Source organism: Protomyctophum bolini, assembly GCF_963924005.1.
Source record: "Protomyctophum bolini genome assembly, chromosome: 21".
NCBI lineage: Eukaryota > Metazoa > Chordata > Actinopteri > Myctophiformes > Myctophidae > Protomyctophum > Protomyctophum bolini.
In genome coordinates this window covers 28,722,542-28,794,630 of record NC_137882.1, presented here as the reverse complement: position 1 = coordinate 28,794,630, position 72,089 = coordinate 28,722,542, and the positions used below count along the sequence as shown (strand labels likewise).

General features: G+C 43.5%; 1 protein-coding gene across 1 annotated transcript; it reads left to right on the top strand.

Moving 5' to 3' along the window:
- Positions 1–22,529: 22,529 nt before the first annotated feature.
- Positions 22,530–56,515, top strand: lancl2 (LanC lantibiotic synthetase component C-like 2 (bacterial)). Its single transcript, XM_080793465.1, has 10 exons — positions 22,530–22,599; positions 23,385–23,693; positions 27,976–28,093; positions 28,637–28,844; positions 29,486–29,633; positions 37,847–37,993; positions 45,021–45,203; positions 51,389–51,565; positions 52,690–52,762; positions 55,802–56,515. Exons 1-10 carry the CDS (start codon positions 22,558–22,560, stop codon positions 55,876–55,878), a joined length of 1,482 nt encoding a protein of 493 aa, XP_080649591.1. The 5' UTR covers positions 22,530–22,557; the 3' UTR covers positions 55,879–56,515.
- The last annotated feature ends 15,574 nt before the right edge of the window (positions 56,516–72,089 follow it).

Here is a 72,089-nt window from a genome sequence, read left to right as displayed (position 1 = left end):
AGGTGTTACCACTGATACTAACTAGAAATGCACTCTGGCGAGGTGCCAACTTGCGCCTTTGCACACGAGTATAGGCCATGCATGGCCTACTTGTGCGCAAGCAGAGCGTGCAAGTACTGCCACTAACTGGTGTCTATTACACCTGAAATGCATACATCCCTTATTGGCCGGTGGACATGTATACATACCCAGCCGATCGCATTACTTGTATCCACCCAACATTGAAACATATCTTAATTAGGTCACCATCAACAGCCAATTAGGGACCACCGAGTACAGGCCTACATACTATAGTACTTGCGCACTCTGCTTGCTCTGTTCCATTCCGGTCAAACAGAGTCAGTGTTAATGATACTAATGAAGGCTCTGTTCCATTCCGGTCAAACAGAGTCAGTGTCAATGATACTAATGAAGGCTCTGTTCCATTCTGGTCAAACAGAGTCAGGGTGCTGCTAATGTGCGTGTAGTTGGCTCACTGCTACACCAGTGGGCCTCAAAGTGTCCTTGAGTGTGTTCCAAAATGGCCCCTTGCGGGTGTGTAACTCTGCGAGTGTACACATTTCCATTTGTACACTCTCAGAGTTATGGGGGGTCCTTGATATTAAAACGTTTCAGAACCACCAGCCTTAATTAGTATCATTGGTAAACACCTGTGAAGGGGCCTGGAAGTAGACAATTCTGTGTGCATATGGAGCCCATTTCGAGCCTGAGCGCAATCTGTATAACAAAGCCCAAAATGCCATATAGCTACTATCCGTCACACGGGTATCTCTCTCTCTCTCTCTCTCTCTATCTTATGCAAGTTTTGGGGCTTCCTGTGTTTTTCGGTCCCGCCGGGTCACTGGTTGAAGTAAAAAGAAAACAAGTGTCTGTCTATGCTAACACGATCCACACACTGTGACAAGGACCGCAACCGGACCTCAGCTAAAAAAAATAACAATAACAAAAATAAGTGATATGGACAATTATTGTCCAGCCCTAAGTGGCGAACAATATAGTTGTAGTGCCCGGTATGGACGGCCCTTAAAAAGACTTCAATGGCGGCCGAGGTGGTGGTTAGAAGGCCACACATGTGGTCCCCAAAAGGGCCAACGTACGGGGTCCATCGGCAAACCGACGATGGGTCTGTCAAAGTGTTTGCGTTCACTCGCAAGTCTCTGGATAAAGGGTGCCAGCGTAATAATGACTAAAAAAAATAATAAGTAAAAGACACGTAACTTGAGATCATACCAACAACCCTGTGGGTCACGAAAGGGGGCGGTCGGTCGGAGCTGTTTCTCTCAGACATGGCTGTGTGTGTAAAAGCTGGTGCTTTTCAAGGCTGTCGCGAACCTCGACAAGGTTACAATAAAGCTTTATCACATTGTTTTGGGGGAGGGGGGGGGTTGTAATTTCTTTCACCTTGAATGAGCCGCCTGCATGTGATGATTGTGTCCGCATCAGCGCGTCAAACTGCTTTATAGATAAATGATTGAAAAGCTTATCGATCGATCAAAAAAAAAAAAAAAAAAAGCATTAATATCGAAAAAGGTCACTAAATCAAAAAGAAAATACCTCCTTTGAAGACCAATGTGTTTTTACCTCACTGTAAATATTCTTCAATTTGTTTACTCGAGTCTGCAATTTATCTTGTTTTTTTTGTTTATTTTGTTTTTGTTTCTATGAAATGTTAAAAGAAGAAAAAAAAAATCTGAATAAAACTCTTTTTTTTGTTGTCAATGGTACTTTTTTTATTTTATTTTATTTTTTGTCAGATGACATTGTATGGTGTCTGTGTGCTTGTCGTGCTCAAGCAGTTATACGATATTCCTCGATCTTTCTACCGTGCTCTTAATGACCTTAGTGGGTTGTGTTTGCTCTCAGCTTGTTGCTGTACAGTCAAAGCGCTTTACCAATGTCCCATGTTACCACCCCCCCCCCCCCCCCCCCCCCCCCCTTCCTTCCCTTTCAACCCTGTTTATCCCAGCTCTCTGGTACACAATGCCTTGTTCCCGGCCAGGGGTCATCCATACATGTCCCATTTTGTTTCACAAACCCATTTTATAATGTTACTTATTTTGATCATATATACCGAATGTCAAAGCCACCAGGTGTTCTTCAGCATATCATGTATGATGCTATATGGCACAGTGTGGGTGCGTTCGGATATGCGCACTGGGAATGTGCTCAGTTTTATTTTTATTTTTTATTGTGCACTGGGTGGTGACGTCATAGAGTGCGCTGAATGTGGCACAACCCCCAACTTCTGAGCGCACTAGATTGTCGTAACGACAACACACCGAATAAATAAAAATGACAAGACTGAAACCCCCAGTGCGCTCAGTGCGAATTTCCGAACGAACCCTATCCTATACTAGGTTGTTCTCAAACCCCTTATTTCGTAAAGGAGGACCCCCCCCCCCATAACTGTAAATGTGGTTCCATTTGAACACTCTCCAAGTTACGGTCATTCAGGTCTCTTTGTGCGTTTCCGGTAATGTCCGCTCTTCTTTTTTTTTTGTATGTCCATGGCAAGTAAACCACAGTCCACCGCAAGCCAACATGGAGATGACCCCTGCTTTATTCCGCAATGTTGTTTTGTTTCAAAAAAGAAGAAAAACCAAGTGGTCAAAAATGTGGAGGAGGGACCTTGAAGCTGGACAAACTGTAGCCGCGGCCCCTCCTCCCATCACAACCCTCTCAGATTTCTTAAACGCTTATTATGATCTTGACTTTAAAAAAAAATATATATATAAATATATATATAGCCTGTACAGACGAATGAGAGATCAGCATAGGAACGTAGAGGATTGATGCGTATATGTTAACTTTTAACATAGTTGGAGTAGAAAATGATGTGAATAAAGAAAATGTTTCATTACCAAAAAAACAAAACAAAAAACAGTGTCCACTTGTTTCGCTTATTGGGTGTTTTTTTAATTATTATTATTATTATTATCATCATTATTATTGGTGGGCCAAGCACGCAGCATTCAAACTTACAAATTTAAGCTTGAATTACCCGAAAATTCAAAGTTCAAAGTGCATTTACCTTGTAGATCTGTCTATATGTATATTTGAAATGGCTCTTAAGTGGTTAATTAATGTAGTTTTCCCATTCCTAGAAATGTAGTGCAGTCGAAATTATATAATTTGACTTTTTTAATTTATCCAAAGATAGAAATACGGTAAAGTATACAAATACAGTATAGTATCTGTCGTCCACTGCTAATGAGGCTCTGTGTGTGCATTTTGGCCCCAGGTGTGTGTGTGTGTGGTGTGTGTGTGTGTGTGTGTTTGTTCACCCAGTGTCAATTGTCTAGTATAATCCCGGGCGCTCCCTCTGCCAACCTGGGGAGAGCAGCGGACTGACCTCATGGTTCCTTCTATGCATGAGGAGTCCTAGCCGCTTCTTTTCACCTGAAAGGGCGGAGTTTCCCTGGTTGGATGTAGCGCGTGGAAGGAACACGTTATTCCAACCAGTCCCTCTTTCCCCTCCATCAGGCGCCCCGGCTGGCCAGGAGGAGGCAGTTTAGAGACCAGGATTATTGCATGTTTTTTGTGAAGGTACCTACCCTATAGGGGACACGGGGAGAACATGCAAACTCCACACAGAAAGGCCCTGTCGCCAACCCCACCTGTGGTATGGGCACTGATGACACGGAGGAGAGAACACGTCGCCCACAGTGTCCCCAGCTGGAATCAAACCCGTAATAAGAGGTATGCTGTTCTTTGATGAACACATTTCAGTTTTCAAACATACCATTGCTGACACATGGATGTTAAATATGGTGAACCAAAGGCCAAAGCCATGCAGAAATCACACAAGCCTCACCAACATTTTAGTTACTGTAATACAAATACAATTTTGCCCAATATAACCAGTGTTGATTTTGACAGCAAATTTTGATTTGCAACCAAGTGTAAAATGATTTTAATTTAAATTTAGTTTTCGTCAATGAAAAAAGGTAATCGACGAACATGTTTCATCATAGTATTAGTCGACAAAATCAACACTGATAGACCATAGTGTGAACAGCCAGTGAATTAGCCTAAGTCCCTCCCCAACCCATCCTTGTCCAATAGGCACGTTCGCAGCGAAGGAAGCTTGACTTGCACCGTTGCTAAACTATTTGGATTGGCATTGGACAATCACTTTTTGGGGTGGGATTTAGTGAAGGGCTAATTCTATTGTTGTCCAAACTTGCCCGTCCAATGACAGACAGTCGTGAGGTGAACAACTCTTCCACTCATTAGTGCTGATCATGAACAGCTGTGGGACCATGCAGCAGCAAGCCTCTAGTCTAAACCTCTGCTAAGGATCAGTCAGACACTCACTTCTTCCTCAGACAGTGGCAGCAATGTTGAGCACTTTTAATCTTGGTGTTCTTCTCAGTCTTGGATTTGCCCCAGGTAAAAGCGTTTGGTTCGTGCATTTTAATGCTCTTTACTTGTTTTAATAATTCTGTCCTTGTTGAGCATTCCTGATTCCACCTGAATATACAGCTGGACCCATAATGGTCATTTGACCAACAATGTTGGACCATTGACCAACACTAGAAGGTCTAAGAGGTCATTTTGACCGTTTTTGTATTATTTTAAAGTTGATTATCTTTGCCCATGAAGCTTTCAGAAGGTTCCCCTTCCATGAGCATTATCATCCTTCACCATTCTATCATCTCAGAAAATCTTGACATCTGAAAAAAATTCTAAATGTGAATTTAAGCACATGCAAATTTAGCTGATTTTATTTCAGACCTTCTAGTGTTAATTAATGGGTCCAACTCCATTTGTAGCCTACACTCCATGGTGGTCATTGGTAGTTTTTGCAACTCTGTGCTACACACAAGCTGCAATTTCCTCTTGTAGGCATACCCCATATTTTAACCCCCTTTCTTGTGCAGTAGCTGCAATTTGCAACACTTGATTTGTTTTTATAATAATAGTAATAGTAGAGTTGCAATACCCTCACTTGACATCCCATTGATACAAATTGCATGTCCTATCTACATTGCAGCTATAGGGAAAGCTTGAATTATCCTCTTTCAAACATGCAAAGTGTTTGTTTCGTGAAAATCCACCGTAGACATGTGCAGGTGATTATTTTTCTAAGTGTTGTCGAATAAGTAATTGGAAGTGTTGTACCCTGCCATTTGTTTGTCACCAGCCGAGTTGTTGTGTCCAACGCTTAAAGGTTTTCAAATACTTTTTGAAACGTCTATGGAAAAATGAATGGGAAATGGACCGGTGCCCTCGGTTGGATGGCTTATTTAACTTAATGTCTTTTTTTAAGTCATTAGCTGTATTAAAAACTCCATGTCTTGTGCCAACAGGATTCTACACTATTCCACCCAATGTCACTGTGACTAACATGAGTGCTGAGCCCAACAAGACTATGATGAATGACGTCATTTACTGGAATGACCTGCAGGCTAGAATACCGTTAGTTCCACCAGTGAGTTACTCAGAGTTAATCCAAGCAGAGTTACACCGACCAGAGTTACTCCAAGCAGAGTTAGTCCGTGCAGAGTTACTCCGTGCAGAGTTACTCCAAGCACACCAAGCAAAGTTACGCCACGAGTTACGAGCAGAGGGACGCCGAGCAGCAGAGACACGCCGACCAGCAGACGTACGCGAAGCAGCAGACGCGGCACGCCGAGCAGCAGACGCACGCGAAGCAGCAGACGCACACCGACGGCAGAAGGCACTGCGCAGAGGTACTCCGCGCAGAGTTACACCGGCGGCAGAATACGCGGAGTGAAATGAAAGCATGATGAGTGGCCGGGCAACATTGAACTTGATCAGAATGTTCGGCAAAAATCATGTCTGTTGACTTCAATTAAAGGTTTTTAAGAGTATCATTGTGTCCTGCTTCGAATTTGAATATTCGAGGTTGAGTAAATCTCATCTTAAAACGTTCAGTTAACCACTTGGACCCTCAATAGTTAGTGAAATGGTTAGCACTATACTTTATGTTTTTTTTATAATCTATGAACTAAGCTTGTCGATGGGGCTGTTTTCTCCAAAATGCAAACCTTTATATGCCGAGTGGCAGAAAGGTGATGCAGGCCAGCTATTTGTGTTTGGCTCTCCTGCCGTTTCTGGGCCCTCTCCTGAAGTTCAGCTACTCGGGCTTCTGCTTCAGAAAGTGCAGCGTGGTTGAAGTGCTCAGTCTGTAGCTTCTTGCTTATTGGCTAGCACTTTCATTAGTGTGGAGAACTTGGTATTCACCCAGTTTGACGTCTGCTGCAGCATCATCTGTCTGGGAGGCTGTGTTGTAAATGAACTGAAAATGGGTTTACCTTGGCTTTGCAGATATGTCATTGAGTTCAACTATATGTAGCCGGCTGGAATTGAGCCTTTGGGGCCACCGTAGACTGGCTGCCCTGCCACTTCCTGGTTTTCAATCAGTGTGACTATTTAAAGGCCTTGTAGTCTACCAAAAAATAGTCTGCTTGGTGGTTACATGGCTGTGGGTCCTGAGACCTGAGTCGTACACTATGCTGGTTTAATGCTGTTGCCAGGGTGAGTAAGGTGTTTCATGCCTATTGGTTTAATGCTGTTTATACTATCTGATAATTGTAAATAACTCTGCTGTTATAATTCAGGTTGATCATGTACCAAACATTGCTGTGGCGAGAGGGAGTGTCAAGTACAGACAACTGAAGGTACGCAAACAGACATTGTTGTTTAAGCCTACTTTGTGTTTGTTGGTGTAACTTAATTAAAGTGTTTGTTTTTATTTCATCCTGTATATTGCCACTGCTGCTTTGTTTTGTTTTAGTTTCTTTTGGTTTAGTTTAAGTTTATTTTGAGCCATTTCGTTTGTTTTCTGTTATTGAGCTGCTTCCCTTTGTTAATTTGTTGTGCCCCCCCCCCCCCCCCCCCCGGTGGCGAGTGTTGCATATGGATGCCGAAGAGAACCAATTGACGATTTAGCGGACTGGCCCTATGGGTTGCTACCACTTCATGGGATCTCACGTTAGCCACGACTAAGGTTTGGCTGTGCACCTCTTTTCACGGTGTCGCTCCGTTTGTTTCCATGCATGCTGTGTGCTGTGCTTTGCTGTGCCTGTGCGTGTGCTTAGTATTATTAGTTTCTTAGTCTTTTATCGGTTGGTGTGTTTTCTAGCTGGTTAGCTCACCCTTATTAGCTGGTTAACTATTTTGCCTATTGGCCCCACTGGCTCCAAATGTGACCTCGTCTCCCCTTTTATCAATAGTGTTGCACCTGTTTATTGGCTTTATAGTATACCTGCTTTTAAAGGATTGTTCGCCATATATATATGATAATAAATGTTTTGTATTCATACTCTTAAACGTTTAATAAATGTCCGTTTTGTGGAACAAGTCTCAAGTCCTTATAACAAACTTGCATTTGTGGGGAACCCAGTTTACTGGTCTGTTTAATTCCTTGAACTATATCTCAAGGTGGCGTAGTCATACAAAAGTAAATCCTTTGGTACACTTGGTTACATATACTATGTCTCTTCTGTAAGTTTTCTCATCTCCATACTCTTCCTTGTGAGTATAGCAACTAAGTAAATGAAAAGGCATTAGACTTGAGATGGTTGCCATATAGCCTACAGCCAAAAGATGTTTTGTTTTAGCCAAAAATAGATCTGCGAGCTTGCAGATCGGCTATTTTCATTGCGTGAATTCCGTTTGTGTCCGAGCATATATTAGGCATGGCTGAGGCATTAAAACATTAACATGAATCCAACAGCTGTCAAACAAGTCAATGAAGCTATAGCTATGAATACTATGAAAAAGTTTAATCTGCAACACACTTTATATACAATATGTATGTAGTGGGCGGTCCCTGCTTCATCTCGCTCTCAGCTGAGGGGTCCTTAATGGCCTGGAAAAACCTCAAAGAGTATAACAGGGTTCATACAGTACACTCTAATGCGTATAATTGCATACCTAAACTCTCTCTCACAGCTGACACAGTCCAACGTTGCCACAGCTTGCCTATCAAGTCAAGTAGATACAAAGTACCCTACCCAAATCGAGTGGCTTCAATTGAATGGACTATTTAGTCACCGCTGCCCGCAGCAAACAACCACAGTCCCTGAAAAGCTGTAATGAATAGGCACTTCACAAAGCCATTTCAAACGCTGCTATTGAGACATTCCCGGCTCGCTGTTAGTTTGTAGTAGTTTATTGAAATGTTTTACTGAATATGAGTTTCATGCTTGCCACAGTTGTCACTGCATGCCGGCTGTCTCTCCTACACTGTCTCGCTCTCAGTGGTATACTCGGTGGTGGAAGAAGTACTCGCATTATTTGGGACACGGCCACGTACATGTGTGAAGAAATGTATTTCCTGTATCTCCTGTCCTTTCCTTGTAAGGAAATGAAACGTAACATACTGGGTGATAACAAGGGAATATATTGGTTAAAATATGGTTGAATATTTAACCCCAAAATGTAGTGTTTTACAATTAAAAATATGTTTTTGTGTAGTCTCACGTTGCCATAGCCTACTGTTATTGCCTCTTGCAATTTCCAAATGCTTCCGTCATACAGTCTGGAGCAACGGAAAAGCTATCATGAGTAAAATATTTAAAAGCGGAAGTGGAGCCTCCTCCCCACTTCCGTTTTGTCTTTACAGTCGCGCACATTCATCCTAATATAAATAGAAAACATCTAAGCATATATAGCTTGTTGCTTAGAACTGGAAATTAATAAATAAAATGTAAAGATATTTTTTTATATATTTCCGTGAATGGATGGCGACTTCCTTACTCTGATTTTGGGAGGCGTAGTTCCAGACTCTACAGCATTCGGAGATTCATTGTGGAATAGTTGTCTGGCTATACGCAAGACTATATTTTGTGTAGTTAACACAATCAGCGCCGTGATTCCTTCAAAATAGAAGCTCGGGGTGCCGGGAAGACATGGCCGCTTTTACTCAAAAAAAAAAATGTAATAATACAATTCAGAATATTATTCTTCTCTCGTTTGATATCATTGAAAATGCGCTAGGACCCCATCGGGTGGATTGCTTATGACGTGCCCACACGTCTGAACCAGTTAATGACGTCCTCCTTCTCCTCTCTTCCTAAACAGACTCCATAGTGGAACCCGTGGAAAGTTCTCCGATTCAGTCTACTATTCTAGCGGAGCCCTCAACAGAACCTGGAGCTGAAGAGGGTGAGAGTGTACACACCACACACACGAGATTTGACAGTGTGGTACGGTATTGGTACCCTATACCTCGGTATTTCACGCTATTCAATTTTCTTTTTAATAATAATCAAAGAATATATATACCAGTGCCCCCCAAATGCACCTTTTCAATCTACCGCAGCTGTGTGGTGAAAATAACTGTTTTGCCTCAGTCTGCGAGTCGTGCGAGTGGAGTTGCGCTGCATATGCGCAACTCCAAAAGTGGGTTGTGTAAATTCTCATTCTTTAATTTGTGGGAACACGTGATTTGGTGAAAAGTTTTTCTCCCCACATACAGTATACCATATATATATATATATATATATATATATATATATATATATATATATATTATTATTATTATTTTTTTAAGATTTGTTTTTGGCTTTTCTGCCTTTATTGATAGTATCAAGTGAAGACTGACAGGAAAGAGGGGAGAGAGAAGGGGAGAGACATCCAGCAAAAGTCATCATGAACGGGACTCGAACACGCGGCACGCTGTCAGGCCAAAGCCTATATGTGGCATGCGCCTGGACCGCTAGGCCAGTGGGCGCCCCACAGGATATAATAACCGTTAAAGAAACAGTCAATAGATGGGATAGGAGATAGATTGAATATTAGTCTGACAATAAATGCACTAAGTTAGTTATTTTACCCCACAGACAAAGACAGACAAAGATCATGTAAACCAGTTACTTTGCGTATCATTTTAGTTTTATTTCAGATATTTATGCATTTATTTTTATTATTATCATCATTCTGAAAAAGATACGTAAGAAACATGTTTTGTCAAAAGTTTCTATTAAGAAGAGGATATAAATGATAATTTCTTTCCTTTTTATGAAAAAAAACAAACAAAAAGAAAACCTGCTCAGTGACAGCGCATAGAATGAAACAGTAAGATGGTGAAATGGTCATGGAAAACAACAGGTGTACAGTCGACCACAATCAGTGGTATCCTGTCCATTAAGTGCTTCTACTCAGATAACTGACAAGGGGCAGCCACACCTTATCAAAATCTTTGTTTTTCAAGAAGTAGGCTACCTCATTCTCGTAAGAAACTATTGTGACGCAAATGAAAAAATGCAAGCTTTAAGAAAATATCCTTTCCCTTAGTGACAAATAGAATTCAAATGATAATGACACTGATACACAGTATTTGCTCGAGGCCTTTGGCTGCCAGCTATATACCTCTCCGGTTGAACTAACCACACTGAACATATCGGTACGTCTTCCTGACCTCCGTGCAGGACGCGCTGAACTCTCCGGGCCGGGTCATCAGACCGTTCAGGTTGGCTCTGAGATCGTTGAAGTACGCCGTCAGCTCGGAGAGCGGCGCGCTCAGCACGCGATCCACGTACTCGTCGCGGTAGGCGGCGACCTCGCCGTCGGAATAATGGGGGCAGACGATGTAAGACTTACGACTATGACCTGAGCCTGTGTGGCGCTTTTGTATCACCTCGCAGCTGAACGTCACTCTCTTCTGCATCTCCCCGTCCCAGAGCGCGCAATAGGCGGCGGCGTATTTCATCTTTCCCCGCAGCCAAAGCGTGGTGGTGGAGACCTTGTGCCGCTTGTACTCGTCCAGCAGCGCGGGCAGCCTCGCCAGGTAGAAGCCGGCGAGGTTGTGGGCGGCGGAGCGCGCGTCCCGCGAGCACTGCGCCCCGCACGCCGTGTGCTCGATGTTGGCGGCGTGCGCCCGCAGCAGCACGTGGAAGGCCGCGCCGTTCGCCCACTGCTTCAGGTAGCGGCTGGACATGCGCCCGCTCGTCGTCATGACGTGGCGCAGGTGCGTCAGCTCCTTGCTGAGGACGCCCGCCGTGGCCCGCGCCTCCTCCAGGTGCCGCGCGGCGGGTTGGCCCGCGTGCTCGGCCATCGTCTTCATGTAGTGGTCCACGGTGACGCGGACGGCGTCCGACTTCTCGTCGTGGAAGACGCGCCGCAGCATCTCGCCCGTGTCCTGCGCCGCCGTCGCCGCCGCCGGCATGGACAGCTCCAGGAAGAAAGAGAGGAGGAAGGCGCCGAGCCCCACGGCGTTGGGGACCGCGGTGAAGGGCCCCAGCGCGGCGCCCAAGGCGCTGACGTAGCCGGGGAGCTTGTTCAGAGCGTTGGCGTCGGCCAGCTTCTCCTGGAAGTACCGCTGCAGGACCACGTCCGAGTCGGGGTAGGAGTACTTCCGCAGCGACGGGTCTATGCCGACGTCGGGGAGCAGGCTGTTCCCCACGTCTCTCTGGATGACATTTTGAATCTCGCACGGCCAACGGACCGCGTCGAACATCTTGTGCTCGCGGGGGGGCTGTCGTGTGCTATAGTGTCTGTGTCAGTCGCTACAGCGATCCTTTTAAAACTGCCCCAGACCACTCCCCCCCCCCCCCCCCCCCCCCACACACACACACACACACACTGTTAAAAAGAGGAAGCTCTGTACAGTAGGTCATTTTAGGACAACATAATCACACGTGTTGTGCGTGTGCGGCAGTGAATGTGAGGGGGCGAGTTTGTGCTTTGTGCTTTGTCAGCGGCAACTGGAACTGGAAAGGCCGCCCTTTTCCGAGAAATGAGAACATTCAGTGTCAAGACTATAGACTTGGGGGATTTCTGAGAAATGTGAATGTTAAGAGGCATTTTGGGGTAAAAGTGGATAAAGAAACAAACATTAGACAGTCAACCTTCAGATAACGCTATTGAATTTGTATGTTCGAATCTTTTTTTTAAGTGGTCTCTCGCTGCAGTTCTACATTCACCTATTCCTTCTGTTCACTCTGGTGGAGGGAACCAACGGTTAGGGTTAGGTTAACCCTAAACCAGTTAAGGCATTCAGTCTGGCTCATGGACACTTTGACACTTTAATATCCAAGAAAGAGACGCCGGGGTTTCAACATTTCGGAATACATTTGTGTATTGTATTTATCATGGTCGTATACCGGCCCGATCTTTATCTTTTTAACCAACACACAGATGTAAAGGGTGTTGATTTATGAAAAGTTTAACAATATCTTCCACAGTATTTGTCTAATTTCAATAAAACTGAAACAAATGAAAGCCTTCAAACCTACCATTTGAAGGCTTTAATTCGAAGGCTTTAATTCAGCACAATTGATGTTGTCACCCTTGAGTTTACTCACGAATGAAGCCACTGTGAGAAAGAAGAAGTACGTTTGCTGCCTTGTGCTGAAAAGAGCTTTAACAATACAGCATGCATAACACTCCACCAAAGTGCTCCCATTAAGAGGATTGTATTGAATACAGTGCAGTGTTGATTTTTACAGCGTTTAGATTTTCTCTTCGATAGTTTTCATTTAGTTTTTGTCACATTTTAGTCACCTGGAAATGCTTTAGTGTTGAATTGAATGCAGTGACGTCTCAGACTTCTAAATGAGCTCTGATAGAATGGCTCACCCACAACTTGTCGTGCGACCGGCAATCAAGACTGTAAGCCTACTGTACGGTTAAATTTGTTCTTTTATTATTTTCCCCTCAAGAATTCTGAGGTCTGAGGAAGAGCCTGCGTGCGTGCGCCGTTCAAGCAGCTTTTGAGGCAGCGTATAGTCAATAACAAAGTTAGGAAATCAATGCTGCAAATCATTGGCTTTGTCCCTGCCTCACCTGCTCTGCAGTGTTGGTATGTGTACAGTACAGTATGTCTATCCCTCTGACTGCACATATATATGGGAACCACTGCAGTTTCTGAGGCAGGAGGAGAATTATATCCTCTCTCTCTCTCTCTCTCTCTCTCTCTCGCTATCTGACCTGGGGTGTGGGGAGACTCTGCAATGCACAGAGAGAAGTTGCTGCAGCAGGCTTAAGCCTGATTTCACTGCATGCACGGGAATATTTCAGCGCTATACACTCCTACAGTACAAGCTAGCGTTCCGTACGATGTACGTGGCACGAACGCACCGCGTTCAGAGGTCAGAGGTCACCGTGGCAAGACTTGTACTCGTTGATGAAAAAGCTCTTTGCAATATATTGAATATGGCGATATCGTAATATTATCGAGGGCCTAATGTCGCCACCGATATCGTACAGTGAGGTATACCATATCGTCCCACCCCTATTAGGCCGGCGTCTTTATACAGGATAATGCTCTCCTGTTATGAGATTTATACAGTATCAAATCATATCACATGTGGTTCTTCTTTGACACGATTTTTGCAACACATTTTGTCATGCTTCCTTCCATGCATGAGGAGTCCAAGCTGCTTCTTTACACCTGACGGGGAAGAGTTTCCCCGGTCCCCGGTACTGTATAGCGTGTGGAAGTAACACTTTTATTCCAACCAGTTATTTCCCCCTCCATCAGGCGCCCCCGGCTGGCCAGGGGGAGGTAGTTTTAGAGACCAGGATTACTGCATATCTTTTGTGATGGTACCACTACCTACCCTAGGGGGACACAGAGAGAAAATTTTCCCCCCACTGCTTCTTGGCACTTTGACACTGCTGTAGCCTCATAGATAATAGATAGCTATGCTTTCTGCTCCTGCACATTTTGACACCTCTACTGAAGCCATCGTATAATATCATACACTGCCATTCCACCTGTACTTTTCTTTTTTATCTTTTGTATTATCCCCACCATGCAGAATGGAACAGGCAGGCAAAGGTTATGTTTTCGGTTATGTGAGTATATCTGTCTGTCTGTCTGGCTGGCTGGCTGTCTGTCCGTAAGAGCTAATCTCCAGCACTGCTGGACCGATCTGCGTAAAACTTTGCATGCACACTCCCGAGAGGCCTATTAAGGAAGAACATCGGTATGTTATAGAGTATATGGAGTTTTTTTCCCTGCCTACATGTTACACATGTATAGACATAATACGACATGATTCAGAAAGTATTGCAACGACTAATCTGACATAGCCTACAGGCTCCCGTTGCAGAGAGAGAGAGAGAGAGAGAGAGAGACTAAATAAATGGGCAATGATAGAGAGGCCTATTCACTCAGAGAGAGATAATACATTATTAAGGAGAGGTCTTAAATGAATTAAAGGACCTGCACTCCAATTCTTTTCAACCTATCTCCATATAATTCGTCCTCACTAATGTTCATGATAAAATACCACCATTTATTTCTACTCAGTCTGTGTCTCTGTCCCAGTGACATCTGTCTCTATAGACAGATTTATTTTTAAACAATAAGATATTTATATTATATTATCGTGAGAACGATTGCTTCCCTTTTACCATTGCAACTTTTCAGGCATAGAAAGCCTGCAGTTTCTATTAACTTAATTGGATTCCCCATCGATGATGTCAGTGGTGGACGGTTTTCTGAACGGCAAACAGCCCTCCCATGAGACACAGACTCAGAGTATAGAAAAGGATGCAGGTGCCATTTTACCATGAACGTTAGTGAGGACCAATTATATGAAGATAGGTTGAAAAGTGGTGAAGTAAGTGGTCCTTAGGCCTACACAGACACCCTAAACGAATACACAGGCTACTATATTGTCTTTGGAATGTATAGTGGAGTGAATTAGTGAAAGTCACACAAAATAGGCAAATACCTTATAATAATATAAGTACAGTACAGGCCTACTAGGAAGTAAATGTACTTTTGTCACTGTCCTCCTATGTCTAACACAGACTGCTGTTACCTGCCATATGAACACGCTGTAATGCTTTATACTCTGGCATTGAACCATGCAGTCCTTGGTCAGACGACTATCCAGTTAGTTCAAGATGCTGCCGAGCGCCTCCCCACAGGCACAAAAAGGTGTGACCATATTTCCCCTGTCTTGGCTTCACTCAAAAAATGATAATCCTACTATAAATGTGCCACGTCTCTGTCTGTCTGCGTGTGCGTGCGGTTGTAATGCACATAACTCGAGAACCGTCAAATTTGACACACGTGAACCACCACAAAATTCTGCGGTCAGGCTCTGCCAGTGGGCCTAATCAGCCCCTAAAGTCCCCTCACCTGTGCAATTTCCAGCCTCTGCCTCAGCCAATTGATTGCTATGGCAGCCCCACACCTGCCAATTGATTACTTAACCAGTCCACTTTTCACAGTCAGTTTGCACGCTTCACACACAGGCAGGCAGACAGACAAATACAGATATCTCCATGTGGGTGCTAAATGGGTTTAGCTATATGGCTAAATATTTGCTATATGGCAAGTTGACACTCCAGGGGAGACCGTGCTCCACCTAGTTCATTAAGTCTCTGCTTAAGACCCATTTTTTCGACTTGGCTTCTAATCACAGTCTATAGTTTAATTCCAACCTTTTATTTGATCACCTCTTAACTCAGTGTCTTGTACAATAGCTTGCCATTGATGTATTGATTTCATTTGAGTTTATTGTCGATGCTATAGCCTACGTTTTCTTGACTTAGTTGTACAGCACTTGATTTGATTTGATTTGAAACTGAGGATTTTCTTCAGAAGGCTAAATAAATCAATGCATTTGCACTCGGTGACTTCACATCATTGTCCCTGCAGCTGTAGAAAACCACCAGTAGGGGGCACTGCTGTGCTGTCTACCATGTCGCCGCTGCTCTCTGTGTGCAGGACAGGTGCTGAGGCTGCTGGAGGAAATAAACATGAAGCGATGAGTAGTTTTTACTAGATCAGTATAGTTCTCAAAGTGGGGTCTGGGGACCCCCAGGGGTCCTTGAGGGAGTTCCAGGGGGTCCCCAGCTAAATGTTTTTGGCTATATAGAAGTGTATATTTGCCTCTAAATGTTATGATGAATTGAACATGGTGGACCCTATTGTAAACGAGCGTAATGCTTTATGTTAACAGTTAACAGTTTTATATGGGGTTGTCTGTCTCCATCACTCCTCAGTCCGTCCTCGTTTTACCCGAGCTTCTCCTATATATCTCTATGCAGGCTGCCGTGAGATTGATCACTTTCACCACGTCTTGAAATTGGAATTGATTGTTTTCATTGATCCCTATAGCTGTGAGGGAAGAGTGGAGCACTGGCACTCCGTGCTCTCTCCGTCTAGTAGCCTTACACTTTATACATCCCTGAAGCAGTGGTTCTCAAACATTTTCATGACAAGGACCCCTGATTTGACACTCATTAGCCCACGGATCCCAACGGGGACCAACCGTAAGAGTATAGAGAAGACTGTTACGGCTCTAGCAGTGATTCTCCATCCATCCATCCATCCATCCATCCATCCATCTTCAACCGCTTATCCAGAATTGGGTCACGGGGGTAACAATTACAACTTAGAGTCCCAGTCTTCCCTTACCAGAGCAACTTTAGCAATGTCCTCCTGGGTGATTCTGAGGCGTTCCCAGCCCCCAGGCCAGCGTGGGGATAAAGGGCTATATCTTGGGCCCCTTGGCCCTTACCCCTTCTCCCTAAACCATTTTTTTTAAACTATTTTGAAAAACCATGAAATAGTTCAACTATAGCCGATCTTGGAGATTGGCTATTTGAACTGTTTTAGCCCATTCTGGACGGGAACCTCTTTTGGTGTTTTAAGCATTATGTTATAGCTATTGAAAAATAGCAGATCTACAAACTCGTAGCGGGGCACTGCGCTTGTTGCTATTGAGTCCCTTGTTTGTCCGGGGGTTGCACATGGTTCGTTGAGCTCCCTCTGGTGTTGTGGGTGTGGACTTCGTTGAGTAGTATATCGGTAGTATATAGTTAACAAATAGGTTACAAATTCTTACATCAAATTCTGGAGCTGCTGGGTGTGTGTGTGTGCATAACAAGTATCTGTGTGTTTCCCAGCCGGCCAAATCAGAAATTCCAAGTGGACCGGAAACTGCAACTTAATTTAAATGCAAATGACTTGAGTTATTATCACTGGCTGAGCTGAAGTCATTATGTACAGTAGTACTGCTGGCTACACTAGTAGTACCTGCATGTGGAATGTGTCTTATTTGTCCCAAAAAAAACACAACTAAAAAAGGAACAAGCTAAATATCAACGCGTTCAGGGCGGCAACCCTTTTGGTGTTTTAAGCATTGTTATACTTTAGTGGTTAAAAAATAGCAGATCTACAAGCTCATAGCGCGGCACAGAGTGCTGCACTATGACATTGACATGACATGTCATTGACACTATGACATATGACGTTATAACATGAATGCAAACAGGGTTCCTCACAAGTAGGCAGTAAGTAAAACGCTGCATGGTGTATGACAAAATCATGGCAAAGATATGGCATTCATATGTGTGTGTGTGTGTGTGTGTGTGTGTGTGTGTGTAGGCTGATTAATTAATCTGCGGTGGAGTGCGGTAATGAGTCGGCTAATTTGATAGGATTGAATTGGCAGAGTGGCGGTGCATCTGTCTGCTCTGCTAAGCCGAGCGTTATGCTATACGCACAGCCAGCTGCTGAAAAGAGCCTGCAGCCCACGTGCACATTTTACTATGGTGATGAGTGATGACACACATAACATCATTCATTTAGCTGACACTCTCATCCGCAGGGGGAGACTTAAAGACGGAGTGCCATGATTTTTTTCCCACCCTAAAACATCAGGTATTATTATGTATGGAGAATTATTGACGCCCACCAGTTCATTAAGGGCGCGTTCGGAAATAGCACACTCTGTGCAATGCAAACTAATGGGCGAGTGCGCTCCCGGTGCGCATTTCCGAACGCACCCTTAATCCTTCTAAGTATATGCCTGGTTTGCCTGCATGGTGGGTAGTGATTGGTGACTGGTGATCCACCTGTACTGAAGCCGCACCCACAGCTGTTGTTGTCTGATAAAGGGGGAGGGGTTAGGGGAGGGGAAGATATTGTGATGTCATTATATCACTGTTATCTTTTCATTGGCACGTTTGACTGTCAAGGTTTCAGCCTCCAAGAAGAAACCCTAAATACAAAGGGAAGACATCATTGCACATAACAACCACACCAAGGGGTCTAATGAAGTACTGTCACCTCATAAACACATGAAAAACTGGAAAATATTCACTATCAGCCATTCCTAAGTTTGACGCAATGTTAATGCATGTGCTGTCACGTGACCTGTCATGCATGTCACAGACGGCAGACTTCCATAACGTGCGCCGAGGGCTTGATTTAAATGCACCAGACCACACGCCACCACCCACATAATGTTCTTGATTTGATCGCCTATAACAGCTGGAAGGTCCTGGGTTCGATTCCCGCTGGGGACGCTGTGGGCGTGTTCTCTCCTCCGTGTCATCAGTGCTCATACCCGAGGTAGGGTTGACGAAAGGGCCTTTCTGTGTGGAGTTTGCATGTTCTCCCCGTGTCCCCTATAGGGTATAGGTACCCTCACAAATAAAACATGCAGTAATCCTGTTCTCTAAACTAACTCCCCCTGGCCAGCCGGGGCGCCTGATGGAGGGGAAAGGCACAGGGCGGAATATTGTGTTCCTTCCTTCCACGCGCTACGTCCGGCCAGGGAAACTCCCCCCTTCGACAAACCTTGCCGAACAAATAAATAGAGAAAATAACCGTATGTGTTAGGTCTTATGTGTTAACTTGTGTGTTCTCATGGTACCTATTCGATAGAAATTCATGAATGTTGGAATCCAGATTTAGCCGATATGTCTGTGAACGAGTGACGAGAAGATAGGGGGCACTTGTGTATTTACAAGCACCGCCCAGGCCGGATTCACTCAGTCACCACTCTCCGCTCACCATGCTATGTGCATGACGGGGTGGTGCTTAAGCCCCGCACGGTCAGGGTTTGTATAGAAATCAAGCGCTCGCCTTCCCAAGTTCAGCTACAGAGATGCTGGATCACTTTAACGCACCTGGGATTGATATAAACTGATCTAAGGTGTAGATTATCGTGAGATTTACTATGTGGTCTAATCAGAAACCATGCATGGCCAATCAGAATAAAGTAAGCTGGTAGCAGAAGTGTAAGTGTTAAGCTGTGCTATAGCGCTTGCGTTCACTTTTAAGAGGATCGGTTTCATCCCTGCTGTAGCCCGCTGCACAATTATCACTGTAAGGATTGGCTATCGTTAGCATTAGCGCACACTGTTTACCTCTCGCCAGAAACCTTTACATGTCGGGAGCGATGCGAAACAAAATCACAAATGACATCCGAACTTTGGATGGATCACGATCACCAAGGACAGCGCTCGAGTTATGGAGCTTTGAAGATCCTGCTTTTAACCCGAGGTAAATAATAGCATAATGTCCCATAGCTGGGGGTACGGATATACACTTACTTAGCAAAAAAAGAGTTAAGCACAGTACTTGAGAAAATGCACCTAATTATTTTAGGTGCATTATTTTACACAAATGTAGCCGGCTGGAGGAACATGTAGAGCTGAGAGCACCAGAGAGTGCTCATTGATCCATCATGTCCATCTCACTCCTCCTCCTCCATGGAATCAATGCATCGCACTAATTGGGCTGCCCTTTGCCAGCTGCCACAGCAACAACATAACGATTTAAACTGTTCTCTCAGTGAGGTTAATATCCTTTAGTGAAGATAATGAATGGGGGAGGGTCCCCCCGACCCTCCCCCCCCCCCCCCCCCCCATTGAGGGTCCACCACAGAGCACTGTCTGCAGAGGGTGCATGGTACGAACAGCACAGCACAGCGCGTCGTGGGAGCCTCCTCCCCCCCACCAGGAAATACACGAGAGATGTTGGGTGGCTAAGGCTGAAAGTGTGTGTGGGGGGGGGGGGGGGGGAGGGGAGTTGCACCACTCAGTTCACACTGGTGTGATTTTATACTGAAGTACCACCTCAGAAAATATTTGGCTCTCCAAGTACCACCATAATAACTGATATTAAAATATGGGAGACCAAAGAGCTGATTCTGGACTGATAGGAAGCAAAAAGCACCAAAGTCAATATCTCTATAGGGCGCTAAATCCACGGATTTGTGTACTTTTTTATTTGTATGATAATCCCCATGGGATTTTATATCACCTCATAAGAACTGTGTTTGGAAAAATAAAATAATAATCCTGGACATTTCTGACTGACTGACGGTCATATAAACGATACAGAGACACCTCCCTGACAATATCACAGTTTGTTTATTTTTGGACCACAATTTTTATCCTCCTCCACAATATATCCTATCACTGCTACGCCGATGACACACAACTGTTTCTATCCTTCCCCCCCCTCTGCCACTCAGGTGGAAGAGCGCATCACTGCATGCCTGGCTGACATCTCACAGTGGATGTCCTCCAACCACCTCAAACTGAACCCAGACAAGACTGAGCTTCTCTTCTTCCCAGCTAAGTCCTGCCCTATGCGGGAGCTAACTAGTTCCGTAGACAACGCCCTGGTAACGTCTGTCCCAACAGCCAGGAATCTTGGTGTTGTCCTGGACAGTCAGCTCTCGTTCAAAACTCACATCACAGCTGTCACTCGATCCTGTAGGTTCACACTCTATAACATACGACGAATTAGACCGTTCCTCACCCAGGAATCACCCCAGCTCCTAATCCAGACAACAGTCTTGTCAAAACTCGACTATTGTAACTCCCTCCTTACTGGCCTACCAGCATGTGCACTTAAGCCTCTCCAGCTGATCCAAAATGCCGCAGCTCGCTTGGTCTTCAACCAGCCAAAATTCTCACATGTCTCCCCCCTGCTCCGCTCCCTCCACTGGCTCCCGGTCGCTGCCCGCACAGAATACAAAACTCTGATGCTGGCATTCAAAGCAACCAAGGTATGGCTCCCCCATATCTTGCAAGTATGATCGAACCCTACAAACCCTCCCGCTCACTCAGATCAGCCAACGCAGGGAAGCTGGAAGTACCCTCACTAAAAACGCCGGGACAACGCTCCACACGTCCCAAACTCTTCTCCCTTCTGGCTCCAAAACTGTGGGATGCACTTCCCATTGCAGTCAGAACTGCAACATCACTCCCAATCTTCCGCCGTAGTCTGAAAACCCACCTTTTCAGACTCCATCATGGCCCATAGCACTTATCCCACCCCCTTAGATAGCATTTCTGTAGACTTAGATAGCATTTGATACAGACTTAGCATGTTATGTAGACAGCATAAGTGCATTGTATGTAATCATAGCACGTCATAGTAGCCTACATATGTATAGCATAGTATAGATGTATAGTTTCATTATATAGATATTCCACTACTTTCTTAGCTTACGCATGTTTCATGACAAATGTTTTTATGTGATGTATTCCCATGCTTTTTTGTTCTTGCTTAATGTAAATCGCTCTGGATTAAGAGCGTCTGCTAAATGCCTAAATTGTAAATTGTAAATTGTAACATTAGTGACTTCCTCCTGGGGGATCCCGAGACGTTCCATGGCCAGTGAGTCGATGTATTTCCTCTATAACTGCGCCTTAATTGGTCTGCCCCGGTCTCAGGGCCCCCATGAGGATTTTCGGAGAATTGCACCCAACCGCACTGAAGACAGTCAAGACACTGTCCAACACCGCCCTCCCCTGGCTAAACCAGGACTGGCCCCCATGAGGATTATGAAAACTATTATGGTGCATTATAATTAATTCAGTTTGAATTTGGGATTTGGCTGTATTGCCTAATCCTCAACACACACACGCACGCATGCACACACGCGCACACACATGCATGCGCACGCACACACACGCACGCACACACACGTACTCATGCACGCACGCACAAACACACACACACACACACACACACACACACACACACTCACGCACACACCATCTGCTCCCTCCTGGAGTCATAGGCTACTAGCCCACAGTATAGACACGAATTCGGTCAAACATGCGCATATTAACAAAAAACACACCCTTGTGAAGTGTGATGGGCGTTCAAGCAGCATCAGATCTCATTCCGGCCAATCATAATTTGCGTCCTCTAACGTTTTCAATGTTTGTGTTTACACAATGTTTGTGTTTACACAAACACTCAAAGCTGGCCATTCATTGTCAATGGCATTCAACTTTTGTGTAAACAAATTGTGTGTGCACAAACCCTCAAAGCTGCAGGACGGGACATAGGAGGGGCTATAGCGGCGGCGCCCCTCAAAAACAGCTTTTCGGTCCACTCTCGTGCCTTGGTGCTGCTGGGGTGTGTGGGGGTCTGCATAGTGGTGGACCGTGGACCGGAGTCTGGAGAGGCTGTAGGGGGGCTGGGCTGGATGGGTTGCATGCGGGGGGAGTCGGGGACATCCTCTGAGCTCTGCCTCTGACACAGACAGACGGGAGGATGGGAGGGTTCCTGAATGATCGTCTCTGTGCCTGAGAGGGGGGAGAGAGAGAGAGAGAGAGAGAGAGAGAGAGAGAGAGAGAGAATCTAGAATACATACAGCAGTCAGAGTGAGGCAGAGTAATCATACGATGCTGCCGCTGTGCGTTTCGTGGATGACACGTAAAGCCGACGTGAATTAGACACGTCTGTCTGGACATAATGCCCACAGGACTGACTGGGTGAGTGCTGAGTGGGGATGCCACAGAGCATGCACACTGCAGCTGCATCGAGTCGACCATACAGCACCGCTGGATTGCACAAGGTCTATGAAGGCAGCATCCGTCAGTGGCTTTATTGCAGTATTATTGGTAAGTCTGCTAAACATTCCGTGATATGTAGGTATGTACTATAGGCTAACCGTTTATTAATTTTTGGAGGTATAGCTTGCAGTTGCACACAATGATCCGTGCACTCTAGATTGCAGGTTTAGCAGCAATTTAGCTACTGTGCAATATTCATTCACATTTTTGTTGCCTGTCTGTTTAATCATATATATTATTTATTTAATGTGCACAGCACAACCTGAACCCACCCAATAGAAAAGGCCATAATGTAAACCCTATTTCTAATATAATAATAATAATAATAATAATTAATACCAACTTATAGCCTACAATAACTTGTCTTAAATTGCTCCAGGTCTGTGAGGTGAGTATTATTATGTTCAAGGTGACATTCATTGGCTGAAGTTTCTCCACAGGTGTTTCCACATTTATACGATCTCCTGTCTTTCTACCTCCTTAATTATTACATTAACTAACTATATTCCCCTTTCTTTTATGTCATTCCACACGTGTTCCTAAATGTATTTAGTGTGTTGTTTTCTCAGTCATGCCCCTCACGTAAAGCACATTTGATTTGGGTATATAGTGTAGAGGCGCTAAATAAATTTGAGATATTATTACTTATAATTCAAATTAAGTTGATTGAATGAGTAGGCTACTTTATTATTTAGGTGAAAGGCTTCTTTCACCTCCTTTCACCCAGCCCAGATAGTTCAGTTCCACATGCGGAGTAGTAGTAGTAGTTCCAGAACATCATGATTCATCAATCATCACGGGCCACCAGTTTAAACAACACTTCTTTCCTTCAGTATGTTGTCCCGTCCCGTGAAGAAGAAGAAAGAGCAGCAGTTTACAGGGGGCGCTCGCTGCCTCCCTCCGCTCCCGCGCAGTTTGTCCCTACCGGGTCGCCGTCCGTCGCCATGGGAGACAACATGTCCAAGAGGCTGAAGCTGGTCTCTGCTGGCGCCGAGGCAGACATGGAGGAGCGCTCCTTTCAAAACCCTTATTCGGACTACGACCACCACCACCAGGGACACATCTCCCCCTCCTCCTCCTCCGCCGGCGAGGAGGGAGAAGAGGACTGCAGCAGCCATGAGCCTCTTGACGCCAACGGGAAGGTGAGGAGGAGAATTGTTTATAAAAACCACAACATTCACCATGCGTGTTTGTTTATGGTAGTGCTAACTAAGCTAGCATGCCGCTATGTTTACATACAGTCAAGTCTACTTTTGTTTTCATGTCAATGACTCCTCAGTTTGACATGCATTAGTCTACGGAGTACGGACCCCCATTTAATGGCATTTCTATCTCTGGGACCCCAATTTATATTGTAAAATCAAAGTTAAGTTAACTCTGAGAGTGTACAAACGGGTCCATTTGGTTCCATTTGTACACTCAGAGTTACAGACCCATTAGGGTCCATTTGGTTCCATTTGTACACTCAGAGTTACAGACCCATATAGCCTGGGTCCATTTGGTTACAAACTATATTTTAGCTGGGGACCCCTGGCTGGAACTCCCTCAAGTACCCCTGCGGGTCGCCGGACCCCACCTTGGGAACCACTGAACTAAGCTAGCATGCTGCTATATGTTTACATACAGACTACTGTCATCATTGTCTATCCCCAGTTAACCTCCTCGTGTCACCAGACAGACGAATACATCCCCTTGCAGTAGTTTTCAACCAGGACCTTTTGTTATTGGCAAATGGCATGAGAAAACACACACGTTTTACTGTTACAATGCCAGCCAAAGCAAGTGTCAATAATAAATAAAAAAACGTTGAAAATGGGGAAAGTAAAGTACGGTATATATAGTATAATATTATGCAGTTGGAGGAGGTGGTACAGCATTTTGTGAACACAAAGCTATGTCACATCCATATACAGTCAAGTCCACTGTCTATCCCCAATTAACCTCACGTCGCCAGACAAATCCCCAGTGGTTTTCAATTCAATTCAATTCAATTCAATTCAATTCAATTCAATTCAATTCAATTCAATTTAATTTAATTCAAATGAGCTTTATTGGCATGAGAAAACATACATTGCCAAAGCAAGTGTCAAAATATAAAGTTGAAAATGGAGATACAGTCTGTTGGAGGGCGTGCAGCATTTTGTAAACAGAGCTATGTCACATTGTGACATAGAATACCCCTGTATACAAGGTTTCTTTTAATAGCAGCAATCTTTGTACAGTCAGTACGGTCCCTTCTAGTTCTGTGAGAACCAGTTATAACCATGCAGAGTATGTGGAGAGGTGCACAACATCTCCCACCAAGTTATGTGCGTGTGAGGTTTTGCCTCTGCATCATTTTTATGTGCAATTTAAAAACCGGTGGTGGTACGCAGGGAGGTTGAGTGATTTCCAACGAGCGCTTCCAAACTCGAACACTTAGGCCCAGTACAGTAGGTGTATCCACAAAAGTGTTAAATTGTGTTGCCGTTTCCTTCACACAGAACCAGCATTTTGGGTGACAGGCGAATACGCTCACTTTTTGAAACCCGGTCCCTCCCAATTAATCTGAAGACGCAACCCTTGCATCTCCGTGTGTTCAACAAATATATACGCATCTTTCTGGGAGGGAACGCCATAGTTCCCCCCAATTGAATTAACACATTCAATTAGAAAGACTATTAGAAGGCTGTGTACTTTTCTTTTTTTGGGGGGACAACATCCTCTGCTTATTTTCAGTTTTGTGTGTTCACCCATTCTGACCTGAGATCAGATTCTAAAAATGTCTTCTACATCCTGACGGTTTTCTGAAAAAGCTATGTTTCTATGTCAGTCGTCAGTCGATTTTTCAAAAATAGCAGACCTACAAGCTCGTAGCGCTATGAGCTTGTAGATCTGCTATTTTTCAATAGCTAAAGCATAGCTTAATGTTAAGTAAACTATGTACTGTAAACAAACTAATAAGTTAGTTTGTTACCATAGTCTTTTAGCGTTGCATCATGGCATATAGTTCTCAAACTGAAAACTATAAGGCTGGGTTCCCATTGGACGTGGACACTCTGCAAACTGCTAGAACGTGCCAGCCAGTTTTACGATTGGCCGCCGCACATTTTTACCAATTGAGCCGATCATGCCACCCAACGACGACACGGGAGCCGAGACAAAGGGCATTTCAGAAAATTCACGTTTGCAGCAAATCAACACAAAGAGAGAACAGTGACAGCTGAAGTGCTTAACAGTGACAGCTGAAAGTGTTTTGCCACTTTATGAATATTCTATTGTTAAGGCTTGAGAACATTAGGTTTGTTTGTTTTTGTGTTGTGTTCCTCCCTCGGATTGGATTTCTTTCTTTCTCTCTTTGTTTGCCTGTTTGTGTATCCATGGTTCTGTTCTGTGTGCCAGGCTGCCAGCCTCTCTCCTCCCTCTGTGATCCTGCAGCACTGAGTGAGGCAGCTATAGCGCGTGCCTCTGGTCACAATCCAAAACAGAACAGACGCCAGTCTGCTCTCCTGTTCTTCTTCTTGAAGCTTATTTTTGAGTGGTGCAGTCACTCCTATAGACAGCTATGCGTGTCCCTGGGTCTGAGCACGGAAATAACATACCGGTATTTTGCTGTGTTTGTAGCAGCCATGTGGCTCTGTCGAGCTTCACACTGTGCACAGGTGCATGATGGGAAGCTGAGTTTTTAGCAGCCATTATGTGATTTCGGGTGTGGCAGTACAGTACACTAGTACAGTGACCAAACAGTGTGGGCGTAAGGGCCGATTCATACTCCTATTTTAGAGTCGAATAAAAGTCGGTTCGGCTCTGTATAGCCTACATTGTGACGTCATTTGAGGTTCGGGGGCGGGTACTGGATACTGGTTGTATGAGACGGTATTCTTAAGTGAATTATATGTAAAAGATGTAGCCTACGGATTCAGAGCGTGAACCATGGTGAGCTAACTCCACGTTCATGATGGTGCGTTCACGAGGCTCTGGAGCCCAGCCAGCGTCAGCGTGGCCTATTAAACCGCACAAAGGGCAAATGGAGCCTTGGGTCTTCTTGCTAACATAAATCAACTATTCAAGGCAATTTATTCCCTGAAATAAGGCCCCAGTGACGAAGCACTGGGATCATAACCTTTTGTGAAGGGATATTAGTCCTTTCGCTTTATGGCCAGCTTTTGGCTGGTTTCAAAGAGACCGTATAGCCTAGCCTAGGTCTTTTCATTGGCAGAAATGGGATGAGATGGTACAAAATAAATAGGAATACACATCTCACTATACTGTGTGTGTGTGTGTGTGTGTGTGTGTGTGTGTGTGTGTGTGTGTGTGTGTGTGTCACGTGGGGCAATCTTAATGTAAAAGGAAGAATCATTGGGAAGAGGGAAACAATTAAGTTGTATCTACAAGGAAGTGCTTTGGAAAAAAGCTGTCAAGATAGAAAATGACCTCCTCTCATCCACTCTGCAGGGAGTTCGAACTTCTTCCCTCTGGCAGACGGTACAAAGTACCAAAAGCTAACCGTAACATTTTTTTTTAAATTCCTTCATCACAAATGCCATTAAGGCACTAAATTATACCATGTGTCTCGCTAGATTTGTTGTTTTTCAATGTATTTGCCACTGTTGTCCTGCACTTTTTTGCCATGGAAAAAATATTGTGTAAGTGTTGTTGCTGTTGTTGTAACAGTTTTATTTTACTGTTTTTTACTAGACAAATTTCCACACGTGGACAATAAATTAAACTAACTAACTATATTATATATATATATATGAAACTATTATTGTATCAAGATATTTGGCATTAAAAACAAATCCATATTTTCAGCCCTAATTGTCGTTTTTTTTTTTTTGTCGTACTGGCATTATTTGTTTTATTTTTAGAGGTATATTCAAAAGGTCCTTCAACTTTTTTTTTGCGCTTCCCTATGTGTTTTCTATCCCCACAAATATGCAATTTTGAACAATCAGCCCTTCTCATAATAGGGGCTTTTATGGAAATTGCTCTCAGGAACAGATCATCTGATTGGGTTGTAAGCTGTATCTGTATCACCCCCTTGTATACTTCCTCCCCCTCTTCAGTCTTCAGTTCCAAATTTGCATTTCCACTTTGTTTACAATTATCTGCCATTGTGGAATGTCCAAGCTGGCATTGAATGGAAACTAAGGCGGCACTTGCTTTGGCAATGTAAACGTTTGTTTCCTCATGCCAATGATAAAGCTCCCTTGGATTGAATTGATAAGTCCCGGAATAGAGGAGCTGTGATTGGCCAGTAGTCACTAGAGTGGCAGCGATGCAGCTTGCCTTCCGTACTTACGACGGAGACACGTCACTTCACTGAGCTGCAGCGGACAATGAGGCATCTGTTTATTTGAGTGGGGGGTGGGGGAGAGAGAGAGGGGAGTTGCACCACTCTGGTGTGATTGTTTTAAAAACAAAATCTATGGGTTTCTCCTCCAGGTGAGCGCTGCCTTCCAGAAGAAGGTCCAAAACAAGATAAAAGACCTCCTGCAGCAGATGGAGGAAGGCCTGAAGACCGCCGACCCTCACGACTTCTCCACCTACACCGGCTGGACAGGTCTGTTCTGGTCTCTCCCCAGGTCTATTCTGGTCTGGACAGGTCTGTTCTGGTCTCTCCCCAGGTCTATTCTGGTCTGGACAGGTCTGTTCTGGTCTCTCCCCAGGTCTATTCTGGTCTGGACAGGTCTGTTCTGGTCTCTCCCCAGGTCTATTCTGGTCTGGACAGGTCTGTTCTGGTCTCTCCCCAGGTCTATTCTGGTCTCGTTATCCAACCGTGAGACACGGCTGGGCTCCAAAATGTCTCTCTCCTCCCACGCATGACATGACGTAACACTCCGTTACAGTGTTAACCCATTTTGACCTGAGATCAGATTCTAAAAAAATGTCTTCTACACCCTGACAGTTTTCCGAAAAAGCCATGTTTCTATGTCAGTCGTTCTTTCGATTTTTCAAAAATAGCAGACCTACAAGCTCGTAGTGCGCCACTCGGTGGCGCGCTATGAGCTTGTAGATCTGCTATTTTTCAATAGCTAAAGCATAACGTAAATAATGCTATAACACCAAAAGGGGGTTAATTTGATTGAATTCTGTCGATATACAGGCATCGCACTGCTCTACGTGCAGCTGCACCGCGTGTCCCAAGACGCCGCCCACCTGCAGAGGGCGCTGGACCACGTGCAGAGAGCCCTGCGGAACCTCAACGGCCGCAAGGTGACCTTCCTGTGCGGGGACGCGGGGCCCCTGGCCGTGGGGGCCGTGGTCCACCACCGGCTGGGGAACGCCGCCGACAGCCAGGACTGTCTCACCAAGTACGTGTTGTTATTATTATTTTTATATATTTTTTATCCCACGATTTTGTAACCCATTTTTCACCCCCGTGTCAACTATCTAATGTGATCCTGGGCTCTACACACCCTCCACCAACCTAGTCCCCATATATGGGGGACAAGGGGAGAGCAACGGACTTGAACTCATGCTTCCTTCATGCCTGAGTGTCCAAGTTGCTCCTTTTACACCTGACAGGGGGGGGGGGAGTTTCCCTGGTTGGACGTAGCGCGTGGAAGGAACACGTTATTCCAACCAGTTCCTTTCCCGTCCATCAGGCGCCCCCTGGCTGGCCAGGGGGCAGTTTAGTATGTGTTATTATTATTGAACAGCCAGGACTACATTACATGGGGGGTCCGTAGACTAATGCATGTCAAGCTGGGGGGGTCCTTGAAATTAAACGGGTTGAGAATCACTGCTGGCATATCTTTTCAAATGGGGATCCGCGGGGCTAATTTGTGTCCATTTGAGGGTCCTTGACATGAAAAGGTTTGAGAACCACTGCTTTAGACCGTTTATGTAGAGTCAGTATTTTTTATGTGTGTGTGTGTGTGCCTGCACGCACCTGGGTTCATATTGTTCATATTATTGTGCGTGTGTGTGTGTGTGTGTGTGTGCCTGTCAGACTTCTTCAACTCCAGAGGGCGGTTCTGAGTCCAGAGTCGGACATGCCAGACGAGCTGCTCTACGGCCGAGCGGGTTACCTCTACGCCCTGCTCTACGTCAACAAGGAGATGGGACCCGACACCGTGGACGATGCCACCGTGGCTAAGGTGTGTGTGTGTGTGTGTGTGTGTGTGTGTGTGTGAGTGTGATGTTGTCTGAATGGTGACACCATTCAGTTCAATTCAAAGGAGCTCTATTGGCACCACTAGAGAACACATGTCGTTTGGGTGGAGAAAAGTGTGATGTGTTGAAAGGAACGTGTCCGCAAGAATGAAAGGGAAGGTGTGTACACGACGGTGGTGAGACCAGCTAAGGATGTTGTGTGGTTTAGAGACAGTCACACTGAGGAAAAGACAGGAAGCCAGAAGCCTAACCCTAAGTGGGGAACATATATAGACCGATTCCGTAGCGGTTTCATGGTCGCAGCCTACGTATTTCCTGTAGGCGGACTCGACGTACCTGCGGGGTTTAAACCCTCACCAGGCGCACCTCTTCCACTACAGTGAACGGCAGAGTGACTGGTGTTCGTTTGCCTCAAACTTTACTCTTTTACCTGCTTTTTTACTAACACTAACATTATAAAGATGTCCAGAACATCGAGATGAACCTGTGTAGTTTATGGCTGCTCCAACAGTAGTGGCAACATAAAAAATAAATAAATACGGAATGTCAAAATATCCACCATGGTGGCTGAGACCAGAGCCATTGAGTAATGGTTGAGACAAAGCAGTGAACGGGCCTGAAAGATACATAATTTCAGTCTTACCCAATACCCAATCTTTCTGTTTTATGAACACAAGGCTGCTGTATTTTATACCTCATACTAAGCATTTAAAGTATGAGGTATAAAGTACAGCAGCCTTGTGTTAATAAAACAGAAAGATTTGGTATTGGGTAAGACTGGCGTTATGTATCTTTCACTGCTTCGTCTCAACCATTACTCAATGGCTCTGGTCTCAGCCACCGCGGTGAATATTAGACATTCCGTTTTTTTTAATTTTTTATGTTGCCACTACTGTTGGAGCAGGCATAAACTACACAGGTTCATCTCGATGTTCTGGGCATCTTTGTAATGTTAGTGTTAGTAAAAAAGCAGGTAAAGGAGTAAAGTTTGAGGCAAACTAACATCAGTCACTCTGCCGTTCACTGTAGTAGAAGAGATGCGCCTGGTGAGAGTTTAAACCCCGCAGCTACGTCAAGTCCGCCTACAGGAAATACGTAGGCTGCGACCATGAGACCCGCTACGTAATCGGTCTATAGGGATGACCCCGCGGGTGGGGTGTCACCTCGTTTCTCTTCCCCCTAGCTGCTCCAGCCTAGTGAGAAGGAAGCCGTGCGTCACCTCCTTTCTCTTCCCCCCTAGCCCATTGAGAAAGACATGCCGAGACCTCGTTGCGTGGCGTGCCCCGCCCCCAGGGCAATTATGAGCCAATGATAACAAAGCCAGTATATCTGAGTCAGAGAGGGCGGGGAGACGAGACCAAACGCCAGGGTGTACCCATGCTGAATGGATTGATCGTTAGGAAGTAGGAACCAAGTGGACCCATTTTGGTGCTGGCAATGTAGAGTAGACTGCTCAGGGGGAATAATGGCCTCATGCATATCAAACTACGGGGTCCTTGAAGTTAAAACGATTAACGCACACTCACGCGATATCGTACAGGCCTGAGATCTATGGCGAGGAAAGAGATTATGGTGATTATCACGTCTGTAGAACAATGGGATTATGGTTGTATACGGTATAGATATGAGGCAGCTTAACGTAACAGGACAAGATGATCGCTCCATTAGAAAACGCCTTCAGCCTATCGTCTGAAAACTACAATCTGGGATTTATTGTTAATTGTTAAAACTAGCCTGAGATATGGGGGGGTACTGCACCCTCGGTGTGTTTTCACATTTTTTATTCTATAATAAATTCACTATTAAAGGTATTGTAGACAAGTTTCCAGTGTTTGTACACAGCATTGATCGAGTGTTTCCAAACAAATTAAAATCTAGCTCCACCCCCCTCCCCCCGTCATTCTATTGGCTGAGCCAGGTCACTTCAGGCTATGGGGTTGTTGTTGCTGCTGGGAGGGACGCTATGGATATTGCGCTCGTATGGCTAAATATGACATTAAAAAATTATGAATTTCTATCGATATCATAGTTACAACAATGACATTGAGTTGACATGTTTTTTTAAGGGTAACTGTAGCGTAATCACAATATCACAAGACTGACACGACGAGTCCCGCAAATGAGGAAGTAGGAAGTAGTGGAGCAGACTCACTGGCTCTCAATTCAATTATCTTTCATTTGTAATCGTGCATATAAAACATATTGCCCCTCAAATGCCCCAGCCACTACAGCATCGTTCATGTGAACTACTTTGTCCACGGTTATTCATTGCAATGAAGAAAAATTGCTATGATGATCAGCGACGGCTTGTCACCGTTGGCGAGCACGGGTTGAATGCAAGCTTCAAGCCGGCCGGACCACCCAACCATGCGCTATACATAGCGATTCTCATAATTTCAACAGGCTTACATATTACATCATAAACATACTATTTCACATGAACAATGGTGAAACTAAGATATGGGGATAATATTATACTTGCAATGAAATCGCATTGCGTTTTCATTATAATACTGCTGGGTCGAACACACAGTCAGACCCTCGCGCTGTGATTGGCTAAGACTCCGCGTCACCCCCCACACAGACCCTCCTCCCAACACACTTCCTGACGTCCCGAGACAAAAACAACAGTGGATATAAACAGATACAAACACATAGAGGGAGACAAAGGGAGAGTGTATGTCTACAGGGCAGCAGCTCAGCATCAAAATATAGGGGAAGATAGAGGGAATAAGGCCACAAATATAGATAGATAAATATTTTGATTTTTGGCTGAAAACCTGCCTATATCACCTTTAATTTATAATTTGTTGAATTGGCAAAAAAGGGCTTTGTGAAGACCTCCATAATATTATGGTCAGTGCCTGTGTGAAAAGTGGGAGTGATTGGTGCAGGCGGTGAGGAGATACGGCGTTGTGTTTCTGACACACAGTCAGACAATTCAGACATTCAGACAGACATTGACTGAATTATAGTATGATGATGATGATGTCATTTGGCCCCGGACAGTTAGCTCAGCCGTGTTCGACTCCCGAGCCCGACGGCCTTCACCGTGTGTCACTCCCCATCTCTCTCTCTCCCCAGTTCCTGTCTGTCTAACTGTCACTATCAATGAAGGCATAAAAAAGGCCCAAACCCCCCCCCCCCCATCTATTAATAAATAAAAGCTCAGTGGTGAGTTTGCTTCAGTTCTTTGATTATCCGCAGACAGACACTTATAGAGGCGACTTCATCATGGAGCATCTATACCCACGCATGGAAACTGATTCTGACAAAGACCCACGCTATACTTACCCTTACTTCACTACTAGCTAAGCCAAAAATATCATGTTTTGTTTGTGTACTGTGTGTGTGTGCGTGCGTAGGGTGTGACTGTGTGTCATGATTCTAGAATGGATACCATGATTATTGCATACATTATCCTTTCATTTTCTGCACGCACGCACACACACACACACACACACACTCCTGCACACAAATTGCTGCAGAAACTGCAGGACCAGCTGTCCTTATTGGCGAGGTGCCACACACACACACACACACACACACACACACACACACACACACGCACACACAAGGTGGCGTGAAGGTGTCGGCAGCATGTTGACAAACAGCCGGCGCTGTGGTCAGACATATTGGATCTGTGGGGGATTATTATCATGGTGACAAATGGATGAATCGGGTTGTCCTCGATGCACATCCGTCTTCCCACAAATGCCATTCATCATCATCATGTCACCTGTGTATGTACGGCACCTTAACCCATTTAGGACTGAGACCAGATTCTATACAACATGTCTTCGAAATCCTGTCAGTTTTCTGGAAAAACTGTATATATCAGTGGTTCTCAAACTATTTCATGTCAAGGACACCAGACATTTTATGTAAAAAATATGTTGTCGTCCCGTCCCGTCCCCAGAAGCAAAGTTATGAGTTAAAAACGTTTGCTGTGAAGGATTATATATTCCAGGATTTGCACCCATTTTCGCGATTTTTCATGAATAGCAGATCTAGTGCTGCGCTATGTTTCAACAGCTAAAGTTTAGAATAATGGTTAAAGTGGTAAATATAGCTCTAAGGTGACACGGATGCGTTCCCGCCCTGGATGGGCTAAACACCAGACCACAAAGAGATTACAGCAGTAAATCCATGTTATGAGTCGATGACTGGTATGCTTTTATTAGCCACGCGAATCCCCCCGGTGTCCCTATTCCGAATCATAATATAGGCAAAACGGAAAAGAACAGGGCCATCGACAAGCTCTCAACGCGTTGTGGTGTGCTGAGAGCTTGAAGGAACTACTCATTTTAGATAACATTTGTGACTAACTTTGACTGAGGGACTGCCATTGGATTCATTTTGATTTTTTTTTTTTTTATGTCATATGAAAGCAGGGAATCATAGCTTCAAATTGACATATTGGTTGTTCAGTTTGATCCACCAGTTTTGGAGATATGGCTTAATGTCTTGCAGAAAACAGCGAGTTGAGAAAACAGACTTGAAAGTTTCACTTCTGTGGTCTCTAACATTACACCTATAGCTACATGTTTACTACATTTATTTCATATTTACATATTTACGTCGATTTCAGCTCTGCCACTTTCAGACATGCTCTAGTCTAGTATGTGAAGAGTCTGCCTGTGCTCAGAAAAAAAAAGATTTTCTCTGGTGAAAAGCTGTAATTTGCGCAATGGCAGTCTCTCAGTCAAATCTGGTCACATTGTATGTAGACGTATAGCATATAGATACAGTGTATACTACTATATCTATACTCATAGTTTCAATGTACAGATATTCTACTAGTACTGTTAAGACGGATGTTATGTCCTCAGCTTAACGTATGATCCTTGATGACTATTTCTTTGTATTTGATGTATTTCCATGTGGTGTTCTTGCTATACTGTAAATCGCTCTGGATTAAATGCCTAAATTGAGGCATTGAAAAACACGCATACACACGCACACACACACACGCACACACACACACACACACACACACACACACACACACACACACACACACACACACACTATGAAAAAAGAAAAAAAAAACGTAAAAAGAAAACAAGTACGTAATTTATTCTAATTGTTGTTATTGCAATTTTACTTACTTGTAAAATTGAATTTCACGTTGTAGGACCTTTAATGTAGATGGGCTAATACACCAGATATATTTAGTGTAGAGGGGGGAAGAGGAGGGGGGCCAAGCATAGAGGCCTTTGGGGCTCCCAGGACAACTAAACTACTATATTTATATAGGGTTTAAGTGGTTGAGTGTGACACACGTCGTCAGAGGTTGCAGGAGTCGTCTCCCCAGATGCACGTTCGCCGGGTTTATGATCCCATCCGGGATTGTTTTTATTTCTCTCTCTCAAACACACGTTCAGTTCATAAGGAGAAGAGACTGGAGCAGCACGGACATTTAGAGCCTTTTATTTAGTTGCTAAGTATACAAACGACTAACGTTTCAGTCATTCAGTTCAGTCTGACTCGATGTTTTCTCCCATCTTTTCACTTGTGTATTATGATTTTTCTTTGTGCTGACATGCAGGGTTTTTCGGTTTGTTTGCAGCAATGTTGAGCGTTTGCCCCTATCTGTCTGCGTCTCCTTGCATCATGCATGGCTGCAGGATTTTCTTTTTGCCTCTATTCTTTTTTTGCCCCCGGACCTGTCAGTTTCATGTTTTGTGTCTTGTGCGCGCCCTGTGAATGATTTCATGGGCAATTTCTGCGAATATGTGTGTGTGTGTGTGTGTGTGTGTGTGAGACACTGCAGCAGGGTGTAATTTATCTAGTATGCACACATATCTTTGTATAGCAGCATAAAAAAAACTCCAAATGGGCTTTTTGTAATTAACTTTACTTTTTCCGGAGTGCTATCCGATGTAGCCTTTAGATAGCTAGCCCCAAACCAGCTACTGCCTGTCTGTCTATCCCTGTATCTGTTGCAACCCCACTGTGTGTGTGTGTGTGTGTGTGTGTGTGTGTGTGTGCACGCACTGGTGATGCATTAGGGCTGTAAATAAATTAATTCCCTCTCTAAATTAGATCGGTATCCCTGTGGGGTGGACCGAGGACTGCGTGCGTGGCTGCGTGGCTGCGTGTGTGCGTGCGTGCGTATGGAGGATAAGACCAATGCGAGCGAACGAATGGATAAGCGAACGAATGAGGACCTTACAGTATAAATGTGCCCTGTCATAAAGGGAGGAGTTAGTTAAGGCATTTTGACCTGAGACCAGATTCTACTAATGTCTTCTAAATCATGACGGTTTTCTGATTATAATCGGCGGTCGACCCCCAACTGAAAAAGAAGTTGTTCCTGCAGGGACCCCCGAGAAGCAAAGATATGACGTAAAAAATGCACGCTCTGAAAGAAAGTACTGTATATTCAAAGATTTGCGCCACATTTTCAAGAAAACAAAACAAAACAGCAGATCTGCAAGCTCATATCACGGTACTCGGTGCCGCCCTATGAGCTTGTAGATCTGCTGTATTTCAATAACGATGCTTAAAACACCAAAAGGGGCTCCCGCCCTGAATGCATTAACTGCTGCAGGATCTCTATCGACTATATACTACCCCTGCTACTGTGTTATTTCTCAGTATTTCTCTCTCCCTCTCTTTTGTCTTTCTTTCTCCTTTCCCTATATATACTGCGACATGTTTCTGGTTGCTTGTCCATGTTCCATTATATCGCTGCCACTCCTGGCCCGGCCCGTGTGTCTCAAGTCTCTTTTCTCTGGCGTATATATACAGTATGCTGTACTGTACCTGCCTCTACCTCCCTCTCCTCTCTTTCTGCATCGCTGCACCTTCTCCTTATCCTCACATCTCGGTTTGCGCTCTCCTTTGCTCTGTGTGTGTGTGCGTGTGTGTGTGTGTGTGTGTGTGTGTGTGTGTGTGTGTGTGTGTGGCGAGAAGGCACATGGACAACAGAAATGCGTTGTATCACGCTGTGGTGTGTAGCCCGGCCTCCCTCTCCCCTTCCCTCCTCCCTCTCTCCTTCCTTTTCCCCTTCCCTCCTTCCTCACTCACTCCCTCTCTCCTTCCCTTCTTGCTCTCTCCCTCCCTCCTCCCTCTCTCCTTCCCTCCTTTATCACTCACTCCCTCTCTCCTTCCCTCCTTCCTCTCTCCTTCACGCCTCGCTCTCTCTCCTCGTCTTCCCTCCTCTCTCATGCCCCTCCTTCGCCCCACCTGTCCTCCCTGGCCGACCTCCCCCTCCCCCCCCTCTCTCTCTCTCGTCGTAGTAGATGCAGTCAGCCTTGCCGTTCAGCGTCATTAGCTCTGCAGCGCTAACATGCAGTCGTATCCTAAAGGAAATCCATAAGACCCTATCTCTAGGCTAGCTGTGTTCTGCTTCTCTAACCCTGCTCTGTAGCATCGTCTCTCAGCTTCTCACAACCAGTCACCATTACACGTTTAAGTTCACCGTTCATTGTCGTACCAATAATTGTGACAACGATTTCATTGAGTTATTCTTTCCTTTTATTGCATTGAACATTGCAACATTACAATTTGTATTTATTTCATGCACTGAGACACGTTCGTTTTATGTGTTGTTGCAATTGTAATCCCGCTCAGTACGAGAGATTTGGTGGCATGAATTGCTAAATGGTGCATTTATATAGCTTACAGAGATTGTGCATTATACGTTGACCCATTCACACACCGATGCTGGAGGAAACCATGCAAGGCACCGACCTCCTGCACATTGGGAGCAAGTAGTGTCTTGCTCAAGGACACTTCGACACTAACTCTGGGGCAGCCCGGGTTCAAACCGGGAACCTTGCGGTTGCCACCCTGAGCCCCATGTGGCTCAGGGTGAGGAGCCAATGGGGCGACGCTACCATCTGCGGTCTTAAGTCCGAATCCTACCTAGACGGAACGATATCTGTATTCTCAAATTCCTGAATTGTTTCAGCCTGTAGTCCCTTCCCTGCCACGGTCATTTCAGCCTTATTTTGCCGTGACCTCTTTTATAAGTTACCCGCAACTTTAATATTGTAACTGTGAGGTAGAGACGCTTTTAAGTTATGAGTGGAGAACCGCAATCTCGGAAAATAATCTGAGATAAAAAGGGTTTTTAAGATTTCAGTGGATGAGGGGGAACCTGAAAAAGTAATTCTCTGCATAAAATGAGTTGATGGGTTAATTGCGTTGGTTCCTTTGTGTTGTGTGTGTGTGTGTGTGTGTGCAGGTGGTCACTGCCATCCTGGATTCCGGTAAGAACCTGTCGGCAGAGCAGAAGAAGACTGAGCGCTGCCCGCTGCTCTACGAGTGGCACAAGAAGCAGTACGTTGGCGCGGCCCACGGCCTGGCTGGCATCTACTGCATGCTCATGCAGGTAAGACCGCAGGGATGCCACCCAAACACATGTATGTTAAAACAGTTCTACTGTGAAACACGCGTTACCCGCTATTTAATCTAATATTCTACGCTGCAGAGATTGTTTTATTACCTTTTAGAGCATACGCTGAAGTATTTGCAGCTTTCAACGACAAATATCCGGCGAAAAATAGTCCGTCGGCCATTACAATGCGGTACAGGATCCGCCTCGATGAGGCATTGTAGTCCAAACAAACCCCCCGTCGTCCACTTACATTGAGCTCAATTTCCCAGAAGCCCTAGCAGCCCAGATGATGACTTCATTTCCTAGTTTCGTCGTCATAACGCGACGGCCTCGTCATCAGGTCCCGGATAAATCCGCTGTTTCTTTTTAATTATTTTAAAACGGCGAATGAAACGCATTAAACAAATGGCGGGGATGTCGCATTACGCGTGGTGGAACCCTGGATTAAACAATTCAAATTCTCATTTTCATATTTCAAAGTTGACTTTTTTGAAGTTTTATATATATTCGAACAATTGACTTATTGTCACTCTAAAAGCAACTATGAGGGCTACGAAGGCTGTACAAGATCTCCGCAAAGGTTTTGCAATTTCGTCAACACTGGTTATACAACTGTAACCATCAAAGCATGGACAGACGGCATTCAACACTTAATGTTATGTGACCATGTGAGTATAATAATTATACTAAACCAAAAGAATATTTTACCAACATTCTGCTATAGATGTAGCACACACTCGTGCTACACCTCCCGGTCTACAGATGCATTAGGGGGCAGTGGTCCCCAAACGTTTTCATGTCAAGGACCCCCAAATTTGAAAAAAGGGAATGAGGCCACACAACTCGTATAGTCGGGGTATGGCAACCTGTTTGCCCGAAAACGTCGGTTCAATAAAATAAATCATTGCATCGTGACTACGAGTTGTGCGAGGCCTCTTTCCCTTTTTTCAAGTTTTATCTCTTGCGGTCAGCACCTCCCCACTACTGCTCCATACCTCTTTGTTTTGTTATGTTAACCCATTTCGACCTGAGGACGATTCTACAGATGTCTTCTAAATCTAAACAGTTTTGTGATTTCTGTGGTTGTCAAACATATTCACGTCAAGGACACCCAAAAATATTGGTAATTGGCTGCCGACCCCCATCTGAAAATATGTTGTTCCAGGGACACCCCAGAAGCAAGGATTTGAGTTAAAAACGTTCGCTCTGAAAGAATATATATTCAAAGATTTGCACAACATATTCACGATTTTTCACAAATAGCAGACCTACAAGCTATTTTTCAATAGCTAAAGCATATTTTGGAATTCTTAACTATATATAGCACTCATTCTTGAGATGAGGGACAAAAGTGGAAAAAACATGTCCCACACATAAGAGCCTTATATATGTTAAAAATAAATTAATTCATAAAAATAAAAGCACTTGCAAAGTTATATGTAATACAGTTGTGTATTCTTATGACATTAATTTCATTATATTTCTTTTCATATTCCATCTGAATGAGTTAATACCCGTAGCCCACCAGTGATTATTGGCAGCTGTCAGCTCTGCCAATCAGCCTCCAAGGAGAAAGATTATAGCGCTAATCTGAGCCCCTGAATAATACATGAAATTTAAAATATTCAATGAGTTTACTGTAAACGGAACGGCTGGCATGGTGCACGCTCAGCAATATATCACACAGCGTTCAATAGTTGGTTGCTTTATCACTTGCGCACGCACGCACGCACGCACACACACACACACACACACACACACACACACACACACACAACACACAAATGTTATTTTCCACCGTCTCGCAGGTTCCTGGTTGCCTCTGTATCAGCTACTCTTCCAGATCTTAAGACTTTTTTTGTTACTTTTAAGAGCCAATTAACACATGCTGTACTTGACGGCACCAGTGCAATAAGCTCATTCGTCGTATCTTTGTCCTCTGATGATATCCGCTCAAAAACGGGGAAGAGACGCCTGTTTCTAGGCGTTTTCTCGACGCTTCTTGACGCAAAAGTGTGCCTGCACCCTGACTGAGCGTTTTCTTTTGTTTGTTGCAAGTTCGTCCGCGTCGCAAAGGGAGCCAGACTGCACTGCGTGAAAAGAGGAGCAATTATGTGCACTGTATTCTCCCCTGTGAACCTCAAGTGTAGCGGGCATATACAGTTAATATACGGTAATATACAGGTGTGACGGTGCAATGCGGGAGTTTACCGGAGTTTGTTGGAAAGTTTTACGGGAGTTTCCTGTAATGTACACATCCGTATTCCATGCTTTTTGCGCAGTGTGAGCTCAGTAGCATCTTCACTTTAATGCAGCGTGGCGCGAGAGAGTAAATGAAGACCGAGAGTTGGCAGCGCGGCACAACGTGACACGGTGTGAGCTTGCATATCTGCTATTTTTGAATCGCCAACGCAAGTGATGTAACGGCACGGACGCTTGACTGATGTTAACCCATTTAGGACTGAGACCAGATTCTCCTAAATGTCTTTTTTAAAATCTTGATAGTTTTCTGAAAAACCCTATGTTTCTATATGAGTGGTTCTCAAACTATATTTCATGTCAAGGACCCCAGAAATGATATGTAATTGGCCCCGCCGACCCCCGTCTGGAAAAAAATGTTGTTCCATGGGACTGGAACTCACCTATGCTTTCTATGGCGTAGGGCAGCTCCCGGCAGGATCCGCCCGCCGGGAGAAACTACACGCAGCTGCATGACATAATTATGACTAATTAATTAGAGTGACAGAGAGAGAGAGAGAGAGAGAGAGGAGTGTACGTGTGTGGGTCAATTTAACAAAGGTGCAGACGATCAGAAATTGAGTGAGCGACGTTTGCGCTACTCTATGCCGAATTGAAGTGGACTCGGCCCCAGACCTTTTTTTTTTGTCCTGTAAATAAAAAGAACGTCTGGGTTTCCGAGGCTAGGGACCACCCAGAAGCAACGATACGAGTTAAAAACAAGCTCTGAAAGAATATATGTTTTCACGGGTTTAAAAAAAATAGCACCCCAAAAGGGGTTCCCGTCCAGAATGGGTTAATTTCATTGGACAAAATGTCTATTGTTCCTCCCGTCTCTCTGTCTTGCCTCCATTTCTTTCACTCCTCTCGGGCTCCGCTGATGACACAGGAATTGCTTCAAAAGGAAAAGACGAGTCTATCAAAGCTATCTATCAAAAAAATCTCATATACATAGACGATTTCCTGCTTCTCTGTAGCTATATCAAACATCTGCTGCGCTGTGAAATAGACCTTGAGAAGATGACGAAAATGCTGCAATTAGAACATCATGATCAAAGTCTTCAAACAGATTGTGTTGGAGCGTGGCCTGATCAAAGTGCCGGAGTGGGAGCGCGCAGTGCTTCGCGGCACACTGTTCTATAGCTATATCATCACATTAACCCATTTTGGGCGGGAACCCCTTTTGGTGTTTTAAAAAAGCATTGTTATACTTTAGCTCAGGGTTGTGAGACTTTGACGATGGAGAGGGCCACTGTTATTTCCACACTTACGCCAGAGGGGCCACATAATTGCATATTACTGTCGTAGCAAAAAATTGCCGATCTACAAGCTCAAAGCGCGTCGCATTTTGAGCTTGTAGATCAGCTATATTTTTTGCTATTTTTTTATTGGAATCCTGAAAAGTAAACCTTTTTATTAAATTTCAAATGCATTTAGTTATAGTTAACTTTATGAACTGTTAACATAACTACATTGGACACAAAAAGACAATAACATTTTAATACTAGTCATTAAGTACTAGTCATTCAATACTAGTCATGAAGTAATTAAAGTGGGTTTGGAATTGTAACAGCTGAAATCAATACTACATCAGTACTCCACCTTCAACTCAGTTGTCCACCCCTGCTTTAGCTATTGAAAAATCGTGAAAATGTGCCTCAAATCTTTGAATATATATTATTACAGAGTGAACATTTTAACTCAAATCTTTGCTTCCGGGGAGGTCCCTGGAACAACATATTTTCAGATGGGGGGGGGGACGGGGGACGGAGGCATAATATTACATATAATTGTTGGGGTCCTTGACATGGAATATTGAGCACCACTGATACAGAAACATAAGGTTTTTCAGAAAACTGTCAGGATTTTGAAGACATTTAGAAAATGTCGACGTCAGGCCTAAATGGGTTAATACATTAAGACCTGGAACGTATCGGTGTTGCCTTAGCGTTTAACCACTTTAACCATTATTTTATATTTTAGCTGTTCGCAGATCTACAAGCTCGTATAGCGCGCGACAAGCTTGTAGATCTGCTACTTTTGAAAGATGATATATATAGCACTCATGATTGAGAATGTCTGCGCAAATCTTTGAATATGTATTCTTTCAGAGCGAAGGTTTCTAACTCGTATCTTTGCTTCTGCGGGGTCCCTGGAACAAAATACGTTCAGACGCGGGTCGGCGGCCAAATACTTTAATAATATTTGGGGTCCTTGATGTGAAATATTTTGAGAACCACTGACATGGCTTTAGAAATATGGCTTTGAAAAAAAAAACGGAGGGTTTAGAAGACATTTATAGAGTCTGTTCTCGGTTCTCAGCGGGTTAAGCAGCCCGCCAACTGTGCGGTTAATACCCATGAAGCACTTTTTTGTTGTAAGTCGCATGACCAGCTGTTATATTACCGTTGAGCTGATTGCTCTTGATCTCTCTCTCTCTCTCGCTTTTCGTATTATGGGATATATGGTCTCTGTCGGGTGGAAACCTCATAATGTGACTCATCAGTACAGTGCTGTCAGTGTGGGACAAAAATAGCAGACCTACTGTACAAGCTCGTAGCGCCGCACTGTGAGCTTGTAGATCTGCTATTTTCCAATAGCTAAAGTACAGCATAATGCTTAACCCATTCTGACCTGAGATCAGATTCATACGAGGTTTCCACTGGACACACACTGGTCTGATGAACCCATTCTGACCTGAGATCAGATTCTAAAAATGTCAGTCGTTCTTCGATTTTTCAAAAATAGCAGACCTACAAGCTCGTAGCGCGCCACTCGGTGGCGCGCTATGAGCTTGTAGATCTGCTATTTTTCAATAGCTAAAGCATAACATGATGCTAACACCAAAATGGGTGCCAGGTCAGAATGGGTTAATGTGGCCCTCAGGTTAACCCATTTAGACCTAATTTCGATTCTACAAATGTCTTCTAAATCATGACAGTTTTCAGAAAATCCCATGTTTCAATGTCAGTGGTGCTCAAACTATTTCACGTCAAGGACCCCCCCGCAGCCCCACTATTACTTTTTTAGGGGGACCTAAACTAAATATTTGCACTGGGGGCCCATTGCCAGGTCCTTTCACCACTGGGCGCGATGTACTACATCATGCATACTAACAGTATGATCGAAAAATAGCAGATCTACAAGCTCACACATTTATTCCACATCATGGACACAGCACATGGTGAGCTTGTAGATCGGCTATCTTTTGGCGTGGCCAGACTGTTCCTCTCGCACATTTCCAAATGCTTCCGTCATACAGTCTGGAGCAACGGAAGCTCTGATCATGAGTAAAATATGAATGCTTCCGTCATACAGTCTGGAGCAACGGAAGCTCTTATCATGAGTAAAATATAAATGCTTCCGTCATACAGTCTGGAGCAACGGAAGCTCTGATCATGAGTAAAATATAAATGCTTCCGTCATACAGTCTGGAGCAACGGAAGCTCTGATCATGAGTAAAATATGAATGCTTCCGTCATACAGTCTGGAGCAACGGAAGCTCTGATCATGAGTAAAATATGAATGCTTCCGTCATACAGTCTGGAGCAACGGAAGCTCTGATCATGAGTAAAATATGAATGCTTCCGTCATACAGTCTGGAGCAACGGAAGCTCTGATCATGAGTAAAATATGAATGCTTCCGTCATACAGTCTGGAGCAACGGAAGCTCTGATCGTGACAAGTAAGCGATAAAGTGGAAGTGGAGCCTCCTTCCCACTTCCGTTTCGTCTTTACAGTCGTGCAAATTCATCCTAATTAAAAAAATAACCATCTAAGCATATATAGCTTGCTGCTTAGCATAAATGGAAATACAAACATTTAACGTAATTTTTGTAAACGGAAATGGCAGATTCCTTATTCAGATTCGGGGAGGTGTATAGTTCCAGACTCGTTAGTATTCGGAGATTGTGGAATAGTTGTCTGGCTTTGATCGATTGATTTATTTATCAACAGTTTGCAGAATTACAGTACATTTCATTTACAACTCGATACAAAAACTGTTAACGGTGGGTGGACGACACCATAAAGCATTACGCTTGTTTACTTGGCTGCACAAGACTATTTGGTGCGTGACACCGTCATTGTGACAAAAGGAGTGAATCAGGCTTAACAGTCAACGGTTTAAGATCATTCTCACAATGATGGAGAGTTGAGCTCAGGATTACTTCTGTCAACTTGTAGTCTTTATGGACATCTAAGCCCTAAAGCAGCTTATTCGTGTTGGCAGTCCGTAAACTCTCTCCCATATTTTCAGAATAAGACGGCAAAATGACCAAGTCCCTCTTCTTCACTTTTTGCCCGCCATTCTCTGCCACATAGGTGGTTCTCAACTTCTCATACTTTTTCATGTCAAGGACCCCACAAATTATAATTGTGTAATTTGCCGCTGACACCCATCTGAATTAATTTTGTTCCAGGGACCCCCCCCCCCCCAGAAGCAAAGATATGAGTTCAAAATGTCCGCTGTGAAAGAATATGTATTCAAACAAAGACTGGCACCCGTTTTCACGAGTTTAAAAAAATAGCAGATCTAAAAGCTCATAGCGCGGCACTCGGTGCTGCGCCATGAGCTTGTAGATCTGCTACTTTTCAACTAGCTAAAGTTTAAAATAATGGTCAATGTGGTTAAACGCTAAAGTGACCCATTCTTTTTTTCCCCCTTCATCACTCCCTCTCTCTCTTTCTCTCTCCTCTTCTTTTTCCACCCCTATACATCTTCAATCGCTCCCCCCACCCCACACGCACGCACACACACGCACGCACACACACACACACACAGCCAGGGTCAAAGGTGAGTCCGGACGTGCTGTCAGAGTTGGTGCGGCCCAGCGTCGACTACGTGCGCCACAAGAAGTTCCGCTCGGGGAACTACCCGTCGTCGCTGAGCAACGAGAGCGACCGGCTGGTCCACTGGTGCCACGGAGCGCCCGGCATGGTGCACATGCTCCTCATGGCACACAAGGTAACTAAAACTGATCCTAGGCCTGTCGTATAATGCACCCTTTGTCAAGTGCTCGTCGTCAACGGCCCATGTGTACCACCTGTTTTCAATGTGCACATAATGCAGGAGGCAGCAGGAGGTTGCTTTACTGATAACGAGCGCTTCCATACTCTGATACTTGGAAAATAATCCTCTGCAAGGAATTTCTTGACGGGAAGTAGCTCATAAAATGTCTACGGTGGATTTGTATTAACCAAAAACTTTACAGATTGAAAGGGGACAATTCAAGCTTTCCATACAGCTGCAATGTTGGTGATTTTGACGGTGTTTAATATAATTAGAGAGGACTTTTCTGTTTCTATGGGAAGTGTATATCACCTTGCTGGCAAGATGGCAGCCGTGTGAATATCATCAATAGGTTGCAGTTTTGTGGTTGGACAAAAATCCTCTCTCTCCATCCGCTTCCATTGAAATAACATGTTTTTCGGTTGCGTCATATTGAGGTTCTGTGCACTCAATTGTTACTGTAAACTTGGTGTCAGTGAAAAGGAACATCACAGGTGCAGCACGGTGACTCTGCATATCGTGTTTGTTTTTAGTTTTTTCCAAATATGTTTTATCAAATTCAACATAAACAAGGTGGAACCAGGGTGGAACAAGGCAGAAAGAGCCTGCTGGTTAGTCAAGGACTCAATTATTTGACACAATAATGACTATATGCACACAGAATAACTCTTCCTACTTCCAGGCCCCTTCCCTATATACTTCCTTCACAGGTGACAGGTAGTCAGTCACAGAATATTTATCTACGATTGAGCCCCCGACCATTGATAAACAACAGAATGAGCCCCAGACCGTTGATAAACAACAGAATGAGCCCCAGAGCGTTGATAAACAACAGAATGAGCCCCAGACCGTTGATAAATAAACAGAATGAGCCCCAGACCGTTGATAAACAACAGAATGAGCCCCAGAGCGTTGATAAACAACAGAATGAGCCCCAGACCGTTGATAAATAAACAGAATGAGCCCCAGACCGTTGATAAACAACAGAATGAGCCCCAAACCGTTGATAACTAAACAGAATGAGCCCCAGACCGTTGATAAACAACAGAATGAGCCCCAGAGCGTTGATAAACAACAGAATGAGCCCCAGACCGTTGATAAACAACAGAATGAGCCCCAGAGCGTTGATAAACAACAGAATGAGCCCCAGAGCGTTGATAAACAACAGAATGAGCCCCAGACCGTTGATAAACAACAGAATGAGCCCCAGACCGTTGATAAACAACAGAATGAGCCCCAGACAGTTGATAAACAACAGAATGAGCCCCAGACCGTTGATAAATAAACAGAATGAGCCCCAGACCGTTGATAAACAACAGAATGAGCCCCAGACCGTTGATAAACAACAGAATGAGCCCCAGACCGTTGATAAACAACAGAATGAGCCCCAGACCGTTGATAAACAACAGAATGAGCCCCAGACCGTTGATAAACAACAGAATGAGCCCCAGAGTGTTGATAAACAACAGAATGAACCCCAGACCATTGATAAACAACAGAATGAGCCCCAGACCGTTGATAAACAACAGAATGAGCCCCAGACCGTTGATAAATAAACAGAATGAGCCCCAGACCGTTGATAAACAACAGAATGAGCCCCAGACCGTTGATAAACAACAGAATGAGCCCCAGACCGTTGATAAACAACAGAATGAGCCCCAGACCGTTGATAAATAAACAGAATGAGCCCCAGACCGTTGATAAACAACAGAATGAGCCCCAGACCGTTGATAAACAACAGAATGAGCCCCAGACCGTTGATAAACAACAGAATGAGCCCCAGAGTGTTGATAAACAACAGAATGAGCCCCAGACCGTTGATAAACAACAGAATGAGCCCCAGACCATTGATAAACAACAGAATGAGCCCCAGACCGTTGATAAACAACAGAATGAGCCCCAGACCGTTGATAAACAACAGAATGAGCCCCAGACCGTTGATAAACAACAGAATGAGCCCCAGACCGTTGATAAACAACAGAATGAGCCCCAGAGTGTTGATAAACAACAGAATGAGCCCCAGACCGTTGATAAACAACCGTGTTGCCAATGATACTGATTACAGGGACACTTTACACTTTTAGAAGATTTAGTAATATGTGGTTTTAGATATTTTAGATTTTAGCAGTGTCCATGATGTCACAGACACTGGGCTCACTTACTTCCTGGACTACATCTAGGAACATTAAGAAGGAACATGCACGGGGGCATGGCACGGTCTCCGGTGGGAGGTTTGCACATGCTCAGTGTAAACAGGAACTGCGATGATGGAGTGTTCCAGCAGAGGTGCTAGAGGTGCATGAGAGTTGCTGACCCTGAACTGAAATATTTGTTTTTTATTTTTAAAAGTATATCAATTTCATAACAGACTGAAAGGACAAATACGTTAACTAAATGTTAAGGTTTTTGGATATTTTTCTTTAGTGGATTTTGTTGTACATGTGTTCAACTTTTATTTTTGTGAAATGACAAAGGAACATAATTTGGATACTGTTCATTCAAGTGCTGTGGATGATGTAATACATTTGAGGAAGGAAGGGTGACTGCTGTTTAATTCTCAACTGTTATGGATCTCATTATTTACATCATAAGTGAGCTTTCTATCTAGCTGGAACACTCCCATCATCGTAGTTCCTGTTTACACTGAGCATGTGCAAACCGTGTCACGCCCCGTGCATGTTCCTTCTTAAAGGGACATTTCACCCTTTTTGCATAAAAATATATGTTAATGACGTTTAGAAGATTTAGAACACTTTCCTGGGGGTCTTTATGTGTGTAATATGTGGTATTAGATATTTTAGATTTCAGCAGTGAGCCCAGTGTCTCTGATGTCATGGACACTGGGTTTACTTACTTCCTGGACTACAATTCCCATAATGCTTTGGTGCACTGCTCCTCAATGTGGATAGGGGGAGGTCTGTCTTACTGAGACAACATGTAGTCCAGGAAGTAAGTGAGCCCAGTGTCCATGACATCAGAGACACTGGGCTCACTGCTACAATCTAAAATAAATATTACACACACAAAGGCCCCCAGGAAAGTGTTCTAAATCTTCTAAACGTCATTAACGTATATATTTTTTGCAAAAAGGGTGAAATGTCCCTTTAATGTTCCTAGGACTACATGTTGCCCTAGGAACACCGAAGCATTATGGGTGTAGTCCAGGAAGGAAGCTCAGTGTCTGTGACATCATGGACACTGCTAAACTATCTAAAACCACATATTACACACATAAAGACAATGCAAAATGGGTGAGGCTGTGTTCCATTGATTGTGCAGTGGTTCTCAAACTGTTTAATTGCAAGGACCCCCCGTAACTATGAGAGTGTGCGGGTCCATTTGGTTCCATTTGTACACTCTCAGAGTTGCACACCCGTACGGGGAAATTTGGAACCCACTCAAGGCCCACTGGTGTAGCAGAGTGAGCCAACAACATGCACAATAGCAGCACCCTGACTCGGTTTGACCAGAATGGAACAGAGCCTTCATTAGTATAATTAACACTGACTCTGTTTAGACCAGAATGGAACAGAGCCTTCATTAGTATAATTAACACTGACTCTGTTTAGACCAGAATGGAACAGAGCCTTCATTAGTATCATTAACACTGACTCTGTTTAGACCAGAATGGAACAGAGCCTTCATTAGTATAATTAACACTGACTCTGTTTAGACCAGAATGGAACAGAGCCTTCATTTAAGTATCATTAACACTGACTCTGTTTTGACCGGAATGGAACAGAGCCTTCATTTAAGTATCATTAACACTGACTCTGTTTAGACCAGAATGGAACAGAGCCTTCATTAGTATTATTAACACTGACTCTGTTTGACCGGAATGGAACAGAGCCTTCATTAGTATCATTAACACTGACTCTGTTTAGACCAGAATGGAACAGAGCCTTCATTAGTATAATTAACACTGACTCTGTTCAGACCAGAATGGAACAGAGCCTTCATTAGTATTATTAACACTGACTCTGTTTAGACCAGAATGGAACAGAGCCTTCATTAGTATCATTAACACTGACTCTGTTTGACCGGAATGCAACAGAGCCTTCATTAGTAGCTTGAGAGCGTTCCATGTCACGCTCTCAAGAGTTAAAGATCTATATTGGTCCATTTGGTTAGCATCTCTCCGTCATTTAGCATGGGGACCGCCTGGATCCGCCTCAAGGACCACTGGTGGTCCCCGGGCCACTGGTTGAGAACCACTGCTCTATGAGATAACGGCATCTTTCCCTCGCCACACCACTCTCTTCCATCACCATCGCATGAACAACAGCATCACCTAAAGGCAAGCATCTGCACTGCCAGAAGCCATGTAGCACACACACACACACACACACACACACACACACACACACACACACACACCGTCGCTTGCCTCACCCATGGCCCATTAGCCAGCCACTGGGCACATGCTGATGTGTTGCTATTTTGGGCCCCCGTCATCCGTCTTGCTAACGAGGAGAGGCACTTTGGAGTGGAGGGCCCACTTCCACAATACTGTACATCAGGGGGGAAAGGCCGAGTGGAGGGCCCACTTCCACAATACATCAGGGCTGACAAATACATCTGCAACTGACAAAAAAAGGATCAAATAAACAGACTATACCACTAGAGACGTGTGGTGCATTATGCATTATTATTTTGGACGGTCCAGGTTTTCGGCAGACTGCAGCACTTTGTGGCCAAAGATTACGTTGAGTTATGCAGGTCCATATCGTTGCCTTCGGGGCACAAACCGCTTATCTCTCTCTTTTTTATTTTTATTTTCGTAAAATAAATGTATGTCCTACTCTATAGTTCTACAGCGTCACACAAACGTATCCAAAGTAGCAGATCTGCAAGCTCTAAACACGTTGCTCACTGCCACGTTTAGAGCGTTTAGATCTTGTGGATCCGCTATTTTCACTCGTTTGGGTCCCGGGGCGAATATCTTAGATTCTCCTTTGGGTCACGGGGCTGAACAAGTTTGGGAACCACTGCTTTAAAAAGTGACTGTCCTGCACCCGACAGAGAGAGGCAATATGAATGCTGATGTCGGTACATACACGTCCCAGAGCCAAACAGCTGCTATGTGACTTCAGTCAGATGTTGTCCCAGCGTGTGTTCTCGGCGGGCGGGCGGGCGGCTGTCTGACCCAACCCAACCCCCATGGCCCTGTTCTGTTCTGGACTCCCTGGAATAGGTCTGACCTCGTTGGTTCAAACAGGGCACCAGAGATCATTAGGGGCAGTCTGGCTGCTGATTAACTGCTGTCTCTCTCTCTCTCTACCCGCCCAATGGCGCCATGGTTCAACACCTAATAGGCACGCGCACACATGGACATCAAAGGGAGCTTCAGCCCCAGCCCTTTTACTGTCTGTAAAACAACTGCCCTCTCCAGACCGTGAATGCAGCATTTACTACATGGTGAAAACAAATGCCCCTCCCTCTCCTTTCCATGCCACGAGAATTTTTTTTCTTCTTCCTGAACTCTCCGGATCTTGAACGCAGCATTTTGCGTTGAAAGAATTTGTTTGGAAATCCATGTCATTGCCGCAACTCCAGTATAGCCAACGAGTGTGGGGTCGCGCCTGGACAATAGCAGATCTGCAAGCTCTCAACGCGTCACAGCGCGACACGTTGAGAGCCTGTAGATCGGCTATTCTCTCCCAAAAGTGCCCCCTCTTACGGGAATTTCAGAAGTCATACGCAGGAAGTTCGTTTCAGTTGTAAACGAGCTACTATGACACTTTCCCAAAGTGGGACAACCAGCAATGTCCGTGTCCGCCTAGTTGTGTCTGTGACATTAATGAGCACGAGAATGAGTACCAGTAGGGGGCGCTGTTGTGCCAGAAACAGAGAGAAAGTGCTGCAGTTGCCTGCTAATGAGAGAGGGAGAGAGAGAGAGAGGAAGGGAGTTGCACCACTCAGTTCACACAGGTGTGATTTTCTTTTCAAATTAATTAGAAACCAATGGTTCGAAGGTTCTCTCGAAAATTCCTACACCAAACCTAAAATAGACAATACAGTCTGCTTAAAAAAAAACACTTCAGTGCATGCGATGTGTGAGCGAGCGTGTGATTAAAGTATGATTAAATGTGCAGACTAATGAAACAAGAACAACTATTCCTGTGTGTTCCCTGCACCAGCTGTTCAAGGAGGAGAAGTACCTGCGCGACGCGGTGGAGTGTGGGGAGGTGATCTGGAACCGAGGCCTGCTGAGGAAAGGTTACGGGATCTGCCACGGCACCGCCGGCAACGCCTACGCCTTCCTGGCGCTCTACCAGCTCACCCAGGAGAGGAAGTATCTGTACCGCGCCTGCAAGGTGACTGTTTAACCCTTTTTAACCCCCTTATGGCCACCCTAATTAATTTGCACTATTCATCATCATCATCATACTATAATTCAGTCAATGTCTGTGTGTGTGTGTGTGTGTGTGTGTGTGTGTGTGTGTGTCTGTGTGTCACTGTGACTGCTGTAGCTCCTCACTGCCTGCACCAATCACCCAATAATATGGAGGTCTTAACGAAGCCCTTTTTTCGATTTGACACATTCATGATTAATAATGAATTTATTAGTGAAAAAAAAATGCGAAAACGCACGCGGGCGCAGTACCCCCCGCGGCCACAAGGGGGGGGGGGGGGATCTCACAACGGGTAAGGGCTAGTATGTTTAATTCATAATTTTAATGCCAATAGAAAAATCCTTGATATACACACTATCTCATTTTCACGGGGCAAGACTATAGTATTAGAGAGAGACCTGATGGTGGCAGTAACTTCACCATTATGCCGATCTTTGACCGAATAGAGCGAATCTGGCGATGTCATTTCCGGTTAAACGGAACATCGACATCCGCTGTCTTTCTGCACTGTGTTACACGGTCATCTGTCCCCGATGCCATGCGACCATCGTTTATTTTAATATCTAAGTCAAAATAGCTCTAATCAAGCCCCAAATATCACATTTTACGCAGCTATGCACATAAAGACCGCGCACGTGCGTGCATACGTGCGCGGATTTCAACCTAACTTTGTATAATTGGTTATCAGTTTTTTTTTTATTAACGGGAGAACAATGGCTTCCATCATAGCATGGTGATGCTAACTTTCCTGGAATAGAAAGCCTGACGTGATGTCACTGGTATAGGCGGGGTTTCTGAACTGCCCGCAACAGCCGCCCTCCTCGGAGACGCAAACCCCTGTTGGTGTTTTAAGCATTATGCTATACTATAGCTATTGCAAAATAGCAGATCTACAAGCTTTGAAGCTCATAGTATATTATAATAATTAACATAATATTGAGCACCACTGATACAGAAACATGAGGTATTTCAGAAAACTGTCATGATTTAGAAGACATTTTTAAAAGTGTTCGAAGTGTATATAGCACACATGGACACTGGTGTTCTGACATTGGTGTTGTTTTGTCCCCTCCTGCCTCCTGTAGTTTGCCGAGTGGTGTTTAGACTACGGAACCCACGGTTGTCGCATCCCTGACAGGCCCTACTCTCTCTTCGAAGGTACTGGATATTTATTTGTTTGTCTGCGTTTCAATTTCCACTTATTTTAATGACTAAAACATCTTACAATGAATGCACCACGTCACTGTATGTATGTACGTATGTATGTAGTGTTACCCAGCGAAAGGGATAGCCGGTAGATAGACAGATGCGAGACCATTCTGAATCAATAAAAACCTAAAAACACGCGAAACACGCCAATGGCAGGCAGCGAGCGCCGTTGGAGAAAAAACGGAGAGTGAACAGTTTGACTGCGGAATGAATGAATCGCAACGCCCCGTCGACTGCCTACATTTCACTAACCTTTGAAGAACCACCGCGCCGACATCATCGTTCCTTTTCGTGAAAATCCGCTTTGAAATGCCGTGATCCTTTGTCGTACGGTTGAACAATAAGTGGCGATCAACAACGACAACAGAGCGGAGAAGGAACGCGCCCGCTGCGCGCCACCGCCGCCATTGGAATGCATCGGGCCTCGATTTCCCAGAACCCTTTGCATGCCAGTGTGTCGGATGTTTATTTCATATTTACATGTCGATTTCAGCTCTTGACATTCATTTCAGACATGCTCTAGTATCATGTGAAGAGTCTGCCTGTGCTATTAACTCATTTTGGATTTAAAAAAATAATAATCCGTTTTTCTCCTCTCCTGAACAGTTAAGTCTTGCCGCCATGACAGCCTCTGTATCAAATGAGTCACATATGAATACACCGTACCTTTAGCTAAATGAGTCACATATGAATACACCGTACCTTTAGCTAAATGAGTCACGTATGAATACACCGTACCTTTAGCTAAATAGCTAAAGGAAAGTAGTTACCCACTTTGACAACCGCTGGTATGCTGCATGTATACCAGACTGAGAAGAAAGAAAAGAAAAGAGAGCATACTGGGAGGGAGAGAGATAGACGGTCATTCTCCAGGTATATAGAGTGAAACATGTTACCATGGATATATATAGGCAGCAAAGCAAGACGGCTGAGGCACTTTCATGTCTATATTTGAACCCATCCGTTTTCTATTTCAAAGGAGGCGTGTGACAGCTCCAATCTGAAGTTACAGCTGCAGGAGATGAGCCTGTTTTTTTTAATTTTTCATGGCTGAGACTGAGGCCTCTTTTAGAAGCCGACAGTCTCCAGATAATAAACGGCAAAGTCCCGTTGCGTTCTCATTTTTTTATTGACCCTTTACACGAGAACGCACACTTTATGAAAACCAGGGAGGTGTTTTCACTTTGACGCGTTTTCACCGCAAACGATACCGTTCTCGTGTAAAGATAACCTGAGAGATGGAGATTGAAAAGTGAGAGGAAGAACCGAAAGAAGAAGAGGGCGATGAATGTGCACGCACGGTCACGTCAACGCGATAATATGTGACTCTTTTTTTTATACAGAGACAGTCATGGAGGCAAGACTTAACCCTTTCAAGCCTGACGTCGAAATTAAAAAATAAATCTTCAAAATCCTCCAGTTTTCTGAAATAAATATTTTCACGATAAAAAAAAGAATAACAGCAGACCTACAAACTATAATTTAGCTATTTAAAAAGAGCACATCTACAAGCTCATAGCGCGCCACCGAGTGGCGCCTTTTTCCAGTAGAATGTAGATCGGCTATTTTCTGGCACTTAAATCGGGCATTTCAACAGCATCACGGCCAGTCAAAAATACATACAGTTCATTAAATCGACTGTAGACTTAACACTTGAGTGTCTGTGAGCTCTTTCGGACCCATTTTGAGATTTTGAAGTTGATTGCGTTAACGTGGGCTTTCGACGTCCTCGGGTTTTGCAAAAAAATACTGAAATGAAACTGAAATCCGGGGTTCCTCTAGAAAAGAAAAATGACAAATCTTCAGAGCAGCGGATCGGATCAGATTCCCCTCTAGGCAGTTTGTCAATATTTCATACGCAGACTTCCTGAAGAGGAAATAACATCGCCAGAGTCTGCGTCTTTAAAGCAGAGTGTGAAACTCACCTCCTGTTTGTACTATTTTATGTACAGTAGTCAGGACTCTATGGAGCAGCTGTGGGGCTTATATTTCATGTTAGCTGTCAACAGTTAATCGGTCCTAAACGTATAGCGATACGTTCTCATGCACGTACTTTGCACTTTTTCCCCCCCCCTGAATTGTTTATTCCACGATTCTGTAACCCATTTTGTCAATTATCAAACGTAATCCTGGGACTCTCTTTGCCGACCTGGGGAGAGCAATGGACTGACCTCATGCTTCCTTCGATGCATGAGGAGTCCAAGCCGCTTCTTTTCGCCTGACAGGGAGGGGAGGGAGTTTCCCACGGTTGGACGACATAGCATGTGGAAGGAACACGTTATTCCAACCAGTTCCTTTCCCCTCCATCAGGCGCCCCGGCTGGCCAGGGGGAGGTAGTTTAGAGACCAGGATTACTTTATGTTTTTTTTGTGAGGGTACGTTTTGTTTCTTCTTTTATTTACCCAGGGTAGTAGCTGAGCACAAGTGCTCATTTTCAGCAATGCCCTATGCACATAGAAACACACAGACGGACACAAACATTAAAACTGGTATAGCTGACCTACCCTAGGGGACACGGGAAGAACATGCTAACTCCACACAGAAAGGCCATTTCGACCAACCCCGCCTCGGGGCAACAGCACTACTGACTGCGTCACCGTACCTGAACAGTTTACGATGTTGTACATGATATCATTGTACTCCGTGACCATCCAAACATAGGTGTAGACATCACATGCTCTATTATCATGTTTAGTTCAGGAGTCACGATGCATAATACATTATTTGGTAATGGCGGAAAGTAAAATGGGGGCGTTTTTGCGACGGCTCCATATCTGAAAATGTTCAGGTACAAGTGTACCAAGTTTCATGCTTTTATGAAAAAGTGGACGAATTTCATATAAATCTTACGTCGGGCGAATGAAACAAATAAAACTCATGGTCGGCGGGGGAAAAAGGTCTTCATCAATTACCTCGTGTTATTCGGGGGTTCAGCAGTCAGGATTTATCCTGCGTCTGTCGTGTGAATGTCTCTTGTGTTCCTTCCAGGTATGGCCGGTGCCATCCACTACCTGTCTGAGCTGGCCAAGCCCGAAGCCTCCCGTTTCCCTGCCTTTGAACTTTGACTTCCACACCGCCCCATCCGTCCCACCGGACCGCGGATATGGGCTTGACCGCGGGACCGCGAGGGATAGGGGGGGGGGGGGGAAGCGCAGTTTGGACGGTGTCAACCCTGAGATAATGTCCTGCTGGTGGTGATTGAGGTTCTTTTCCGAGTGTGGGTGGTCGGTTTGGTTCGCACTGATAACACGAGTTCAGCGCCACGGGCCAAGTCAATTGACGATTTGATTTTAAGACGAAACGGACAAACAAACGATGAAAATCGTGAAACTTCATTCATTTGCGGGACGACGAATTGATCTTGAACCTGTTTTGGACCCATTTGGAAAGGAGACGGAGATCTGCATCCGGCAGACGGATGCGGCTGCTCTGGTCGTGGGGACGTTCATTTTCTCTTCAGCGAGGAAAGACGTTTTGTTCGCCCTTTAATGACAAAAACATTTTCAGGGGCATTCATGCACTCCAAAACCCCCGTTCTCCCTCCACCTCTCCTTTATCCTGGGAGTGAGTGAGGGGCTCCCACCAAACCCTCAGCCCTCTTCCTCTCACTTCTTTGGCATGGTTGTGAAAAAGACCAATCAACATCCCAAAGCCTGCAGCCTATGTGTGTGTGTGTGTGTGTGTGTGTGTGTGTGTGTGCGCGCGTGTACGTTAATCTGTGTTTGCTGTCGTTTCCATGGCTCTGCATGCATCCCCCCCCCCCCCCCCCAACTCATCATCTTCCTGTCACAGTAGGGTTCCTATACGCATAAGTATGGAATTTCGTCTCATACTTTTCCAGGTCTGGAAACGTATGGAAAAAGTCTGTTACTGCTGTTGTGTTTTCCTGCGCTGCGGCCACTCGGGAGGGGGGGGGGGTCCCTGGTCCCTGGTCCCTGGTCGGTCAGTGGGCCCTGTGAGTACAGACACCCCAGGCACCTAAGTGGGCAGCACGAGCTGACATTTTGAAGCTCGACAGAGCTCTGTCGGCATTCTCGGCAAACGTTGACGTGTTGCGATGTTGGCACACGCACAGTTCAAACTGTTTGAGGAAAGGCGACTGGATTTCAAGACGCAAAACTTAATTGCCTACTAGTGTGATTCATATTGATAACTAAATAATGCATTTCATGCAGTTTAATTTCGTCTTCAACGTCTTAAGGCCTGTTTGAGAGGCTCCTGCTTTTGTGCCGAGCTCCAAGCTCATAAAGAGATTGCATCTAGTTAACCCATTCTGACCTGAGATCAGATTCATACGAGGTTTCCACTGGACACACACTGGTCTGATTAACCCATTCTGACCTGAGATCAGATTCTAAAAATGTCAGTCATTCTTCGATTTTTGAAAAATAGCAGACCTACAAGCTCGTAGCGCGCCACTCGGTGGCGCGCTATGAGCTTGTAGATCTGCTATTTTTCAATAGCTAAAGCATAACATGATGCTAACACCAAAATGGGTTCCCGTTCAGAATGGGTTAATATCCACTGTCTGACTATCCAGCTGACTCCAGTGCAAATCGTCACTGACGTGTGGAAGCCTTGTATGTCAGAAACCAAAACCATTCCTTTTTTTTTATTATTATTAAATAATAACACCCGTGTGAATTGAGGGGCACTCTACTCATCGTACGTCATCATCAAGAATGGTGGTCTTATTGGCCAAGGGTTCCCACCAACATAATATATGCCCGTAAACAAATCTACAAGCTCGCAATGCGAAACTTTGTGCGGCACTCTTGTTTGAAGTAGGGCATTCATTTTACAGAAAGAACAAAAACAAATATGGAGATACAAGGTTTCTGCCCGACAGCAATGAAATGGAGAAACGGAGGCTGCTCATGTTTTTTGCATTACATATGTATTTTAATTTAACCAAACCTTTAATAAACCCCTGTTCCTGCTCCATCCATGCGCCATGACCCTCCCTAACTCTCTGTCATTGCACGAGGATAACGTAATAATAGCCTTGAAATGTTTTTAACCTGCGTTTGTCCGTCCGTACCTAGTCTGTTGTCGGTCCCGTTTGCCTGTGTGTTTTTTTTTAGCTGTATGTTACCAGCAGTGGTGGAAAAAGTACCAATTTTATTTGTTTGACTTAAGTAAAAGTATCTATACTGCAATCTAGAAATATTCAATTCAAAATGAGTAAAAGTACAAAAGTATTGGCATCGGAATATACTTGAAGCAACAACAGTCAAAGTGCTCATTGTGCACAATGTCCCATTTCAAGTTTTCAGATGTATTTAAAAGTATTTTGAAATGGCAGATCTACAAGCTCGCATTGTATTGGAAATTCTCAAGTAGAGTTGTTTCCACCACTGTTTAGGTCAGGGGTGGGCAACTGGCGGCCCGCGGGACACATGCGGCCCCCACCTTCACTTAATGCGGCCTGCATGTTAATATCAGAATACTGATATAGTATTGATTTCAGCTGTTACAATTCCAAACCTGCTTTAATTACTTCATGACTAGTATTAAAATGTTATTGTCTTTCTTGTGTCCAATGTAGTTATGTTAACAGTTCATAAAGTTAACATAACTAAATGCATTTGAAATTCAATAAAGAAGTTACTTCTCAGGATTCAAAAATAGCAAAACATTATTCAGGTTTTTCAATTCAAATATAGAAAAAATAGCTGATCTAATGCAACGCGTTTTGCGCTTGTAGATCGGCTATTTTTGCTACGACAGTAATATGCATTCTTTAGATTTGTGTCTGAGAGGCTAAATGTCATCAAATGGTGTTCCGTGGCTCAAATGCCGAATAATGGGACTTGATATGAAAAGGGTTGAAAACCACTGACATTATGTAAGCATTTACATTGAACCATGGTTCTGTCCAGACATGACTTTACCCCCCACCCCATGCATCATTAAAATGTCCCTTTTTTCTCTTGTGAAAATATTTAAAATTGCTAGCAAGCAAGTGGTGTCCTTGCTTTCGTGGCAAATCAGTAATTGAATGAGTTATTTTCCTCATATTTTTGGTTTCTGGTCAAAACAAAAGTGGACACCTCGATGACACACGATGTGTGTGTGAAGACTTTAGGTCAACAGAGAGTCTCTGTTCCAGCATGTGTCTCCACAGTAAGCTGGAAAATAAAAAGTGTGAATGGAGTTTCTAGGTATGTAGGACTAGTAGCATGCCAAAGTTTGTGCTATTGCCATAGAGAATGCATTGGGCGTTAAATAACTCAAACTACAAAACATTTCAAAGTAAAACGTTCCAGCATGTGTCTCCACAGTAAGCTGAATAATAAAAAGTGTGAATGGAGTTTCTAGGTGAATGTGATTTTTTAGTGTCTATAAAGCTGCCATTGAGCCCCATGTTAAATGTCTCAAATTTGAAAGCACTATATTTCTAAATCTATGACACATTTCAAAGATTTATTTTCAGGCAAACATGTCCACCCTAAGATGAACCTAAGTTTGGCTAGAATGGGGTTGGTAGGTTTAAGTATGTAGGACTAGTAGCATGCCAAAGTTTGTGCTATTGCCATAGAGAATGCATTGGGCGTTTAAGTTAAATAACTCAAACTACAAAACATTTCAAAGTAAAAACTTCCAGCATGTGTCTCCACAGTAAGCCCAATAATAAAAAGTGTGAATGGAGTTTCTAGTTGAAAGTGACTTGTTGACGTGCCATAGAGCTGCCATTGAGCCCCATTATAAATGTATTAAATTTGAAAGCACTATATTTCTAAAACTATGAAACATTTCAAAGATTCATTTTCAGGCAAACATGTCCACCGTAAGATGAACCTAAATAGTGTGTCTCCACAGTAAACTGAATGTGTGAATGGAGTTTCTAGGTGAAAGTATATATATTTTTTTCAAGGTTTTTTTCTTTACCAACTGCACCATCACTACCTTTGCCTGACTGAGTGAAGGCCTATTCATAGTCTGGATTTTCGGTGGTGAGGTGACCACCGCTCCGGTGGTGAGCTGACCACCGGAGCTGAAATGACGTTGAGCGGTGGTGAGTAAAAACAGAGAGAAGGGCAGGAGCGGTGGCGGTGGTTTTCTCTTCACCGCGGCTCGTGACGTCATGTTGTAGTTCGGTTGTCACCTCAGTGACGTCATGTTGTAGTTCGGTGGTCACCTCAGTGACGTCATGTTGTAGTTCGGTGGTCCCCTCAGTGACATATTGTAGTTCGGTGGTCACCTCAGTGATGTCATGTTGTAGTTCGGTGGTCACCTCAGTGACGTCATGTTGTAGTTCGGTGGTCACCTCAGTGACGTCATGTAGTTTGGTGGTCACCTCAGTGATGTCATGTTGTAGTTCGGTGGTCACCTCAGTGACGTCATGTTGTAGTTCGGTGGTCACCTCAGTGACGTCATGTTGTAGTTTGGTGGTCACCTCAGTGACGTAATGTTGTAGTTCGGTGGTCACCTCAGTGACGTCATGTTGTAGTTCGGTGGTCACCTCAGTGACGTCATGTTGTAGTTTGGTGGTCACCTCAGTGACGTAATGTTGTAGTTCGGTGGTCACCTCAGTGACGTCATGTTGTAGTTCGGTGGTCACCTCAGTGACGTCATGTTGTAGTTCGGTGGTCACCCCACGACCGAAAATCCAGACTATGTATGAGCCTTGAGACTTCCGTGCATTCTTATGTTCTTCCTTCTTCAAAGTAAAGTTTCAGAGTAAAGACCAGAGTGGGATTTGAACCCGTGTGGATCATGTGAACAGCCACAACATATTGAGCTACCAGACTGTGGTCTGTGGTCTGTCATGGTTTCTCCACTGTATTACTCTGATTAGCATCTATGATAACACTTAAAAGCACTAAAGATACCTTTGATGCACAGCGGCAAACACCATTAAAATGCTCTGTACATGATCCCAAGGCCCCATTTGAAATGTGACACCAAGAAGAACAATTTAAAACCTAAAATCACTCAGAGCTCAGTGGCACCCTTATAACCCATCGTTTTTGTCATTTCGTCATTTTTTTCAAATCCTCAAAAATGATGAAAAACTGCGCGCTATAGTATGCCGTACGATATGGGCTATAGCCCGGTCCAAAATGATGAGAAACGAGGCTAACTTTTTTTTTCAAAATTTCAAAAAACATGGGCTATAACCCATCGTTTTTGTCATTTCGTCATTTTTTTTAAATCCTCAAAAATGATGAAAAACTGCGCGCTATAGTATGCCGTACGATATGGGCTATAGCCCACGGTCCAAAATGATGAGAAACGAGGCTAACTTTTTTTTTCAAAATTTCAAAAAACATGGGCTATAACCCATCGTTTTTGTCATTTCGTCATTTTTTTCAAATCCTCAAAAATGATGAAAAACTGCGCGCTATAGTATGCCGTACGATATGGGCTATAGCCCACGGTCCAAAATGATGAGAAACGAGGCTAACTTTTTTTTTCAAAATTTCAAAAAACATGGGCTATAACCCATCGTTTTTGTCATTTCGTCATTGTTTTCAAATCCTCAAAAATTATGAAAAACTGCGCGCTATAGTATGCCGTACGATATGGGCTATAGCCCACGGTCCAAAATGATGAGAAACGAGGCTAACTTTTTTTTTCAAAATTTCAAAAAACATGGGCTATAACCCATCGTTTTTGTCATTTCGTCATTTTTTTCAAATCCTCAAAAATGATGAAAAACTGCGCGCTATAGTATGCCGTACGATATGGGCTATAGCCCATGGTCCAAAATGATGAGAAACGAGGCTAACTTTTTTTTTCAAAATTTCAAAAAACATGGGCTATAACCCATCGTTTTTGTCATTTCGTCATTTTTTTCAAATCCTCAAAAATGATGAAAAACTGCGCGCTATAGTATGCCGTACGATATGGGCTATAGCCCACGGTCCAAAATGATGAGAAACGAGGCTAACTTTTTTTTTCAAAATTTCAAAAAACATGGGCTATAACCCATCGTTTTTGTCATTTCGTCATTTTTTTCAAATCCTCAAAAATGATGAAAAACTGCGCGCTATAGTATGCCGTACGATATGGGCTATAGCCCACGGTCCAAAATGATGAGAAACGAGGCTAACTTTTTTTTTCAAAATTTCAAAAAACATGGGCTATAACCCATCGTTTTTGTCATTTCGTCATTTTTTTCAAATCCTCAAAAATGATGAAAAACTGCGCGCTATAGTATGCCGTACGATATGGGCTATAGCCCACGGTCCAAAATGATGAGAAACGAGGCTAACCTTTTTTTTTCAAAATTTCAAAAAACATGGGCTATAACCCATCGTTTTTGTCATTTCGTCATTTTTTTCAAATCCTCAAAAATGACGAAAAACTGCGCGCTATAGTATGCCGTACGATATGGGCTATAGCCCGGTCCAAAATGATGAGAAACGAGGCTAACTTTTTTTTTCAAAATTTCAAAAAACATGGGCTATAACCCATCGTTTTTGTCATTTCGTCATTTTTTTCAAATCCTCAAAAATGATGAAAAACTGCGCGCTATAGTATGCCGTACGATATGGGCTATAGCCCATGGTCCAAAATGATGAGAAACGAGGCTAACTTTTTTTTTTCAAAATTTCAAAAAACATGGGCTATAACCCATCGTTTTTGTCATTTCGTCATTTTTTTCAAATCCTCAAAAATGATGAAAAACTGCGCGCTATAGTATGCCGTACGATATGGGCTATAGCCCACGGTCCAAAATGATGAGAAACGAGGCTAACTTTTTTTTTCAAAATTTCAAAAAACATGGGCTATAACCCATCGTTTTTGTCATTTCGTCATTTTTTTCAAATCCTCAAAAATGATGAAAAACTGCGCGCTATAGTATGCCGTACGATATGGGCTATAGCCCACGGTCCAAAATGATGAGAAACGAGGCTAACTTTTTTTTTCAAAATTTCAAAAAACATGGGCTATAACCCATCGTTTTTGTCATTTCGTCATTTTTTTCAAATCCTCAAAAATGATGAAAAACTGCGCGCTATAGTATGCCGTACGATATGGGCTATAGCCCGGTCCAAAATGATGAGAAACGAGGCTAACTTTTTTTTTCAAAATTTCAAAAAACATGGGCTATAACCCATCGTTTTTGTCATTTCGTCATTTTTTTAAAATCCTCAAAAATGATGAAAAACTGCGCGCTATAGTATGCCGTACGATATGGGCTATAGCCCATGGTCCAAAATGATGAGAAACGAGGCTAACTTTTTTTTTCAAAATTTCAAAAAACATGGGCTATAACCCATCGTTTTTGTCATTTCGTCATTTTTTTCAAATCCTCAAAAATGATGAAAAACTGCGCGCTATAGTATGCCGTACGATATGGGCTATAGCCCACGGTCCAAAATGATGAGAAACGAGGCTAACTTTTTTTTTCAAAATTTCAAAAAACATGGGCTATAACCCATCGTTTTTGTCATTTCGTCATTGTTTTCAAATCCTCAAAAATGATGAAAAACTGCGCGCTATAGTATGCCGTACGATATGGGCTATAGCCCACGGTCCAAAATGATGAGAAACGAGGCTAACTTTTTTTTTCAAATTTTCAAAAAACATGGGCTATAACCCATCGTTTTTGTCATTTCGTCATTTTTTTCAAATCCTCAAAAATGATGAAAAACTGCGCGCTATAGTATGCCGTACGATATGGGCTATAGCCCACGGTCCAAAATGATGAGAAATGAGGCTAACTTTTTTTTTCAAAATTTCAAAAAACATGGGCTATAACCCATCGTTTTTGTCATTTCGTCATTTTTTTCAAATCCTCAAAAATGATGAAAAACTGCGCGCTATAGTATGCCGTACGATATGGGCTATAGCCCATGGTCCAAAATGATGAGAAACGAGGCTAACTTTTTTTTTCAAAATTTCAAAAAACATGGGCTATAACCCATCGTTTTTGTCATTTCGTCATTTTTTTCAAATCCTCAAAAATGATGAAAAACTGCGCGCTATAGTATGCCGTACGATATGGGCTATAGCCCACGGTCCAAAATGATGAGAAACGAGGCTAACATTTTTTTTCAAAATTTCAAAAAACATGGGCTATAACCCATCGTTTTTGTCATTTCGTCATTTTTTTCAAATCCTCAAAAATGATGAAAAACTGCGCGCTATAGTATGCCGTACGATATGGGCTATAGCCCACGGTCCAAAATGATGAGAAACGAGGCTAACTTTTTTTTTCAAAATTTCAAAAAACATGGGCTATAACCCATCGTTTTTGTCATTTCGTCATTTTTTTCAAATCCTCAAAAATGATGAAAAACTGCGCGCTATAGTATGCCGTACGATATGGGCTATAGCCCACGGTCCAAAATGATGAGAAACGAGGCTAACTTTTTTTTTCAAAATTTCAAAAAACATGGGCTATAACCCATCGTTTTTGTCATTTCGTCATTGTTTTCAAATCCTCAAAAATGATGAAAAACTGCGCGCTATAGTATGCCGTACGATATGGGCTATAGCCCACGGTCCAAAATGATGAGAAACGAGGCTAACTTTTTTTTTCAAATTTTCAAAAAACATGGGCTATAACCCATCGTTTTTGTCATTTCGTCATTTTTTTCAAATCCTCAAAAATGATGAAAAACTGCGCGCTATAGTATGCCGTACGATATGGGCTATAGCCCACGGTCCAAAATGATGAGAAATGAGGCTAACTTTTTTTTTCAAAATTTCAAAAAACATGGGCTATAACCCATCGTTTTTGTCATTTCGTCATTTTTTTCAAATCCTCAAAAATGATGAAAAACTGCGCGCTATAGTATGCCGTACGATATGGGCTATAGCCCATGGTCCAAAATGATGAGAAACGAGGCTAACTTTTTTTTTCAAAATTTCAAAAAACATGGGCTATAACCCATCGTTTTTGTCATTTCGTCATTTTTTTCAAATCCTCAAAAATGATGAAAAACTGCGCGCTATAGTATGCCGTACGATATGGGCTATAGCCCACGGTCCAAAATGATGAGAAACGAGGCTAACATTTTTTTTCAAAATTTCAAAAAACATGGGCTATAACCCATCGTTTTTGTCATTTCGTCATTTTTTTCAAATCCTCAAAAATGATGAAAAACTGCGCGCTATAGTATGCCGTACGATATGGGCTATAGCCCACGGTCCAAAATGATGAGAAACGAGGCTAACTTTTTTTTTCAAAATTTCAAAAAACATGGGCTATAACCCATCGTTTTTGTCATTTCGTCATTTTTTTCAAATCCTCAAAAATGATGAAAAACTGCGCGCTATAGTATGCCGTACGATATGGGCTATAGCCCATGGTCCAAAATGATGAGAAACGAGGCTAACTTTTTTTTTCAAAATTTCAAAAAACATGGGCTATAAGTTGTAGCCTATATGCCTGTATGTCTATGTCTGTATGCCTGTGTGCCAAATTCCAACGTGGAATCCTTTTTCCACCCTCACGCCCGTCTCCAGGGAACTCCTCAGAGATTTTCACCCAAAGTGCCTCACAGTACCGGGTGCATGTAGGTGACTCAGCAGGTGTGCCTCACAGTACCAGGTGCATGTAGGTGACTCAGCGGGTGTGCCTCACAGTATACAGGGTGCATGTAGGTGACCCAGCGGGTGTGCCTCACAGTACCAGGTGCATGTAGGTGACTCAGCGGGTGTGCCTCACAGTAACGGGTGCATGTAGGTGACTCAGCGGGTGTGCCTCACAGTACCAGGTGCATGTAGGTGACTCAGCGGGTGTGCCTCACAGTACCGGGTGCATGTAGGTGACTCAGCAGGTGTGCCTCACAGTACCAGGTGCATGTAGGTGACTCAGCAGGTGTTCCTCACAGTACCGGGTGCATGTATGATGTAAGTGACTCGGCGGGTGTGCTGCGATGGTATTGAGCAACATTAGTGCTAGTACAAGAAATGATATAATAGCACGATGCAACATTGCCATTCTTACTGTACGTACCGTTTTGTATACTCCACAGAAGGCACAGCCACTCTTTTTGTAGTCCTGAAACGCCCTTTGAATTTCTGGGAACTTTGCACCTTTTTTGTCATATTCTGACTAAACACTCCCATAGGCTATACTGACTTTGTCCACCTCCTCTCTGGACAGGGCATCGTTGTCTTTTAATTGGAATAAGAACGCTGCAAAGTTCTGGACTGCTTGGAAGCCCTCAATATTGTCAGGTCCAACACAGTCCTACATCAAACAAAATAGTGGTGACATTTGTATGCAGTTACTACAGTTACAACTTTAATGAAGTTTAAACATAAAAGAAAAAAAGTAAACCTATTTTCATGAGTCATGAGTGGTGGAGGCTGATGCTGTTGATTGCTGTCCCCTGGCTGTGTCTTGCTGGGTAGCTAAGAGAGAGACAAAACATTAATGAAAATATAATGTTAACATTATAATTATAAGTCCACACAAGACACGTTTACACTAACACAAGTTTAGTGTGAGTTCTGTGGACCAACACTAGGGGGCAGCAGACCACATGCCTAGGCTTAGTAGGTACTGCAATATAGATGTACTTTGTTACAAGTAGAAATCCAGAATTCAAAATGTGCATAAAAGTACATTAAATGCTGTATGTCTCATTACCTACCAAAGTTTTGAAATGTATAATATACAGATATTTTTTTAAATAGCTGATCTACAAGCCTGCAATGCATCGCAATGCGACTCAGGGGTCAAAACATGTTGAGCTTGTATATCGGCTATTTTTGCCACGACAGACGACAGTAGGCTATTTTTAGAAGCTATGCTTCTACGGGACGACGGCATGGAACAAACTCCCACTGTACCTTCGTCAGGCAGCCTCTGTAGATATTTTTAAAGCACAGCTCAAGACCCACTTCTACAACATTGCTTTTAATTGATCTTTTATTTTTTGTTATTCATGTCCTCACTGTATTGCATTACTGCTTGTTTTTTAATGTCGTTGCCTTGCTTTTCTTTTTTTTCTCCATTGCTCTGTAAAGCACTTTGAGCTGCATGTCATGAAAGGTGCTATACAAATAAAGTTTTTGCGAATTCAGTGAGCACTTACTATGAGACCTAGCAGATCATGTCTGTCTGTGTGTCTGTCTGTCTGTCTGTCGGTCTGTCTGTCTGTCCCGCTATCCAAATATGGAGTGTGTTGCATCAGCAATCACTCAGCTCCATATATGGGCACAAAAGGGGCCAGGTCCACTCAACTCCATATATGGGCACAAAAGGGCCCAGGTCCACATATACAGTAACAGCGGGACAGACAGACAGACATGATCTGCAGGGTCTCAGCTACGTTCGCTTCCCGCGTTTGCGCGTCTTACTGGTATTATTGTTATTTGCAATGTGGCCCCTCTGGAGTGATTGTGGAAATATAGTCGCCCTCTCCATAGCATCAAAGTTATAAAAGAATACAGACAAGGCTTTGAAAGTTACAAAAAAAAAACCCTTTTAATTAATCATTGCTAATATAAAAGTGTACACTTTCAATGGAAAGAAAAAGGCATACAGTTTGCTTACGGTGTTTCTCATTCACTGTTACACAGAAGAAGAAAAAAACTCTGCAAATGATCATCACAATCAGAAATAAAACGCTAATTTAAAAGTTTCCAAATCCCTACAATATTTGTTTTTAAACATAATTTGTCTTATGGTGGACTGAGAAGCTACTTTAATAGTTTAGTAGTCATAGATTTGATCAATTTACTTTACTGTAGGCCTATGTGTGCATCTGTACGTGTTAATACAGCAAACATATTATTCAAACATGCAAAAACTACAAACGTGCAAACATCACTCAAAAGTACTAAATGGTTGCGAATGCAGTGAGCACTTACTATGAGACCTAGCAGATCATGTCTGTGTGTGTGTCTGTCTGTCCGTGTGTCTGTCCCGCTATCCAAATATGGAGTGTGTTGCATCAGCAATGACTCAGCTCCATATATGGGCACAAAAGGGGCCAGGTCCACTCAGCTCCATATATGGGCACAAAAGGGTGTGTGTGTCTGTCCCGAGTGATTTGTCATTTATTCTAATTATTGCAATTTACGATCAGTGGTCATTGAAGCGTGCACACACAAATGCACATATGCACCTACACACGCACAGGCGCACATGCGTATGCACACCTGGACCTGTAAATTAACAACACAAAAACTAAGGCACTGGTGTCGGACTTCTGGTTTACCGGAACGGGGTTCAACTCCCTGCAGTGCCCTGCTCAATGTGTTGTATTTACATGGTTGTAATTGCGGAAATTGCGGAAATTGGAAATTGCGTTAATTGCGTAAATTGCAGAAATTGCGGAAACAATCTACCTGAAAATAGATAGCTAAGTGAAGAGCAATTTCCGCAATTACCATTTCCGCAATTTCCATTTCCGCAATTTCCGCAATTTCCTCAATTTCCATTTCCGCAATTTCCATTTCCACCATTTCCGCAATTTCCGCAATTACAATTTCCGCAATTTCCATTTCCGCATTTCCGCAATTTCCGCAATTTCCTAAATTTAGAATTTCCAATTTCCTCAATTTCCGTAATTTCCAATTTCCTCAATTTCCATTTCCGCAATTTCCGCAATTTCCATTTCCACCATTTCCGCAATTTCCGCAATTACCATTTCCGCAATTTCTGCAATTTCCATTTCTGCATTTCCGCAATTTCCGCAATTTCCTCAATTTACAATTTCCAATTTCCTCAATTTCCGTAATTTCCAATTTTCTCAATTATCATTTACGCAATTTCCGCAATTTCCATTTCCACCATTTCCGCAATTTCAGCAATTACAATTTCCGCAATTTCCATTTCCGCATTTCCGCAATTTCCGCAATTTCCTAAATTTAGAATTTCCAATTTCCTCAATTTCCGTAATTTCCAATTTCCTCAATTTTCATTTCCGCAATTTCCGCAATTTCCATTTCCACCATTTCCGCAATTACCATTTCCGCAATTTCTGCAATTTCCATTTCTGCATTTCCGCAATTTCCGCAATTTCCTCAATTTACAATTTCCAATTTCCTCAATTTCCGTAATTTCCAATTTTCTCAATTATCATTTACGCAATTTCCGCAATTTCCATTTCCACCATTTCCGCAATTACAATTTCCGCAATTTCCATTTCCGCATTTCCGCAATTTCCGCAATTTCCTAAATTTAGAATTTCCAATTTCCTCAATTTCCGTAATTTCCAATTTCCTCAATTTTCATTTCCGCAATTTCCGCAATTTCCATTTCCACCATTTCCGCACCATTTCCGCAATTAGCATTTCCGCAATTTCCTCAATTTCCAATTTCCTCAATTTCCGTAATTTCCGCAATTTCCAATTTCCGCAATTTCCGCAATTACAAATTTGAAATTGTAAATTGAGGAAATTGGGGAAATTGCGGAAAATGGAAATTGCGGAAATTGCGGAAATGGTGGAAATGGAAATTGCGGAAATTGCGGAAATGGAAATTGCGGAAATTGCGGAAATGGAAATTGCGGAAATTGCGGAAATGGTAATTGCGGAAATTGCGGAAATGGAAATTACGGAAATTGAGGAAATTGGAAATTCTAAATTTAGGAAATTGCGGAAATTGCGGAAATTGCGGAAATTGCGGAAATGCGGAAATGGAAATTGCGGAAATTGCGGAAATGGTGGAAATGGAAATTGCGGAAATTGCGGAAATGGAAATTGCGGAAATTGCGGAAATGGAAATTGCGGAAATTGCGGAAATGGTAATTGCGGAAATTGCGGAAATGGAAATTACGGAAATTGAGGAAATTGGAAATTCTAAATTTAGGAAATTGCGGAAATTGCGGAAATTGCGGAAATTGCGGAAATGCGGAAATGGAAATTGCGGAAATTGCGGAAATGGTGGAAATGGAAATTGCGGAAATTGCGGAAATGGAAATTGCGGAAATTACGGAAATTGAGGAAATTGGAAATTCTAAATTTAGGAAATTGCGGAAATTGCGGAAATGCGGAAATGGAAATTGCGGAAATTGCGGAAATGGTGGAAATGGAAATTGCGGAAATTGCGGAAATGGAAATTGAGGAAATTACGGAAATTGAGGAAATTGGAAATTCTAAATTTAGGAAATTGCGGAAATGCGGAAATGGAAATTGCGGAAATTGCGGAAATGGTGGAAATGGAAATTGCGGAAATTGCGGAAATGGAAATTGAGGAAATTACTGAAATTGAGGAAATTGGAAATTCTAAATTTAGGAAATTGCGGAAATTGCGGAAATTGCGGAAATGCGGAAATGGAAATTGCGGAAATTGCGGAAATGGTGGAAATGGAAATTGCGGAAATTGCTCTTCACTTAGCTATCTATTTTCAGGTAGATTGTTTTATTTTACTCAGTCAGCCATATCACTACTCATTTTTTTTTCATGATAAAGGTCATAGCTGGGTAATCTATTTTCAGGCAAATTGTGTTTATTGTATTTTATTTTACTCAGCCATAACATTTTCTGTTAACCAACTTGCTGGCTGGCAGGCAGGCAGACAGCTACTCATAGACAGACAGACAGCTACTCATTAAACAGTGAGTCAAAATCATCTTATCAGAAGTGAACTTTATTTATGTGTGTCAAAGACAGCGAGTGATCATTCATTTCCATGTTAAAGGAGAGAAGCAGCAGGAGCATAAAGGGAACATGACAAAATGCAGACTTACAAACCTACAAAACTGTCTGGTCATCATCTGTTGCATAATGTGAAGAAAAGGTCAAATGATGTAGGATATGCCAGGGACCCCCATACGAGGAGATATTTACAGCTCTAGCAGTGATTCTCAGCCCGTTTAATTTCAAGGACCCCTCAGTTTGACATGCATTAGTCTACGGACCCCCAATTCATATTGTAAAATCAATGTTTAATTTTAACTCTGAGGGTGTACAAATGATACCAAATGGCATTTGTACACTCTCAGAGTTACAGACCCATAAAGGGTATCATTTAGCTGGGGAAACCCCTGGAACTCACTCAAGGATCCCTATAGGGGTCCCGGCCTGGACCCCACTTTGGGAACCACTGATGTAGGCTATCTTACACAGTACATAATCTACTTCCACACATTATTCAATGGCAACAACGTTTCGGTTTCATGAACATTTTCTGCCAGGGAACCCAAAAATGAGTGAAACTCAAGGATAGGCCCATGCGGGACCAGGCACAATGAATATACACATATATACTGTAGTAGTACTGGTGGTTTTCCGGGACAAGTCACCTGAAAAGTAGATGAATGTTCCGACACAACTCTCAAAAAGAAAACCCTAAACACACTAGACCGCAACAAAAACAACGAAAGGAGTAACCTCTTCAAATGCAAAATATCATTTGAACGTTTTTCTTCCGTGCATGGTTCTCCATAATCACCATTTCATTTTTGTATTTACCCTATTTCGATTGTCACTAAGTTACTTATGTCACTGTCATAAGTTCATACCAGTGGTTCCCAAAAGCTTCCATGTCAAGGACCCCCAAATTGACACTAATTAGCCCGCAGACCCCCGTTTGAAAAGATATGCCATAAGAGAAGATTTCTACGGCTCTAGCAGTGACTCTCACTCCGTCTAATTTCAAGGACCATTAGTCTACGGACCCCCATTTAATGGCATTTCCATCTCTGGGACCCCAGAGATGGATTTATAGTGTAAAATCAATGTTAATTTGAACTCTGAGAGTGTAGGAGAAAACCTTCGCACACCTAGAAATCAGGCGTATGCACAGGTGTGTAGGCCAGTGGACATCAATGAAAGCAATAGAATACACCCGCACACTGTATCATGCCTGAGGAGCACAGGACGCCTTTGGACGCCTCCCCCTATTTAAAAAAAATATATATATATATATATATTCATTTGTTTTTTTTAATTAATCCATATTTTGAAAATTCCTCTAATCTGGTGTGCAGGTGATGATATGCACATTACATGAACAATATATTTACATTTTCTTTATAATGGGCTTCAGTGGCCAAAACTGGTGTCCACCAGGTGGCACTGAATGTTAAAGAAAATACTCATGTACCGCAAATACAGTGTGCAGGTGTATTCTATATTGGTTTGATGAAAAAGATTACATTGATTGTTACAGACCCATAAGGGTCAATTTGGTTCTAAACCATAATTTAGCTGGGGACCCCCTGGAACTCCCTCAAGGACCCCTGGGGGTCCCCGGACCCCACTTTGGGAACCACTGGTCTATACCATTCCAGTCATGTGTTGCAGCTGCTACTATCTTTTTCAACCTGCACCTTTATTATGCCTATAGCCTCAAGTACTGTACATACTTTTACACCGTATGTCTTCTAACCTCATGTACTGTACAGTAACTAC

What these genes read in the sequence shown, in the direction of transcription:
- lancl2 (XM_080793465.1), top strand. Translation starts at nt 22,558, where the DNA reads ATGAAGGCAGCATCCGTCAGTGGCTTTATTGCAGTATTATTG. An exon ending in CACCTACACCGGCTGGACAG is followed by an intron (nt 28,094 to 28,636) that starts GTCTGTTCTGGT and finishes GTCGATATACAG; the next exon opens with GCATCGCACTGCTCTACGTG. An exon ending in ACGATGCCACCGTGGCTAAG is followed by an intron (nt 29,634 to 37,846) that starts GTGTGTGTGTGT and finishes GTGTGTGTGCAG; the next exon opens with GTGGTCACTGCCATCCTGGA.